This window comes from Ostrinia nubilalis, chromosome 6 (assembly GCF_963855985.1).
Source record: "Ostrinia nubilalis chromosome 6, ilOstNubi1.1, whole genome shotgun sequence".
In the NCBI taxonomy this organism is placed as follows: domain Eukaryota; kingdom Metazoa; phylum Arthropoda; class Insecta; order Lepidoptera; family Crambidae; genus Ostrinia; species Ostrinia nubilalis.
The window spans coordinates 5799358-5850229 of record NC_087093.1 but is presented as its reverse complement, the minus strand read 5'-3'; the positions used below and the strand labels follow the sequence as shown (position 1 = coordinate 5850229).

The 50872-nt window shown below is 34.7% G+C and overlaps 1 protein-coding gene across 4 annotated transcripts; it reads left to right on the top strand.

Moving 5' to 3' along the window:
• Positions 1–8196: 8196 nt before the first annotated feature.
• On the top strand, positions 8197–38616 carry LOC135072439 (acyl-CoA Delta-9 desaturase-like). Of its 4 annotated transcripts, none has more exons than XM_063966340.1 (7): positions 8197–8382; positions 18802–19085; positions 22465–22595; positions 27750–27961; positions 29554–29739; positions 31951–32120; positions 34781–38616. In XM_063966340.1, the coding sequence occupies exons 2-7, from the start codon at positions 18803–18805 to the stop codon at positions 34888–34890; spliced, it is 1092 nt and encodes a 363-aa protein (XP_063822410.1). In that variant the 5' UTR covers positions 8197–8382; position 18802; the 3' UTR covers positions 34891–38616. The 4 variants fall into 4 exon arrangements, with proteins under 4 accessions (XP_063822410.1, XP_063822407.1, XP_063822411.1 ...); XM_063966337.1 differs by lacking the exon at positions 8197–8382 and adding an exon at positions 16594–16684; XM_063966341.1 differs by lacking the exon at positions 8197–8382 and adding an exon at positions 17539–17745.
• Positions 38617–50872: the final 12256 nt, after the last annotated feature.

The following is a 50872-nucleotide window of genomic DNA, read 5'->3' as shown; positions in this document are numbered from 1 at the left end:
GGCACCCAGGGTCAATTTTGCATGGCGTGTGGTTATCATATAATGTGACGCCAAATGCGACACGCTATCAGACCCGCACACAGAATTACGGTCAACTGGCTCCTAAAGTACCTATCTACTTAGGCAAACATCCCGACTCATTTATTTCTAATTGGTTTGCCTAAAATGTCTCAGCTGTGGCTCCGGCGGGTTAGTTCCCCTATGCACCAGTTCCGCTATGCACCACTCTTAAAATACAAAGTAGGTAATAGGCACTTTTTCGTAGGTATTTTATGATGTAGCACACATCAACCCGGAAAGGGATCGTAAACGTATCAACTCGAGGCGGTCAGTATATAATAATATATTCTTCGTATGATACTCCATACTGCAACGCACACTCCGCACACCGTAACGTAAGTAAAGAATGATATTTCGTTCATTGCGATCACGCTCTTGTTTCAGGCTGCGGCACCACACTCCCACAATATACAGAGTGGAATTTTGTAATGCCACCTGGAGGGAATGTACTCTTAATACTGTAGATAGACAATTATACTGAAAGAAAACATTCCTTTATTTTTGAAAAGAAAGAGAACTGCATTCATAGATTTTCGAAAATTTTTCGAAAATTCACTACCATACCATACAATTTTCTGTAAATAATTAAGATAATTTAAGATTTCATGGTTACCTTTCATTTGATTTATCAAGTTTGTTAGAGAGATTTCATCCTTATACAACCCTAACGATCGATGCAATAAAAATGCAGGGTATAATTTTTAATAGATTTTAGTTGGTTCGATTCCCGGATGTAGCAAGCAAATTTTTGGAAATCTTTGAATGCAGTTCTATTTCTTTTCAAAAATAAAGGAATGTTTCCTTTGAGAATTTTTCTATCTACAATATAAAGAGTACCTACTTGCCCTCCAGGTGGCATTACAAAATTCCACCGTGTATTTTGGGCATATTGTTCTCAACTTACAACTAAAGTTAGGAAAGTTGTAACATCTTAGTAATAAGATCATTTTTTTAACAAACTGCGTAAACTTTTCTAACTTCTATTAGTTAGACAGCAGTGACTACATTAGCTAAGATGACAATCAGGTAGGTGCAGGTTCTAACAACATACATTTGGGAGATTGATATTGTTAGCTGTCAATGCAAACAATGACGTCACCCACGTCAAAATGCGAGTACGTCACGCTGCTCAAACCTACAGGCGTTTCTAATTTTGCATACATAGAAATACATTTTCATAAATGCATACATTTGAATAACATTACCCTTTTCGTTTGTTCAAGGTTCTCAAAAACAGATTTTATTTAAAGTACGACTACTTACCTACCTACCTAAAAGTAAAATCAGGCGAAGCATTTGTTATTTATATTAATTAGCCTTAATCACTAGAGTTCCAATACTAAATACCTATAGACACTCTTGTTTATGTCTATCTGAACACAAAATGAATCATTTTGTGAACCAATCTATTAGCGATGTTGGACTTTGGCTCTACTTTATTTGCTCCCGCTCCGAATGAATGAACCATTAAATAAACGTCTAGTCCAGAGAGGAAATTTTCGAATCATTTCATCTAGCAAAGAGGTCGATAGCCAACCACAAAAACTTTTGAATAAAAAACGGTACTTTACATACGTGAACTTTCACCCTAATGAATAGTCTGTCCTTACCTTAAAAGACGTCACGCTTACGTACGTCACGCGCTCGCATTTGCATTGCATTTTATTCATGGTTATCCGATTTTTTTGCGATAAGAGAAAAACACTGTTACCTAGCAATAAAATCAGGTCAAAATGAGCTCAAAGTGAAACTTTATAACTGGAGTTTCGGCTCTATAATCCTGTGCATGTCTCTCTGTAAACATTTGATATTTGTGCAAGCACTGGGTTGTGTGAGCGATATTTAATCCCCAAAAAACAAATACGAATCCTACACGCCGCGTTGAGTTTGATCGACCAAAGGATTTTCAGTTTTCAACAATAAAACAAGAAGTTATCTAGGAAAATAGAACCTTTTTCAAATAGAACCTTATACGAAAATAATCTATCGGTATCATGATTCCTTGAATTAAATCTGTAATGGGTCGCTAATATTTCATAATCGTTCGGTACCTACCTAAGTACTTTGTGTGATACAGACTAGGGATATCAATAGCTCAAAGTAAAAACATTTAATGTAAAATAAAAATGACAAATTCTAAGCTAGGAACCTTAACTTCGAACTCCTCCTTTGTTCTTCTGATTAATTTCGTTGCGGGTCCAATGACAGTTTAACTTTCCCCCTGGACAAACTTGACCTTCACTAGTTGGGTTTTTATTGGCAGTCAAGCTGAAGATCCTGGCTACACAGGAGGTGCAGCGGTGGGAATCGTCCCGTTGCTAGGCAGCTGATAAGTTACTTTCATAATGTGGAGTAGAGGAGAGTCAAAGCCTTGGTTTGGTCAGCAGTACTGATGGCGAAATATCGATCTAGTAACAACGAAGTTTAGGTCGACATTGTTAAATGTGCTTGGTTAGTGGCAAGATTACTAAAACTTAGTAGAAACTTAACCATTATCATGAAGGGCATGTGACTTAAATTGCTCTATCATTTCTAAAGCCAGCAAAAAATTCATCATACTTAGTCAATTTCACTCTATTGATTGATATCCAAAGTGATTCTTTCTATTCAATTTCAAATTTCAATTACCTACAGGGCTTCAGTAAAATCAGACTAGTGGTTTCCCGCGAGTCCTCGAAGTAATATTTTGTCCAAGGTTAATATGAAAAGTGCGAGGCAGACATTATAGATCACTGCAATATAGTAAAATAAAATTAGTTCTAAATTTCTTAAGAAGAATCCATGCCGGTAACTTCGTCTAAATAGCGTTTAAATATTCCTTTGAATAAATTGCCTTGAAGAAACCAACTTTGCGATCGCTTATGAAATAATGTTGTCAGTCGTGAAAATTTGCGTATTGTAGAGGGTATAATATTTTTAACAATATTCACAGTGCTCTAGGAAGTCTAGTATAAGATTTGCTACCTACAGTATGACATTGACAGGCGTAGTAGAGTCTTAAGTGAGATGCAAATTGAAATGTCAATGTGATAAGATGAACAACAGATGACAGCACATCAGGAACACAGAAGAGAGAAGTCAGAAGTAGAACACAGAAGTCTCTTATGTAGTTATAATAGGGGTGAGTTTGCAACAAAAAAATATAGTCGGATATGTGTAATCTGTTCATAAGAGAACTTCCTCGAGAACAGACGAAAACAATTCAATCTAAGCAATGTGATGTGACATCTTATTTAGTGACATGTCAAATAACTTACGAAGTTTGACCTTTCGTCATCAGCTCACCTAAAAAACCTGAAGTAATACAACTGTATGAATATAAGTACCTAAAATATTTAAAGAATTATTCTCCAACTCCTAAGCGTTAAGGAGTTTTACCTTCCATTATCACCTCATCAACATTAGATGATGACTCCCAGATGCATATACTTGAATATCTTTAGAATAAAATGAAAAACAATATACGCGCCTACAAAATTTGAGGATTGTCCTCGATTTCCCTAGGATCCCATCATCAGATCCTGACTTGGTGATAATGGGATCACCTCAGAAGTGTACCCTATCGAACAAAAAAAGAATTTTGAAAACCGGTCCACAATTGACGGAGTAATCGGTGAACATACATAGAAAAAAAAAACCTAATTTTTATTCGGTCCGCGTGATTTCATATAAAAAATCCCGCGCGCAGACGCGTTGTCAGTGTGTTGTGCCGCGCGTGTTTTCTATACAAACTGAGGTAGGTACTCAATACTCAATAGTTTATTGCTTCCATAATGTTTACAAAAGGTGTTATTGGTAAGGTAAGATACAATTATACTTGATATGGTACTTGCATACAATGATTGACTTGCGGTGCAGTGTAATAATCGCCTTAATGTTGTTATGTTGGTTTCCGCCCAAAATATTGATGTTATCGGCTATCGAGTCATAGCTCTGCTCAGTTTGGGTTTGGCTGGCGCTTGTTAGTGGTTTTTGTATCTTAGTAAATATTTACTTGGTAATAATTTCAAGATGACTCTACGCTTACAAAACATATGCGTCAGCATTTTAGTAAAAGGTATTTTCAGCTCTAATTCAAATTGTAAAAAAACATTTAATTTTGAATTTATCATTCAAAATGTTTGTTGTTATTGTGTAAATGTTATAAAAATTACCAAGATTTTTGGATTTATTACTTTTGGATTTCTACTTTTCTGACTTTTAACAGATACCTAATTTCTAATATTTCCGCAATTAAAATTCACGCAAGCGGAACAGGTAAATAGAAGAATTTAAGCCTGTACAAATTGGGAAAGGTTGAATTCCCGTTCCAATCTGCTTATCTGACAGAAAGTGTGCCAGACACGTGCCTACAATTACGCCGGCGAGCGTTGTGCGACGCTGTTTACCGCCGTCGGTAGCGCGGGCTTATCGCAGACGAGCGACTTTATCGCAGCAGTTCGCAAACATGCAATTGATAAATAGAGCGTGTAACAAAAAACAGAGCGTTCGTTGTGGCAGGCTGGCCGAGTATAATTATACTGATAAAGTACCGAATTGCAATTTTGATATCCTTTTAAACGTAAAGGTACCTGAATGAATAGGACAATACCAGCGTCTGTATTTTAGAAGTAATGTTATCACAGTAAAAGTTTCAGAATACCTATCGATAGAGACCAATTTTCAGCACGTAATTTAGAACGCCTATCCTACTTTTGGCCGACGACCTCAAGAGGATAAGCAAGCTTTGTTTATCGTGCTTTGTGGTTTTGGCTGAAACGATGCTATGAATTCAAAATGCGAATTGGAATTAACATGCCCATTGACGTGTCTAGGGTTCTTTTTCAGGGGGAGGCCTAGCCCCGGTTAGTATCATAGCTCATGAGTAAGTGAGACACCAGACCATTCAGCGCGCGCGCTCTCGCTCGCTATAATGCCTCAAAAAACAACTGCAGTTCTAGAATGTTCTCTCGTTGCTACGCAAGTTTGCGGGCAGCCTTCCGAGGCGTTAACGCGTGGGCCAGCAGCGCCGCGACGCCGCCTGCGTGACGCATCGACCTCGTATCACTATCATTCATATACATACATACACAGACAGACGTATCATCAACAACACTTTCGTTTTTACTATTGTTTCTTAATTGCTATCATTTTGATCAGATGTGGTAAATAATATTTATTCTCATTAAAATAAGTACCTACTTTATTGCATAACAGGCCCGCTCACATTGTTTTTAGTAATTAAAAATTTATTTTACATATTATTATCTAAACATTTTTATGAGCTCAATCATCTAATGCGTATAGGCATGATAATTCTAAGTTTAAGGTAAATTCTGAATAAAAAGGTATGTTATTTGCCCCACTGATAAGCACAAATCTCTTCCATTTTCCTCCACACTTCACTTACCTTTATAATAATGTAAAAAAATTTATTTCTTTATTACTTTTTGCATTAAAAATAGGTGTCATTAAGTTAGCTTTGACATTTAGAAACACGTGTAGGTTTTTGATTAAATGTCTGCCTGAAAAAGTTGTATTATTGGTAAGCGATATTTTCTAAGAATATCAGACAGTGGTTTCTTTTTCAAACCAGACGAAAATTGAATGTAAAATCTTTGTATTTATCCAATAATCGTTGTATTATTAATTTTAGGGTCAAATAACTACACATAGAAACGAGGCATTTAAACAAATGCAATCCAAAATCCCACTCATTTGTTTCAGTCTATAAATCTCTGATTACCCTGTAAAGAAACTTATTAGAACTTCGGTATATTCCAGAAGGTGCGCGTAGATTGTTTATGCGAGGCCTCCATTAGTAATACAATAGTGTAGGTATAATGTATGCTTTATTACTCGTATTTTCGGGCAATTTTTCCTAATAACATTTAAGGAGACTTAACGCCTCCCCGAGTGACGCACAGTCGCGACGACGGCGGAGTCTTGGGCGCACCGTCTTCGGATATGTCCTGAGATATTTTATATATCAATAAAAAAAACCGGCCAAGTGCGAGTCGGACTCGCGCACCGAGGGTTCCGTACAAACCTGCAAGGTTTACAAAGTTCGTTCATTACGACAATCGAGTCATAACTATGGTATTTTTATTGCAAAATGAAATTCATAACATTACAATGGGGAAAGATGGAGGAGCATAAATTTAAGACAAAGATCTCTTTATCGTTTAAGTAATCCTTTATTTTATAGTATTTGATATGAATTTCAACTTGATAGCTCTACGCGTTCATGAGGAAAAAAGTAATAAGTTTATATTTATAAAAAATATATATTTTGTAATGTAACTAAAAATTTAAGGTTTTCGGAATTTTTCCTTTATGTGTGCTATAAAACGTTGCTTCATGCCAAATTTCAAGATTCTAGGTCGACTGGAAGTACCCTTTAGGTTTTGATTCCCTTGCGAGTACTTGCGAGTTTCAAAATATGCAGCTTAAATTGCTGTTTCTTTTGATTGCGTTGACATAGAAGTTTGATTTTGTTACAGCTTAAAGGTATTATAGACCTGAGTATTTGGTATGAATTTCAATTTAATACCTCTACGCGTTTATGAGGAAATGGGTAGTAAGTTTAAAATTATTAAAAAAAATATATTATGTGATGTAACTAAAAATTTATGGTTTTCGTAATTTTTCCTTTATCTATGCTATAAGACGTTGCTTCGTACCAAATTTTAAGATTCTGAGTTCACGGGAAGCACCCTGTAGGTTTTGATTCCCTTGCAAGTGTCGAAAATTTGCGGCATAAACGGCTGTATCTTTTGATTGCGTTGGCTTAGAAGTTTGATTTTTTCACAGTTTCAAGGGACAGTAGACCTGAGTAATTGATATAAATTTCAGCTTCATACCTCCACGCGTTCCTGAGAAAAAGGGTCTTGACAGACCCTTTTTCCTATAAGGGTGATCCTATAAGGGTTCCGTTTTTTCCTTTTGAGGTACGGAACCCTAAAAAGAAACAAAATACAGCCTCTTAATGCGGGTTCGATTCTCGCTGGGTGCTGATGTAAATATAAAGTCAAGAATTTATACACGAAGTACTCGTAATGTCAGACTAACGCCAAGGAGCTGACTGTTAAAATCACACGCATGCTTCTGCATTGCTGCACTTGAAATTAAGTGGTTATGTTTCGCTTGCTAAAAAAAATTTTCTTAGGAACTATCTACATAGATAGAAGTCTTGTCAAATCACCGAAAATTATATTATCAATAAATTGTATGTTTTATGAACAACTTACTTAACATTGGCTTTCCTTCATTAGGTACTGAAATTAAATTAGATGTAGGTACATTAAGGTGCGTAGGTCAAGTGGTGTCAACTGCTGTATGACAACTATGTTCCCTGTGTAAAAGGCGTTAAGTCTTCATTACCATAAGAATATTGGACATTTTATTCGCAGCGTGTGAATAGGTAGTTAAACAAAAATCAATTATAATTACTTTAACGGCAACATTGTAACACTAAACACGTTCACCATAGGTGGAAAATTCCATGAAATTCCATGACTGTGTACAAGGTATTTAACCCCATAAAAAGGCAATAAACCAATATGTTACATTTCAATCTCATGTGAACAAACTTTCTTAGAATTACATAATTTGCCATTAATTACTACCTTTTGCCTACACTTCAAAGTGTGTCTGGAAAAATATGGAAATTCTTCTAACTTCGTCAGTATTAATAAAAAATCTGTGTCAAATTCTACGTAATAACTCACCTTGGTACTAGGCATTTACAAAATAAACAACTAACATTAGTAATACTTAGTAATACACTTTACAAGTGATACTGATAAGGATTTCCATGTACCTACTAATATTACACACCTTTGCTAAAACAAAGTGCATAAGGATATTCATTATTTTATTCATGTTACAAGTTCTAGTTAACGTCTTTTCTGCTAATAAATAGAGCTACAATCGACCATGAATATCAAAATTTTAATTAATACACGCATTCAAGTAATAACTACTCAATCTTACTTGTATGTGTAAAAAACCATCGAGATAAATGGTTTAAAAAATAAAGATATCATGAGACACGTCCGCGAAACATTCGTCCCATCCCACCAGACGTGGGACTATGACTACTATGAGTTAGTAGGTGCAGTGTTTGACGGCCCCGACCCCATCCCATCGCTTGCCGCGCCACTAGTTCACCATAGAGCGTCGCGCGCGCCGGTGGTCGAGACAACCACAGTTGCCCGGCTGACAACCGCCGAAAACTAGACGAAGCTGCGTATTAACGAACAACACCGCGAAAATGTTTTCTGTGGTGTGAAAATCAATAGCAACCTTTCGGACAGTGTGTCAAGGACGCCGCACGAAAATGTCAGTATGGTTTTAATGTTTAATAATGTTTATACCGTTTCATCGCTAAGCACACAGTTATAGAATTACGAAACACAGTTCCATGGAAGATGCGTTAAACGCCTACGCGGGTACAGCCTTCGGAACTTTCTCTTTCCCAACAAAAAGTTAACTCTTGTGTAACAGGTTAGGCCCGGTCACAGCGGCCGGGTTTTAGATACTATGCTACTAGCTTGTGGAGGTTTTTCTTTTCAATTGGCTTGAATTGGACACACAGATAATAATTGCTGTGCGTGTTATTGGAACATTCGGCACAGTGTAGTATCGTAGATATTCACTGGATTTTGTATTTGTTTTAAATAGTTCTAGACGTGATACAAACCTTTTAAACTGGAGAACTTCACGTTAAGTATAACTACATTATGTTGTTGTTGAGCCTCGGTGATTATCATGTTCAAAAATCATATAATTTAAATTAAAATAAATAATGGCTAAAGTATTTAGGCTGCTAGAACGTTACGGCTTTGTAATTCGAATATAATTATTTGCTTGTTTGAATAATAATTATGTCAGCGTATGAAAATGTCTGAAACAACTTTTCGTCGGATGGTTGCTAAGCGTAGGTAATCGGTGTGTACGACTGTCGCGATGTCGTACAGTTCTAAGTGTCGTTTTCCGGTGGCACGCGTGCGAATCTGCCCCCCTAAACAAGTGGCACTTTTTGATTGAATCGAAAATCCATCAAAACATCGTACAAGAAAAGGGCTTTTCGACCATCTTTCTACTAGTTTGCGATATTAAAGTGAACTTTGTCTAGACCCACTGATCCGCATGCGGGTTGCCCGCATTACATTATTTCATAGGTACCTACATGTTTTTCCTATAACGCGGGCTACACGCACACGGAAGATCCGCATGCGTGTGGAAATCTGCAAGACAGCAAAAAGGCACAAACTGTATGTATTGTATTTGTTATTTATTGTAGTATAAAAATTATTTATTGTAGTATAAAAATTCTGTCATAAACAGAAACGTTTTCATTTTGAGCTTTATTTCGACATGCAACTTGAGTTTAAATTCTATCTTCAGGTACCTATATTTGTAATAAATCATAATCCAGTTAAGTAAGATCACAAGTAAAATTAGTAGAGTATACAAACACGTCTCAATTCATTGTCGCTGATGACCTAATTCCTACTGAATCATTTTAAACGTATGTTGTCATTAAAATACAAGTTAAGGAAAACCGTAATGATGTACCTAATTACAATGATTGTCAAACAAACAAATCACGCAAATTGTCATATTGTGAATAAAAGGTCTGATTGCTTATCTAATCCTAAATTTGATATTTATAATAACATAATTTATTTAATGTGTGTAAATAAAAATTATATAGATTTTTAAAAGTAATTTAGGTATTTATATTCGATACATTTGTCAAACGTCAGACGTTTGATTAAAAGGTTGTTTAACAGATTTTTCCCGCGAATTTGCATACTCGGATTTAAAAATGCAAATTACTATGATTAATCATAGAAGAAATTAATTAAAATTCCACTTATACATTTTTATCAAACTCTTAAATGAATCAAAAAATATATTTCACATAACAGCAGAATCTATAGTTTATGGATCTGGCATCTTCTTGTTTACTAGCTTTAGCTCGCGGTTTCATCTGCCTGTATTTCAGTTTACTTACACAGAAAGTTACTCAGAAATTGAAAAATTTTACCACATAATTATTAATAACAGTAATTCAGTTGGGAGTTATACAGCCACAAATTCACTCCTTAATTCATTCAATAACAGATCCATTTACAAAGTGACTCAGGTGACATTGTTATTGAAAACAAGAGCTACAGGGTGTGAGGGACCGATCGGTCATCAACAACAGCTACAATAACAACAACAACACAATTAAGCACATGTCATGATGTCGTGTCCTGCGTGCCCAAACAACTGCACGCAGGAAGATTTTATTAAGGCTGTCAGTGCCACTCTTGTTGAGGAGTTTTGGGCTGACACTGTGTAGGTTTGTTGTCGACACCACACGACAAGATCACAATAAATTAAGCCATGTCTTAGATGCTAACCTAAAAAAATTATTCCAGTTTAGGTTGAGTTGAATAGAAATCCAATTGAACGAGGAAAATTTGTTAGGGAAACCTCTTTTATTAAATTTAATTTGTATATCAGGAAGTCGTATGAAAAATTCCCGGCATTTTAATGAAAACCACAAAAGGTAGTTGCAGTTATTAATTAACTAAATAATATGATTTGAATTAATAAAATCGGGGTAACTGATAGCTCTTTGAAATGGAATCAACAAGTGTAAAAAAATAAGACAAATGAAGTCCGATTCGGTTTTTGCTGGCATGACTGTACAATATAGAATAACAGCATAACAAATGGTTAAGAACGACATTGAATTAACATTGACATTGAAATTACGAAAAAGTTTTCCATGCTTTGATATAAATCGCTACGCCGCGCCGCTCTGCCTAATCTTCTGTCTGTCTTAATTTTTTTTATGATTTTGATGTTGTTTTAATAATGATTTTAGATCATCCGCACACAAATCAAAATTATTGCTTCTTTGGTCACCATATACCACATAATTTAATCTGGTAATGGTTTCCTTAAACACTTTCCGTTTCACTTTCAGAAGTGAAAGTGTGAAATAGTGAAAATATTCATACATACCTACTTAGAAATTATGTGCTTAATTTTAGTCTAGACTGTACAGCCGACAGCATATTAACATTTTTGTTGCAATTTCACGCCTTTACAGCGACATAAGTTGTTAGTGTTTACCTTGATATGCCGATATTCGGATACAATAATAATATAGAAAATGTAAGAGTTTAGCTTTTTCAAAAACTCCAATGGTATTGTCAAATCACGCTTCATGGATTTAGAATAAATCTAAAGAACGTTGACACACCAAAAGTTCTACAAAATCTATTTTATAATACAGAATACCTACTTGAAAACCGGCATGTTTTTTGCTTTGTTGACAGTGCCACTATGGTTGAGCGCGGATATTATTCAGCGTGCATAATCTTTTTAGAGTCAGAGCCATAGCACACGATGCGTTGCGGCCCGGTGCGACGGCCGAGCGGTGTCGCTGCGTCGTCTTACATAAAAATATCTCAGAATATCTATTGTAGACGGGTGGTGCGGCGCCGCGTCGTGCGATACGGTGAAATCTTAGCGGTGCCGCATTGCATCGTGTGCTTTGGCTCTTACCGGCTCACTCCAGCGCGGATTTATTTTAACAAGTGACACACAATGAGAGCTGTCGTATTTTGAGCTAGCTGTTTACGAGCCGCAGCATTTCAAATGTTATGGACACTAAACTTAGACTAACCATGACCCACACTTAGTTATTGTTTTGTAGGAAAATTTATATTTTCACTGTCGGTGACCTTGATATTTGAATATTTTATAATCACGTCTTGTTCCCAATCAGTCACACCAAAACCTATAATACTGTGATTCGTTTGAAAAAACGCCCATCAAGTTCGTTAGTTCGATCGTTAGTAGAGATTAAAAACAGCCACAGGCCACAGGGCCTGGTGCCTTTTTAAGCAGCCACAGGGCCCGGTTAGCGACGAATGCAACCGAGCTCGGTCGGGTTGAAAAACATACCGGGTTGCAATCTCTAGTAGGAATTCCCATGCCTGGTTTGCAATCTCTAATCGTTAGGACATTTTGTTTACCTATATTTCCAACCGGTCACAGTTCAATTGCTAAATTTAACACCTCCACTAGTTACATCAGCATTACATTAACGTATTAACAAAATAATCAAAACTGAATTTCGTCGAATTGCTTTACTCAGAAAACGGTTTAGGCTGAAAACTTATTACTACTAGGTAAGCAATAAGTTTTCAGCCGAAACCGTTTCACTTCGAATTATCATTACAAGTATATTATACCGAATTATTATATTGTATGTTAATTACGAGTACCATAATTAAGTTTGCTTTCATTTAAATAGGACAGTTTTCCACTATTTAAATAGGACTCATTTTTTTGTAAGAATATCAACTCCTTGTTTAAAACTTTCGTTAAATCAGTAACAGAATAGTTATTTCTTTATTCATATTTCACTCGTCTTTTACACAATAACTATAAACTTTTACGTGAGTTACCTTGGTTTTTCCAAGTTTAGCTTTTAAGTGTGATGAAGCTTTATTATAGGCACGTGCCATTATAGCAATGACGTCATGTCTCGATTGATGCGATGACATAAAACTGCAGGTACTCACACATTTCATGACACACCTGGAGAACAGCCTTGAGTTTTGTTTAATCTGTGCTTATTTGACGCTCATAATGTAGCTAGATATCAGTTTATAGCCGTTTGATGACTCGATCGCAAATTAATGCAGATGAAGTAATAAGGAAATCATTTAACTTATAGCTATCTCCATGGAGATCTATTGCCAATTTTTAAGACTCGTAAAAGCCGTCCATTGAAAGGTAAACTAAGAAAAAGTGGTCTTAAAACATTTTTATTCAATGAATTGAATGGAAACGTAAAACTTAGATTCTATATTTCTTCAAAACACGATGTTTTGTTTACATGAGCAAACACATTACAAAACATTTGAAAATTCGTCACATTTAAGCCCCTTTTGGAGAAAGTTTAGAATATTACACGTGTTTATACTTATTTAGCCGGAAACAAAATTTTGCCACTTTCTATTTATCCGCCAACCTTGAGACCGCCTACGTTGTAAGTTTATTAACTTGTAATTGTGTTTAATGAATGAAACGCCATTTAAAGAACATTTCGGATGTTCTATTTATAGCTGACATGATGTCAATAAATTGTGAGTCAGTATGTTTTTGTACCTGAAACTAGATTTAAGTTTTTAAAATAAACGCTAGATCTGCTCGTTTTGAACAAGTTATAAATGAACTTTTTTTGTAATAAAAATATTCCTGGCCAATTAGAATATTACTTCAAAAGAAGAAGAAAAAGAAGATTAATTTGTTACTAGTTCCAAATCACGGAGTGAGCCAGTTTTACAAGTTTACGTTTAATTATTACCTAGGCCTATACTAAACCTTGGCATTCGCTTATAAATTAATCAAAATTACTGGTAAAGCTAATAAAAGGTCCAATAGGCTATGAATTTAGATTGATAATTACACTTAAGCACCTCCACTTTCAGCAGTAGGTATATTATAGTTACGTCGGGTATTAATGAATGAATTTCACTAATAACATGCAATTATTTCAGCTCTAAGATATGTGCTAAGTTGAAGATTCAAAAAGACAGCTGTGCCCGCGACTTTGTTCACGTGAAAATCGTTTTCGACCATAATAATAATGACTAGTCAAGCAAGACCCTTTGTTTATATGGGACTGTATCCAACGTAAGGGTCAAGCTTAACCTCAGAATTTACGTGAAGAGACTTCTACTAAAAAATACTCCTCGCTAGCCAGATTTCTCAATTCACCTTGACCCGAGCAAGTTTAAAAATTATGTCTATTTATAGTGTTTAGGTAATCGGTTTCACAACATAGACATAAGCACGCACAGATACAACTTTATATTTCTCAGTTTATTTCAGATTAAAATAATTTTCTCCGCGGTTTTGTATTTTTATCAAAGTCCATCCAGAAGCTTTAGGCTGGCCTATGTGATTAATTTAGTATATGTAATAGACGATTGAGTCATACAGTAATTAATTAGTTACGAGCATAATCATTGATTACATTTACCTATAGTATAACAGCCCCGTGGTTTGTTGTCGTTGACTCGACGCAAACAAAGCATCATCCGACCAGTGGAAAAAATCAGAGGTCTTTTGAAACTACGTTAAAATGACACAGAATTAAATGGTTACCAGATCAAATATTTATGTAGAGCTCATTGAATATTTAAAACGTTTTCAAAAATCGTTTGTAAACACACTGGTTGCTTTGATTTTTAATTCATCGTATCTGATAATAAGTTGTTAAACTTGCTAAAAGCAACGTGGCTATGTCAAATTATAAGCGACTAGCATGCTATTATGTGCAATTAGCATATCCACAGATCAGTGTTGATGATAGAATCGTTTATTTTCGACATTATGACGACATATTGTTACCAAATAATTTCGTTAACATTCACACATCTGTTTCTTAGCTAGACAATGTAATATTATATTTTGTTTCGATGTCACTGTTCTGCTGGTTTAATTTCAGATTTACCTGAGCTAAGTAGGGCTCGTTAGATTAATTGACTGATGATATGTTTTTTTTTCGATCGCCAATAGAAGCTTACGATTGTGTCAATTCTAAAGTCAAAGCCAAAGTATTTACTTGCATAAGCTGTAGATAACCTACTATTATGGATTAAAACTTTAAAATCTAAAAGCAACTCGCTGTATTTTGGCGCCACTTTAAATTCCTGAATGCCGATGCACTAGGCAATTTTATAAATGAACTGTTGACGAATTCTTATAGAAATATTCCACGTAGTAAATATAACCTCGGTGGCCTTGCATGACATAACCGAATGTACAATGATGTCACCGTTGCAGTGCTCACTGGCCCGTAGTATGAAACGATACTTGGTCTTAAGCCGCCACTCGTGTAGCTATTGACAGAGTAAATACAAATGAGTAGGTCATCTTCATAGAAACGCACCGAGAGCGGTTTGTATGTGAGCGCGCGCTAATACGTATACGGCGCGCACGCACACACTGACAAAATTCAGCGCACCTCACCGCTAATCAACGCAAAATTTTGTCAGTGTGTGCGTACGCGCCGCATACGTATTGGCGCGCTCACATACAAACCGCGCTCGGGCGTTTCTATGAAGATGACCTACTCATTTGTATTTACTCTGCTATTGAGGATAAATAATAGACGATAGAGCATCACGCTAAACATTGGCATCGTATGTGATTGTATTAGAAGCTATTTTGCAACAAAATTGTACATTTATAAGTGTAGCTGTAACTTTGTTTTATAATGCAATTAAATTATTCTAGACCACTAATTTTCATGTGAATTAATGTAATACTTGTTCAGTGAAAACGAAAATTTGACGTGGCTTCCAATTGCCCATTTGTGAAATAAACAAAGGCCTCTCCAGGTGCTTACAGGAGATGAGCGATAGTTCATTAGTGACAGCTAACGACAAGTGACAAACAACCACTAGCAAATTAGTCAGTCGCTCGTCTGTAAGCTCTCGTAGCATTTTATTCAATTCCTTGATGAATTCTTGGTTACTCCAACATTTCGCTATCAAAATCAAATGGCTATAATAATAGTACTTACAAATCTGTGTGCATTTATTCAAACCTTTATAAATAACCTCTACGCATTAAAATCACAAATTTCCAGCAGTAGCACAGTTCCTAGTATTATGGAGAGAATATTCAGGCAGGCGTCGAGCTCCATTCTGTTATAACTTATAAATCTTTCCTGGTAATTATCATTATTTATAAAAATTGTGCCCAGAAGCTATGCCAGAAGGTAGCTGTAAAAGGCAGTCATTTAAAAAAAATACGTTTAGGTATTATGAAACACCACCGTTTGGGCTCAAGTACTTCTTAATAGGACCATTTCTTGGAATATAAGGGAAAATCCTGGGATAGGGTAAAATGTATTAATAATTATTTGTCAAGTGTTCGTACTATTTCATTATAAATATTATTTCACAGAATTTAATCCTATAAGCGACACTATTGAATTCTAAAATGAAACATAGTGTGTTTGTTTATAATTATAATATTTTCAATAATTCCAGTAGAATATTTATTTTTAAAAGATCGAGAGATTCCATTTTAGTTTCTACCAAGAACGACTGCGAGCCTATAGCATTATTACTATTTCATATTTCAAACTACCCAAGTAGTTTCATACTTGACCGATACACTTTTGAAAAATTCATCTTGTATAGGCCTACTGAACACGAAACCTGGCATTAAATAATTTTCCTTCCACATCACATTCCGCTTACAACCATTCAAGTTCATAAAAAAATCATACGAAGAATCGTCGAGGCACTGTTTACTTCTGCTATCTGTGAGATTATGAAACCAAAGGATATGGAATAATATAGTATGCTGTATAATGAATATAAACCAGATAAATGAGTTTACTTTGAACGATAAGAGGTGCATAATTTGCGTTATCTATGCATATTATTACCTCATAAAACATACGGATTAAAGACTTGGAGTTACTAAGACAAGTTTGGGAGGTTTTGCTAAATCACATTAGTCTAGATAGATACAAAACGTGGGTAACGTGGGTAAAATTCAGTCGGTTTAAAAAAATGTACAACAATAGGTCAATCAAAATCCTGTAAGTAACCTTCTTATCTACTTTGTGCTGGTGTTTTAGGTTTACGTATTTACAAAACTTTATTTAATCATTGATGTAAGAACAGTTTATAAACTAAGTACCTAATATTGAAATATTTCTTGAGTCCCTAAGAGTAGGTACTTAAGTAAGAAATATATTAAGATTACTTAGGTATTTAAGATATGACTTACATTAACAAATAGTTACCATGCCATTAAATATTTATTTATATTTTACCCAGCGTATAAAACTAATCAACTTCCTATTTGCATGTTGTCATGCTGGTGTTTTGTTATCTATTTATTGTATATGAGTCAATGATTAACATTAACTCACTTTCCTTTACCTCTACGATTATCTAAGGATGACTCCACAAAGTGATTAATTTTCAGAAATATCAGTATAACATGTCCAGACACTAATATATCACTGCTTAAAGAAGCGTAGGTACATTTGGTACTTTTAAGTTTCATTAATAAATTACTAACACACAATGTATGACTAATTTATTCAGGAAAATTGTATTTTGGCAATCCTTGTCACGGTTATCGTTATAAATCTGTTAAGCTTTTATACATCACTATTTATTATTAGCATGCATCGTTGCTACGCAGTATTTAGATTTATAAATGCAGTTGTCCGTTCATCTTGGAAATAAAGCGATAACTATATTTTTTTACTATAGAGTTTCAGACCGAAAATACTCAGCAAAATAAAAATACATTCAAAATGCAGCCTTACTCTTATTAGGGTATTTACACAATATATCAATACCGATAGCGTATCCTAAAAACTACATTAATATCTTAGTCCGCCACAACAACTTAGTCACCCTGGGTTTGACCACCTGTGTCAACTTAAACTGATAATAACCCAACCTTATCATAACGCAACCATGGCCACTTACGATTTCATTTTAAAAGTTGTCGTCTAGAGGAAAAACACCTGTGTAGTTTAGAATTCATTCTCAGAAGCCTTTTTAGACTGAATTAATACTAAAATTAACCGAGCTCTACAGAAAATTGGGATTATGTAATCACTGTTTAGTTTTTTTAATCGTGGTAATTAATTATAAATATTTAAAAAAAACATTCGGAAAACTGCTCTTGAATACCTACAGGTAATAATTAGCAATTAAAATAATATCAGTATCCGCTACTCTAATAACACCACTTAAATTCATTATCTCGTAATAAATGAAATAAAATATTATTTTATAGCAATCAAGTTACAAATACAAAAATACAAAAATAAATACAAAATACAAAATATTTTATTTCATTACAAAAGTACATTAAATAACATACAGGGTTTGGAGTTTCCTTTTAAGCATACAGTTGCTTGTGTTAGGAAACACCGCTCTTGTGTTAACAATATTTAAGTAGAACTTATTCAAATCTCTATTGTACCGCGTGTCAGTGTGTGTGTGTGTGTGTGTGTGCGCGCGTGCGTGCGCGTGTGTGTGTGTGTGTGTGTGTTACAAAAAGTTAAAAGTTTAAAGTTACAAAAAGTACGTGAATTGCAGTATTCTGGTACAAAGCATACCTGTTTGTGGTCATAGTTTTTTATTATTATATTTATATAACTTTGACTAACTAGATCATTTTGCCATAAAACCCGGTAACACGTTCCCAACGAAGTGAACTAGGTTCGTACTCAATACCTGTCGTCTTGATAAATGATGGGGTTTGAAAAGCTTAGTTCGAACTACTGAATATTAATGATCAGTCAACATACATACAAGAGACTCTTATTGAAACGAACATTCGGTAAAAATATTCCTAAAATAAACGTTTAAAATCTCAAAATAAAGAAACTGTCTAGTTGCTTTTACTCTTTTAATACAGCCTTATATTAAAATTCATAATGCGTGAACTGGTGATACACTTTTGATGAAGTTTCCGACTTAAACTTATTACGAGTACACACAACGCGTCTAAAACTTCTTGATGTGGGGACCCTGTTTGACAAAGCGTATTCCAAACTCAAACTGTACTATGAAATTAAACATAAATTAACGAATACGTAACAACATAACCATGTTTACTCCTTCAAAGTTACAACATTCCGAAAATAATAGAAAAACAATATTTGAAATTCTTTTGTTTTGTCCACAGAATGGCTCCAGCGCAGCAGGACGTTCCCATCTGTGGGGAGGCCCACCCTCAGATTAGATTAAGACTTAACGGCAGTGATAATAAGAGTGAAAATAAAGTGAATAGTGGTGATGATCCAGTACTCCGAAACGAAGACTTCGATATTAGTGAATATGAAGCGATGGAATTCAGGCCGAGGATAAAGTGGCCAGATCTCATAGTACAAGTAGCGTTGCATTTAGTGTCATTATATGGACTTTATCTGGTTCTAAGTTTCCAAGTGAAATTCTTCACAGTATTATTTGGTAAGTGTTTTTAAACCATTATTTTAATGAGTATAAAAGTCTAAAAGTTTATCTTATTTTGTCATTACTTCGGAGCAAGTATTTTTTAAATCCAGGTTTAATTCCTGGCTAACATTTCGTTTCGGATTTTCCTTTCAAAAACATTGTCCAGCAGACGAGTTTAATTTTAGATTAATTGTATTAATTTAGGATCCCAGACGTATGAGACAACCAGTAAATTAATTATGATGAGAAGGCCTAAAAGCCTAGCCTAAATAACTCGTTAGCAAGTTTCGAGTAATGATGAAAGTTAGCTCTACCTCCCTAAGCACTAGACGCTTTGACTTCGACTATCTTAACTACCTTACTAAAACGATTAGTAAGAAGTTTCTTTTAGCTTATTAAATTTAAGTAGTGTATTTTATTCGTTTTCTCAAAGGCTGAGTTTTGTCAAATATGTTACGTTCTGTTTATCTCAAAAGCATCAATCGATACGTTAATTTTATGTAACCTTGTTTTGAGGGTATTTTTTTGTAAAATTTAAACAACAACTAAGAAAACTACAGTACGATATTCTTTGTTAGGTATATAATTTATTCACATAATATACTAAAGTTATGCCTAGCTGATTTTAAGTGTAAAAGCACGAACAATATTATTGCTAGTTGACACTTAGACACGTCGCTAATCGTGATCCATAACTAATTTACAATGTAACAGATTCACTACTACGATAAATCTACAGTTTTGGCGTAACTCGATAACTTTGCGATCACGAATTAGAATAGATATCGAATTTTCTGTCATCCACAGACCTGGTCTACGACCTAAACCAACAGTGAGAATTGTTGAGTCCCACCCACACACTTTTCTATATTGTTGGTTCGTAAGTAAACTTCCAAATAATTGACAACTCAATCTTATTAGGTTTGGGTATTATTTCTGTAAAGTTGTTAACAGACCACGTTATTAACAGACTCAATTATGTAAAAGACTGCAGATAGCTTTAAATGGCTAATCCTAATAAGCTATCTTAGATACTATTAGGTAGGTAGGTATTATTAGATTTTCAGCCAGCGTGTCTCTTTTTCCTTGGTTCGTGTATTTTGCAGATTTAGCCAGTGTCAAATTAACGTTTCAAATAGTATGTTCAGCTCAACGAAATTCCTTGAAAATAAAACTTGCTTCGCATGACGCTTCATTCTTCCGCCAAAAAGTCCCTATCTATACATAATTTATTTCAAATGGTAACGAATAAGACTGGCTTATAGACTAAGAGCTAGTGAACGCCAGACCTACGTTATTTTATAAAGGCTGAAAGTTTGTCAGCGCATGCTCCCAAAATAGCTAAGAACCATGGCCAAACATGAAGTTTGGGTAATGGTGGCTTTGGCAGACAGACGGTACTAAAAGTGTGTAAAATACCAACTTAATTACGTCAAAGTATAAAGGCTGATTTTTTGATATTTCCTTCAAAATGTTATTAGAAATGACGTCATTCATTGACAGACACCTACCATGGTGGAAACCCTTAGCCAGACACCTTAAAGTTCATGAAAATGTAGTCCTACTTACGTCATACTATAAAAGCTGATATTTACATAAAATATTTGAACTATTATTTGATGAAGTTTCCTCATCAGCCAGACACTTCTGATGGTTCCTTCGCCTTGCCAGACAGCTTTTAGGGTGGCTGAAAGTGGGAACGCGAGGCACTATAAATATTGTTTTTTGTACTTTTTCTTAAGTTACTCAAGTATTTTGAGTCTGTAAATCATCATCTCATGTTGATGAGCTGATGATGGAAGGTAAGTACAACTTCTTAAGGCTTAAGAGTTGGAGGACAATTCTTTAACCAGTATATATAAGTATAGTTTCTAAAGTTATTTGGGTGTTTGCATCAGCTAGTCATCATCCCATGTTGATGGAAGGTACAACTCCTTAACGCTTAGAAGTTGTAGGATAATTGACGTCATGCTCCCCGGCGGAAGTACTTTTGATTTAACTAGTGTAAGTTTCTAAAATTAATCTATGAAATGTCTATAAAATTCTAGTCCTATTTTAAAAAAAGCTATGTCTCAGGTTTCGCCGTATTTTGTTATTGAAAGTGGTTGCGCTGCAGAGTATTCTTCCAGCGAAACCATCACGATATATTTATTACTATGCATAGTATAATCAAATGTATAGTATCAAATAATTCTATAACAATTCTATATTGAATTAGGACCCCCAAATCCTCACTAGAATTTATATACACGGAAAATATGGTACCACAAATTTTCTCTTCGAAATAGTTGCTAAACGCCTAGAGTAAAGTTCTTAGCAACATTAGCATTAACATAGGTAATGCTAATGTTGCTAAGAACTTTACTCTAGGCAACTTTCAGAGGTAATCACTTTAAAATTAGGGATTACCTACCTAAGCCTTAAGGAGTTGTACTTACCTTCCATCATCAGCTCATCAACATATGATGATTTACAGACTCAAATACTTGAGTAACTTAAGAAAAAGTACAAAAAACAATATTTATAGTGCCTCGCGTTCGCACTTTCAGCCACCCTAAAAGCTGTCTGGCAAGGCGAAGGAACCATCAGAAGTGTCTGGCTGATGAGGAAACTTCATCAAATGATGGTTCAAATATTTTATGCAAATATCAGCTTTTATAGTATGACGTAAGTAGGACTACATTTTCATGAACTTTAAGGTGTCTGGCTAAGGGTTTCCACCATGGTAGGTGTCTGTCAATGAATGACGTCATTTCTAATAACATTTTGAAGGAAATATCAAAAAATCAGCCTTTATACTTTCACGTAATTAAGTCTGTATTTTACACACCTTTAGTACCGTCTGTCTGCCAAAGCCACCATGACCCAAACTTCATGTTTGGCCATGGTTCTTAGCTATGTTGGGAGCATGCGCTGACAAACTTTCAGCCTTTATAAAATAACGTAGGTCTGGCGTTCACTAGCTCTTAGTCTATTACATTTAAGAAAAAAGACTCAAATGTCAATGTCCGAGTCTAACTAAAGCAAAGAAACTCCTTGGTCGCGCTTCTGGCCGCTTAAACTTTTCTTTTTCTTCTGCCCGATTTCGACTGTCAGTTGTTTTCATTGTGGGATTTTTCGCGCTCATTTTCACAACATAAATTTTATTAATGGTGGTCTGTAAAGTATGCACTTTTTCGGATTCTTTCCAAAAGTATCATAATTAGTAACTATAATTAATAATTCTCTGTAAGTTTAAATAACATTAGCGCGTTGCATCAATATTTGTCAATTTAAATTTTTATAGCTTAAAATTGCTGTGTTTTAAATAGTGCCCCGTTTGTAGGTTTGATCTCATACCTAGTCCTAATATCATCAGTTCTTTTGTCTAGTTAAATTTTGTCAAATTTTCCAGCATTTGCCACAATATACACGTCGGGCTTCGGCATCACGGCAGGCGTGCATCGGCTGTGGTCGCACCGCGCGTATCGTGCGCGGACGCCGCTACGGGCCCTACTTGCTATCCTTTTCACTATTACAGGACAAGTAAGTGACAAAATGAGTTATTAATTTAATACCGTAATTACCCTTTATTTTCTTAGTTAATATTTAGAATGTCTAGTTTCCGTAATACAAATTTAAATGAGCCATTCGCAAAAATGGTCTACGTATGTAGATAGGCTCTTTATGTATTTGTGGATATGATTATAACTTCTAGTAAGTTGAAAAGCAAGTGTCAAATTATAATAATTTATTATGACATCATCTAGCATCGACTGTTTAATCCCCGACGGCAAATAAATTTAAGCTGTCATAGACATGATGACGCAAATCCAATTTATATTGTTTAGCATAAAATAATTTCTTCATCAGAGGAACCGTTCGTACCCAAAGCTAAGAGACCAATATTGTTAGCACTTGGCCTTGGATAGGCGTTTCTATAGTCAATAATAGAAATTTATTGAGACCCTTACTCACAAGATTTTTTTCTAGCATTATTTGCATTATAAATATTATAACTCCTTAAGTTAATTTTATTAAAATTGGGACTTTCCATGTTAGTAAACAATGCTTGACCATTGAACACGTGACTGACTCATTTCGTCATTTTAACAACATAGGTACAATATCCTACTCGTAATTCTACTTCTGATTAAGGGTTTTCCCCAATGGTTCACTTTTGTGGTTTGCACGCGTCCGAATGCTCCATATGACCTGATAAAAACTTTCTCTTTTGCTTCAACAATTTTATCAAAACATATGATTGAGTAGGTACCTACTTCGTTGTTCAAAAATTCAATGTATTTTTTTTCATGTTTGTTCGGTTCATCATTTATTTTACATACAAAATCATTGTTATTTTACACGCAAAATACTTATTATTATCTAATACGCCTCATTAATTGAACCAAGATTTTACTTGTTATTTGGATTGTATTTTCTACAAGCATCAAATGTCAGAGAAATGTTTGATAGCGTTTCAATTGATACTTTAAACCTTTTGAAAAGAAACCGTTATTAAATCTAGGTAAGATTGCCTCTCCAACATCTTTGACTATCAGATTTTCGCATTGTTTCGATCAGTATAGTACACAGCTATTGGAAACAATAATTGAAACTAGTAAATAAATTCCACTACTACAATAGGCTATTAACTCAAACCATGTATAATACAATTTTCTATTGTCGTTCTTACAACTCGTTTATTGTAAAGAACTCTAGCTGCAGTAAATAACGCAATAAAACTACCACATAATTTAGATAACAAATGGCACTTCACAGTTTAATGCATGTCTTAATCTGTTAGAATCCGATTTCAATATCCTAACCATTCTAAAATACATTTAAAGTAACAAAATAAGGAAAGAATTGGAAACAAGTGGATCGATTTCTATTATTGTCTAGCTAAGCTTGCCGCCGTATCCAGAGGAGAAAAGTGTAGGTGTACACACGCAGTTCTTAAGAAGTCATGTTCTAAAAAACTATTTCGGGGAAATACTTAAGTACCTGTACTAAAAAATACACTCGAATTGAGAATCTCCTTTTTTTGAAGTCGGTTATAAGTAGATTGCAGTCCTGTATCCGTTTTTCACTCGCTGTGAATTGCATTCATTATTCTGAAATATGTGTGCCTCCTCCAGGCATCTCAAAGCTTAAGTAAAGTTATGAAAACGATTTATTCTTACCTCTCCTCCTAAACCCCTAACGTGTTTAATCAGTTTTAGGAGCGCGAATTAAATAAGAAAGGGTAGGAAAAGTCCAATTCCCATGCCGTACAAATGAACGAAAATTACCAAAGTGTCGCGGACACTTCTTCCGACAGTAAAACATTTTAGTTAACATTTTTTGTCCAAGTTTTGTGGATATAATAAAGGGTTCCAAAAATAAAGGGTTTCTAGAGAGAGTTCCATAACTGAAACGAGGTCTCTCAAGAAACCTCAATGGTGCGCAGTGTGTTATAGAGAGCGCTATGAAATTAATGCTCAGTCTCTTTACGTCAATACCCTATGTATATTCAATGGTCAATACCCTATGAATCATTGGCCAAATGATCCCAGAATGTATTAAAGATTCCACGAAAATTACATCAAAATCTATAAGACTGAGGATCAGAACCAATTATAAAGAGACTAAACGTTTTTGTAAAAACACACGAATGCCGCATTAAAGTAATTACGCTTGTGCACGATTCACTGACCAGTAACCTTTCAGTAAGTATCGCGTGAATTCCTTTAATGATGCCTTTAAAATTAAACTGAAATCATTAATAAATTGTAGTTTTTAAAAGTGAATAATTTTGTGTCTATCTCCATTTTATTTGTGTAAGTAGCTATCCTCAATTTTGAATAAATGAACCTTGAATCAACCGAGAAGATACCATGTTTCATACTTATCTATAAGTAGTGCACGACGCGACAATCACATTGTTTCTATCATTATCACGCCACGCCAAAGCCTTATTATCATTCATATTGTAAATAAAAATTATCCGGTAATCTAATACATTTGTCCATTAATGAAAGTAATTACTACCGATCGCGTGTTTGCACCTCGTGTGCCCTGTATTGGTTCAATTAAGTATTCAGCCACCACGCCCCGCCTAGAAAGCGTAGTCACAGAATACTTAATGGTACTAGCTTAATAGTGCGGCTAACTAGGGCACTACTGTTCCCATGACATTACAATAAAAGAAAAATGGGAAATGCTTTATGAAAATTTTATGACACCTTAATTCCAGCCAAAATACTGTCGCATAAATTTACTTTCACGTAGGTATATTATATGTATTTCACAGAAATATTCTATGTATTTCACAGAAAAGGGAACATGCTTTAAATACTAAATTACCTAAGGGTAATTGATTCTGTAAAATGTACTTCGATCAGTGGATTTCAGGCTCATTCTGTATTAATCAAATCCCAAATTGGGAAAGTGAGTGTCCTTATCATATTTCAAAGATCAAACTTTTTAAACAACCAAAAAAAAACATTTTTTAATTAAATCTAAATTCGTGGAAATTAATCAAGCTAGCAGAGGGCTGGTAAATTGATGAAGCCATTTAAAAAGTATTAAAGCAACCAATATTAAATGGTTTCATTGATTATTCCAGTTACAAGACTGGCACTAAAAACTAAGTTATTAAATCTTCAATTTTCAAGGAAAATTATTTTTAGTCATTAATAATCTTATTGTAAAACTAGCGGCCGCCCGCAACTTCGTACGCGTGGATCCCGTTTTACCCCTTCATCTATCTTACACGGTTAAGATTTTTTCATACAAATGTTTTTTCCCGCTAACTCCCGTTCCCGTGGGAATTTTGCAATATCCTGTTGTAACTAAGCTTTAAGTTTACTAAGGTACCTGCATGCCAAATTTCAAGCGTCTATCTTACGCGGTTTAGATTTTTTCATACAAATGTTTTTTCCCGCTAACCCCCGTTCCCGTGGGAATTTTGCAATATCCTGTTGTAACTAAGCTTTAAGTTTACTAAGGTACCTGCATGCCAAATTTCAAGCGTCTAACTTAAGAAGTTTAGATTTTTCATAAAAAAAGATTTTCCCCCCAATTCCCGGTCCCGTGGGAATTCCTAAGTATCCTATAACCTGCCCAGGAGTATGAAGAATAATTGTACCAAGTTTCGTTAAAATCCGTCGAGTAGTTTTTGTTTCTATAAGGAACATACAGACAGACAGACAGACAGACAGACAGACAGACAGACAAAAATTTACTGATTGCATTTTTGGCATCAGTATCGATCACTAATCACCCCCTGATAGTTATTTTGAAAATATATTTCATGTACAGAATTGACCTCTCTACAGATTTATTATAAGTATAGATGATTCACGCTTTAAATAAATTGATAAAAAAAATACATGGCGACTCTACTTTATTTGTCGAAACAAAATGTAGACAGACGATGCAAACTCCCATTATTAAATGCAAACGCATGTCATAAAGTTTATTGTTTGGACTCTGATGGTCGTGAATCGAACCGGTAAGATACAATATAATTAAATTTTATAGATTTAATAACAAATTATACATATATTGACTAAAATTATCATTTCAAAATTACATAAAAAAATTACCGCTGCGTATGCAAATCAATATTTAATTTCCAGCCACAGTCTCAAAAGATGTCGCAACTCGCAACCAAATGTAGAGCCCGACCTCGTCCGGCAACTGGAGTCAATTGCCGCGTTAACCCCTCGCATGGTGACGGCCAACTGTAAACAGTATAGTTAGCTGTGAACTTGAAAACATGCACACAAATCTGTTGATGAAACTTTGTAAAAAAAAAAATTCTCACATTGTCATTGATCAGGTTCATTCTTCATCTTCATCCTTCTTTTCTCAACATCACGTCGCACTAAGCTAAATTCGACAGTACCTACCCTTATAAAATGTTCTCTTTATTAAATGAGAGATTTAAAAAGTATGAATTCGTATATTTATAACTATTCAAACTGTATTCAACCGCTACGCAGAGAAAAATAAAATCTTACCTATAGATATTCTGTATCCACATTTTCATTTCAACATATCGATCGCATCAGATGGGTATGTTTACTATCTCTCGATTGAAAAATACGCTTATTGAATATGTACGTAAATAAACCCCTTGATATCCACATATTTCCTTGGCTCTCCACCGACTCGATGTCGTGTATTTATCCAGTAAAGTTAGGTGACATCAAAAAGGGTTAACGGACCCTTATTTAAATTTAATAGAAATTGAGAAAACTAAGTTCATATGTTGTTTAAATGCCAGATTAAAGTAGGTACGGATTAGCTTAGCATGCCAAATTCCATGATCATCATTGTAAGTTAAAACTTATGAGTTAGCCAATACAAGCTACACAAACTACATACCTACTTATACTATCAGTGCAGTACTGATGTCGCTCCTAAGCCAAGGATTGACAACAGGACTTATTTTATAACAATGTTTTGAGACCCCCCTGGCCATACATACAATAATTATGTAGGAATCATGTAATACGATGAAAGTGTACGAAACGCTCTGCGCGTAAAAACTCCGAAAATTTTCCGTATTATGTAACAACTCTCGAAACTCGATTCAATTTCAATCATAGATTTCCCGTGTGACTTGTCTAATATAGAAATTTCACAAATGAAACAGAGCTGAGTTTTGGGCCAAAATAAATCGATTTATTGACCCCCTTTTCTTCGCAGAGGGACATCTACACATGGGCGCTAGACCACCGCGTGCACCACAAGTATTCCGAGACCGTGGCGGACCCCCACGACATCCGGCGAGGGTTCTGGTTCGCCCACGTGGGGTGGCTGGTGCTGACCCCTCACCCCGCTGTTGAGAACCGCCGGATAGCGCTGAAGGAGACCTCGCAGGATCTGATGGCAGATCCCGTTGTGAGACTGCAGAAAATGTAAGTGTTTATCTTGATTTATACGAGTAAGTCCATTGAGATACTGTGGAAAAGTGGGTGTTATAACTATAATTAGAAAACTCTTGGCCAGTATCTTACCTGATGAAAAATGATGGTCAGGCCAAAAGTTCATTTCTCCTGTGGACATACCTACACGTTTACAAATACCTTGAAAATTACTCTTTCATTTTATTCAATTTTGCTAACTTAGGCTGGGTTGCACCATCTTTATTACTGTAACTTTGGACAAACGTCAAAAATCTGTCAAAATCCATACTAAAAGCACCGGTTATCGTCAAAGTTACAGTCAAAGTTAAGTAGGTGGTGCAACTCAGCCTTACTGTTGTGCCAAGCTTTAGCTATTGCCTATTTTTCACTTGTATAAAAACCTTCCCTACTGTGGAAATAGTATGAGTTTTATTGTCTGACTTTCGCTTCTTTCTTTTCATCCTAATGAAAGTGATACTGTTTTTCTTTGAATACTTGTCTCTAATATTTAAGAGATGATCTCTAAAACTGAAATCCTTATCACACTTTATGTAAGTTTTTTAGTTTTAAGTAATAAACTAAAAGCATATAAAAAAAACATTTTGTATTAAAGCGCAGTAGGGAGCTGCGGATGTCCATAATGTTTTAATAGTATTAAATATTCGATCAATAAAACATTTCCTTATAAATAAACAGTAGATATTTTAGAAGACATTTTATTTTACAACGTGAAACGCGATTAAAAACTTAGATACTTATATCATGACTGAAACTTAGATGAATAGTCTAAATAATAAAATCTCGCAATAATTTGCAATACAGTGAAAAGATCCCTGCTAAGTGAGAGCTTTGAACTGTGAATGTTCATATTATATGACATAGACACACGCACAAAGACTTCGATTTCAATGTCTTCAGATCTCATATCAGAAATCAGAATCAGAAACTCTCGTGTAAGGGTAAGATGTCTCATATTGGATTTAGCTAAACATATTGTCACACATGAGAAGATAAGACATTGTACTTACGAGTGTTGGAGGCCTAAAAAGGTTCTATTTTTTTCGGCAATAAACTTTAGCTACATACATATGTAGCTTTTAATAAGATCTTGAATTGATATTTTGAATATGAAATTTAGGAAAAGAAGACGTTTTGACTTTACAATATTACCAAATAATTACACTATGATAAGAGCCGCACATACTGTACATGAAATACCTATAGAGCAAGGGTTCTTTATTGCAGCTACATTACACCACACTCAGTCAACATGGTATAATAATTACATAATGATCTGGAGCTGCAAAATCCAGATTAATTAATGATGATAACAATATGACTATCATTAATATTTGAAGCGTAAGATGTGTCTAATCTATGTTCATTACTCATTATAACCAACTATAAAACACCCTTAATAAACAAGAATTTTTACTGTGGAGTAAACTGTAACATTTTAAACTCCGGAAAACATTAAAGCCCTTATCTTTCCGCCCCATCGGTAATTGCGACATAATATAGGACTCTATAGAAGACTTTTACATAGAAATAAAAGTTTCATATTATTTTTAAGGGGTACTCATCAAATTATATTCTTGTTTCAGATTCTTCATTCCAATGTTCGCATTACTCAACATAGCTTTACCAGTTTGGATCCCGTGGCACTTCTGGGAAGAGACCCTGGTGAACAGTTTCGTCATCAGCTTCGTACTCCGGTTCACCATCACTCTGAACATCGCCTATTGCGTCAACAGCTTCGCCCATTTATGGGGAAACAAGCCGTATGACAGGTAACACAATTGCCATAATTCTTTGTGCCTTATCAGTAATAAACATAAATCTTCTTAGTTTTTACAGTCACCAGCAAATTAAACTATAAATTCTGTTGCATAATTGCTGCAATTAAAATGACGTAAGATGTAACAATGTTTAACTTGATATACTCATCGTCCGTACTTCTCGTATCGAAGCAAAAAAATACTTAGCCGTATAGTAAAACACTTTCTTAAAAATCAAATGAACCGAGTTGATTGAATCTCTTTTGTGGAATAAATGATTATTATGTTAATAATTTTGTGTGAATAAATCTTTAAATTAAAGTTACTTAAAGTATTAGGGCTATATTTCACCGGGACACCATGGCGGCGCAACCAGTCGCCGCTACCAACACACTACAGCTCTATAGAGAGTTACTCACCTGGTACTGTCCGTTTGGTTGCGCAACCAATTTGGCGGCGCAACCAACTCGGAGGCGTGCGCAGAATGTTACTGGTTGCGCCGCCACGCTGGTCGCGCCACCACTAATTTCTATAGCGCTGTACTGACTGACTTCACCATACCATTTATATGCATATGTTAACATGGGTTAGTGTCGGCTCATATACCCATTTACCTAACACCTATATTTAGATTTAGAAACGATCTACCTAACTCGCTCCAATTGGTTTCGAGTTCCTCTATCGAACGAAGCATAACCATAGTTCTCTACTTCTCCGTACTAATTTCTATTGCTAAACTACTATTGCCCGAGAACTTTCGTGAACTCTCGTTACCTTCAAAATACCTAGGTCAATATTAGGTAATATCGACAGATCTTATATTAAATTCCGAAATCCGTTCAGTAATTAACTTCGAAATACTGATTCATGAATTCATAATACCTGTATTCATAAGTAAGGCCCAGAACACACGGTGAAACGCAACAGCAACGAAACTGCAACTTTCTGATGATTCTGATGAATGAAACTGAAACTGAAAGTTTCAAACTGGTAGCGTCATGTGTGGTCTTTCAAACTTAGATGCAACTCAAAAGTAACTAGCAGTTGCAGTTTCGTTGAAGTTGCGTTTCACCGTCTGTTCTGGGCCTAAATGTTTACATTATTTAGTTTTCGGTTGAAGTTGAAGGTCGAGCCCGGGTTTGACGTCTATCTTTTAAGGCTGAGTTGCACCACCTAACTTTGACCGTACGAGTACCTAACTATAACGATAACTGGCGTTTTTTGTATGGAGATTGACAGATTTTTGACGTTTGTCAAAGTTAAAGTAAGATGGTGCAACCCAGCCTAAGTCTTTTATCTTATTTCTAAAGCTTTTTACAACTACAAAAAAAATTCATTGGAAATTGATATTATGAAATGAACTTATTTTTATTTTTACTTGATTGATACTGAAAAATATTTTGAAATGTAGGTATTAACGAAAATTGGGTTTCCTTCAAATCACCTAGACTTTAGTTAGCTAAGTATTAAAATTGGGAACCTATTTGAAGTTAGTATGTAATTTTAAACAAGTACCTATTCAACACGCGTGTAACTTTTATTAGTGAAGTGGCCCTAAGCTACTGTGACTACTTACAGGCCTGTTCATCTCCGCGAGTTTACATCGAAAACAAAACACGCACGATGGCCCACCTACAGGATACTATTCGACAAGGCCTCACATACGAGCGAACATTGACTCACGCACGCGTATTCTTGTGTATGATGGAAGAAAATAAAGAAAATGGTGTACCAAATACTGTGCAGTATTTAACTGCCTAAATAATAATAAAAACACAGAATGTACTTTTTTAAGTTGCCTCAAGACACTGAGAGGTAAATAAGTAGTTAATGCTAAATCATGTATTTCCTCCGCCATTTTCCGCAGTTTGGCACCTCACGTCACATCATTTTACCGAAGTCAGCCCTATAGCTTCGGCGCAGTGCCGATCACTGACGTTTGTCAACAAAATGGTGCTTGACTCTTGAGACAGGCTAAATTACACCATATTGTTAATGACATTGAGCATACATTTTTTTAAATACCTTCGCGAAGTAAAACTTCTGTACGTAGTACTTATTATTATTCTGTGCTATTACTACTATAGTGACGGAGTTTCATGCACTGTTTCTTAATAGCACTGGTCCATATTTGTCCCGAAACAGTAGTAGGGTTGGTAACAGTGCTCTTTTAAAGCTTACTTAAAGAAAATAAGCTAATTTTTAATTTTTCTGATTCACCAGGTTCATCAAGTCAGTAGAGAACTCAGCCGTGAGCCTGGCAGCCCTGGGCGAGGGCTGGCACAACTACCACCACGTGTTCCCGTGGGACTACCGCACCTCAGAACTGGGCCGCATCAATATCTCAACCAACTTCATCGACGCCTTCGCCAAGATTGGATGGGCATACGATTGTAAGTACAGTTTATGATGATTAATATATTCGTTCATTCGTTCGTTTCAACCAAATGACGTCCACTGCTGGACAAATGCCTCCCCCAAGGATTTCCATAACTACCGGTCCTGCGCTGCCCGCTTCCAGGCTCTTCCCGCGACCTTCAACAAATCGTCGGTCCACCTAGTGGGGGGCCTGCCCACGCTACGTCTTCCGGCCTGTGGTCGCACTCGAGAACTTTCTTTTCCAACGGCCATCGTTTTTTTGAGCTATGTGTCCCGCCCACTGCCGCTTGATTTTAGCAATTCTGAGAGCTATATCGGTCGCTTTGGTTCTCCTGCGGATCTCCTCATTTCTCTATGTTAGGACCAAAACATTAACTGAAGATTGTTGGCGATTGTATTGTTCAGGAGTATTGTTCTGATACCTACATCTTTGTAAAGTTAAGATCTCATTTGCAGTTGACCATATTTTGGTCATTTATGAGAAACTCGTTGAGGATCAAGACAAATGAAAAAAAACATTAATGTGAAACATAACTAATAGTCCAGTAGATTTAGATTTTAAATCGGAAATAATTCCTACAAAAGATTTTATTGCTTTAATGGCTTCATTGGTTGCCCATTAAGACTCTCCTAGGTTTTCGACTTCGACGGAGTTGTGCTTAAGTGGTGGGGGCCCCCGAAAGGGGCGCTTTTTCGGTTTTCCGATTATATCGCGTAAAGGACTTACCCTATCGAAAAGTGGTCTTCCTGACGGTTGAAGGGCATTTAATCCTGCATTAAATAAGACCAAATTCATATGTTTTGGACAAACCGTTCTCGTGCAAATGTTCGGCAAAGTAGAAAATATGTGTATAATTAATGACCCTCTCCACGTCCAATAGCTCTTCACCCGTAGGCTCCCAAGCCTTGTAAAGGGTCGCCTTAACCAGCGTATCCCTGTCTAGGCTCACGAGTTGGATTCGCTTATCCTTGTTCGTTCCAGCCGTTCCTTAACTGCGGTTGCTGCACCTCTTCCTGGCACTCTCCTGAACGACTCTGTGTTACCTACTGTGGCTGCCCCTCTTCCTTGTACCCTCCTGTACGATTGCATTGCTTAGCCATATGCCTGGTCCAATGTTCGACGCCACAAAATCAACTTCGTACGCGTGAAAATAGTTTAAATACTATTTTCCGTGCTTGCAACATTTTTCTTTACTGCTTCGCTTCTATTAGTCGTAGAGTGATTGTATATATCCTATAGCCTTCCTCAATTTATGAGCTATTCAACACAAAAATAATTATTTCAATCAAACTAGCAATTCTTGAGATTAGCGCGTTCAAACAAACAAACAAAAAACTCTTCAGCGTTTTAATATGAACTTGTTGTTGTTGATTTTTGGCGTCGAACCTTAGACCAGGCATACGGCTAGGCAACGTAGTCGTGCAGGAGGATACAAGGAAGAGGAGCAGCCACAGTAGGTAACACAGAGTCGTTCAGGTGAGTGCCAGGAAGAGGTGTAGCAACCGCAGTTAAGGAACGGCTGGGACGAACAAGGATAGGCGCATCCAGCTCGTAAGCCTTGATAGGGTTACACTGGTTGAGGCGCTCCTTTTCAAGACTTGGAAGCCTGTGGGTAACGAGCCATTGGACGTGGAGAGGGTCATTAATTATACACATATTTTCTACTTTGCCGAACATTTGCACGAGAACGGTTTGTTTAAAACATATGAATTTGGTCTTATTTAATGCAGGATTAAATGCCCTTCAACCGTCAGGAAGACCACTTTTCGATAGGGTAAGTCCTTTACGCGGTATAACCGGAAAACCGAAAAAGCGCCCCTTTCGGGGGCCCCCACCACTTAAGCACAACTACGTCGAAGTCGAAAACCTAGGAGAGTCTTTATGGGCAACTAATGAAGCCATTAAAGCACTAAAATCTTTAGTTGGAATTATTTCCGATTTAATTCATTTTTGTGTTTAATTCTACTGGCCTATAATATACTGCCCAATTTTGTTTATATTTTTTATCCCGCTCACGCGAGATAGCGAGATGCCTTGAGTAACAGGGACAGTAGAGCAGAAAATATTGAAATTGAGTTAAAGAGTAGAGAATCAATGAGAACCGACCGACGTTGTTATGGTTATTGCACAAGAAACACCTTTAGAAGGTTTGATTCTAGTGTATTTACATACAAACGGAATAATACATACCACATTACTAAGAAGTTACGGTTAAACTTAATTGAAACTTAGTTCAGTCAGTATCGTAAGTTGTAGATCAAAGGACTACATTATGGTATACTTATATCATTCCATATACCTAATTAACGATTGTCAGTAGGTATCCATTTATAATCACACTAATATTATAAAGGCGAAAGTTTGTGAGTGTGTATGTTTCTAACTTTTTCATTTCTAATCGGCCAGTGCAATATTTGGTATGGAGTTAGCTGACACCCTGGATTAACTTGCAGGCTACGTTTTACCGCTGGTAACACCGCGGGGCGCAGCTAGTAATGTTTAATTATAAGTAATTATTTAGGTAAAAGTTGTGTGCAGCTGTAACTGGTTCATGGATTTTAAACTGATTTGTAGGTATTCTATGAATTTAATCGACGAATACATAATTCAAAAAGAAAAATATTAATTATTTGTAGCGTAAATCAAATGATAATATTTGACTATCACTTTCAGTAAAAGCCGCCACCTCTGCCATGATCATCAACCGAGCTGAGAAGACCGGCGATGGAACCTTCGGCGAGTCCGAGGAACCGGACCCTTTCCCTGAAGAATACGCACACTAAATTACTCTTCCTATTAATAAGACGCTGGATATCGTCTATTATTTTAATAAAGGAATCTTTTCAGTGTGAGAATATTAAAGCACATAAAACTAAATTAAAAACGACGCGCTCTCATAGAGACTCGAATCTAACGCACGTATTCACAAACATTACTATGAGGTCTCACAGTGCGCGTGGACGCACATGGCACTTGAACCAATCACAGAGCTCTATTTAACGCTGTGCGTTCGATTTTCTTCTTCACTTAAGCAAGCATCGTTTGTGAATACGGGCGTAACTGGTTGAGTGCATGCGCCTAACCCTATATGCCACAGAGGTCTTGCCTGATATGGCGAAATTGGCTTCTATATTTGATAAACTTTACTAGCTTGGTTACTAAAATTATAAATTTATTACTATGGATCTAATTTTATCAAAATATTCTATTTTTGTAAAACTCTGACCACAACATGTTGACCGTGGGGTTAAGTTTATAAGTATAAAATATTTTTTTACCTAACAGTATTTCACCTCTGCCATACCTTTATCGAAAATCACATTGCAATATGCATTTGAAATTCCCTATCAAGTCAAAGTTTGATGCATAATCGATCTTACGAGTATTAGATATCGTGGTGTTTAGATAATATATTATAAGATTAATTGGTTGGGATTCCCAACCAATTTTTCTATATTTTACTCAGGAAAATCACGGTCCAATTTGTCGTCCAATTATCTAAACACGATAAAAATAATAGAGATATTAACTGTTATCTGAGAGATTTGTCTGCAAGTGACACGCTATTAATGAGTTTGGGCGGATAAATGATCCATTAGATGAGAAACGAGATATTTCGTCATACCAGGCCTGTTCATCTCCGCGAGTTTACATCGAAAACAAAACACGCACGATTGCCCCCTACAAGAGTACTATTCGACAAGGCCTCACATACGAGCGAACATTGACTCACGCACGCGTATTCTTGTGTATGATGGAAAAAAATAAAGAAAATGGTGTACTAAATTCTGTGCAGTATTTAACTGCCTAAATAATAATAAAAACACAGAATGTACTTTTTTAAGTTGCCTGAAGACACTGAGAGGTAAATAAGTAGTTAATATTATTCATGATAATTCATGCTAAATCATGTATTTCCTCCGCCATTTTCTGCAGATTGGCACCTCACGTCACATCATTTTACCGAAGTCAGCCCTATAGCTTCGGCGCAGTACCGATCACTGACGTTTGTCAACAAAACTTCTGACAAAGTTGCTTGACTCTTGAGACAAGCTAAATTACACCATATTGTTAATGACATTGAGCATACATTTTTTTAAATACCTTCGCGAAGTAAAACTTCTGTACGTAGTACTTATTATTATTCTGTGGTCATACTTGTTACTTCAATCGCCGAAGTACTATATTTACGCCGAAGTCAGTTATATTAACTTTCCGCGATCACTTGTCAACGCCAATAACAATGAAAATAAGTCACAAGGTCATGCTGTAATATTCGGAAACAAGTCCCAAACTCGTTGCGGGAAATTGTAGGTTTCACTTATTTTCATAAAAAGAACAGAACAGAAATATCCTCGAAAATTCTCTTTGTAGTGACTCACTCAACCTACTAATTTTCGGTCTTTAATGGGAAATCATGGCTTCTCTTCTTTTGTTGTTAAGTTAATTAATGTTATTTTATTACGAAACAAGTTTTTAAGTTATAAGGAATTGAACACGGGTCAAAGTTTTACATATAACCTACGAGTACATGCTAAAAGTGTTTACTTTGAGAGCCATAAAGCCTGGAATGTCAATCGAAGTGTCCATAAAATCGTGCCACTGTCACAAGCCCTCCCGTCTGAGCTGGACGATAAAAAATAACAACTTGTTAAGGCTTTGTTTTTACTCACTAATGAATAAACTGATAAAATGTTAATGCTGTTTTGCATATTTTCAGTTTCCAGACGTATTAAGTCTCCTGACTTAAGAATTTGTACACAATTATTAAACTATATGTTAAATTAGATAACCTATGTGATACCTACGCATTGTTGGTGGCACCTAAAATAATAATTACAACGTGTAATTGAATGAACAAAATCTCCTGAAATTAATAGTAGGCACACACAATAGGTGGGATTGAGAGTACTAAAATTACTTTAATTAGACATTGGATAGTAATTATTTTTAAAATAAGTAACACTTATGTATCTTGCCGTGTCTGAAAATAAAAAAGGAATATCATTTTTACTTCAAAGTTAAAATTAATGAGTTGTAGAGAACGAATCTTATACGACTGAAATTAAAAAGCATACTTATGTGTAATCTGTAAAAAAAATACAAAATTATCATAAATATAATAATGTAGTTTTGTGATATCTGATACGTTATTTAATTGGCATGTTATAGAATTACACTGAATGCAATGCTTTTGTTTTCAGTGGAATGAAATTCCGAAACATTTAATGATGAAACTTTGATACAATAATAATCCCCGCAAGCTTTGAATTTCCTACCTCTGCTATTTTACGATATTATGAAATTGTCTTAAACGAGTGTTAACCAGCTAATTATAATGTTAATATTATTTACGAGTATAATATGCTTTAATGCTGCCTAATGGGGCATAATCGTAATGTGTCTTATGATTTAAAATAGCAAAAACTACCTTAACATCAATAGAAAAAGCAACAGCAAAATCACGAAACGTCTCCCAAAATATCGCAAATTTATTAAACACTGTAGGTACGAGATTATTATGTTAAATTTAAAAAACAATTGCCATAATCTGCTCATGATTATGCATTTGCCATGTTTCTATGGGACCAAATTGTCAACTTTTCATAGACTTTGAATAATTGATGATGAATATCGATGTCTGTAACTTCTGCCACAAAACAGGGACGAGAGCACGTCAAGCTACTTAAAGAGTGAAATAATTGAAAAATTATAAAATATCATTTGTGGATGCGATTTTGCAACTGAATGTCAAATCTGATGTGCTATCGACCGTACTTGCTACATAATACCTATGGTACTTCGTTCGGGAATCCAATTAGTTTCAATTATTGAAGTCTATACATATAAGCTTGAGGCATGTTTTTGAAGTATTAGAATTATGAAGTATAAAAAGGCTTTTATACTTTCTACGAATTGTTGAATGTCCGTCTGATATTGAGACTCATCGCATTAACCTGTCCCCCAATTTAAAATTGTTTGATTTAAAAGTGTTTAGTTCTCCGACACGTTTGGATGATACAAGATTAAAAACGCCAGGATTAAACACACGATTCCACATCATGCATGATGACAGCATGTAAGTCTAAAGATAGTAGAAGCACATTTTCCGGCCAACGAAAATACTTATCAGGAAATCGAACGATATGTAGGTATAAAACAGCGTGACGGATTTCAAGTTTTATTTGACAGGCGTAAATAGGGCGAAGAAAAGAGCGCTCTTTATGAAAGATCGAACATTACTTTATCACGTCAAAATTACAATACAATCACATTTTAATCGAAATTAGGTCTATTCTGTAGTTAAAATTTTCCATTTTAATTTACAATTACGTAGTAGTACAAATTGTTATTAAAATTTAAGAAATAATTTTATAATATTAATTGTAAGATGGCTGTTACAATTTTTTATTTAAGTATATTATTGTTTACTTATAAAATATGTACCTAATTTAATGTCTCTTAATTTATTTGTTATCGACCATAATATAATAAATGTTTCACATTAATTTTCAGTTTTTAATTTTACATAAGAAGCAATAAAATTACAAAGATCTCACTTTCTTAATAAATAATGGCAGTAGTCAGCCTCCTGTCGCGGTCATCTTTATCATTCTTCATCGTTTGGATAGTTCTACAGCCAAAAAAAAATCTAGTATCGCAGCTGTATCCAGATACTTTCTGCGACCTTCACCAGATCGTCGGTCCACCAAATCCACTCTAAGTCAATTATCTTGGTTTCTGATTTGATTACATTCTTCTATTCTAAAGGTATATTTTTATATAGTATACGATATCTCCGAATATAATATTACATAAGGTCATATTAATGTATAGCGAAAATCCCTTTGCCAAATACGGAATTTTGTTACCATTTTCACGATATCATGTGCCATCCAACCAACATTCACCAAATTTTCACAATATTTCGAATGGTTTTTCCGTCACAAGATTTTTAAACCTCAGCCTATTGTATTGAAATTAATGTTATTACTTACTATAGATACATACTTACTTACATATTATTACGAGCAACATTATGTTTTACCATTATGTAATACTTATTGATATTTATTTCCGATCTATTAAATGGATAATGAAGGGGCCTTGCTTGATGTAAGAAAAACAAATTAATGTCAGTCAAGTGAGTGATTATTATGAATTTGTGATAATCGAATTAATTGGACAGTTCCTACAAAGATAATATTAATATTGTTCCAATAAGGAATGAAGCCCTTCAGCTTTCCACATTCTGGTGCGAAGTTTAAACTCCAAAAAAATATTGCATTCAGTGTCTAAAAGTAGCTAGGTACAAATAAATTTTGTTTTTGAAACCGACTCGATAAAATAAAAAGCTATGTTTTAACTGTATATCTACAAATGTTTCAAGATCCAAGGCAATTGATGTACTGGCATGACTCGCAAAACACTAACCTTATCGTCTCCGGAAAGTGACTGAGCACATTTTAAAATTGTACTTTATTGTTATTTTCATTTTTCAGTTAAGGTACACCCAGGAATAAGAACAGTAGGTAAGTACATAAGGTACTATGAAAATAAATTCAAATTGGGTTTTTTGTAGAAGGTGAAGAGATAACCAAATTTAAAGAGTTTGGTCGTGGATTTTATTATGCTAAACACCGTCTTAAGCGCATCAGCTACGCTACAACAGGTGTTATTTATGGAACGGAGTAAAATACAGCTATCATAATATAAAACATAGTGAGCCAAAAGTAAGATAAATAAATACCCGGTAGGTACAATCCTGAAAATGCGAAGCCATGAGTAGCTGCTAGTATATTATTTAATAGTACTTGAAACTTGGTGAAAAGTAAGTCTAATGTTTGTAGCATGTAATGTGCATACATTTTTAAATCGTGATGATTTCAGATCTAAAACGTACCTCGACGTTATTCCACTGAAAAATGAATGAAGAAATGTTGCTGTAAATAAGTAATTGTCCGATTTATCGGAATAACTTTAACACCGTAAATATTAAGAAACATAACTTATTCATTGCCTAACTTATTATGCAACTTATGAATATAGGTAGTATTGAGTCTTGTTTACCTATAATGATTTTTCCACCCGGTTGTTAAGGTTCGCGGTGGCATGCGATCGAACAGGTTTACCTTTTAATAAATAACATTAGGATTTTCCTGCCATTACCTTCCGAGAGCGAAAATCTAAGTCTAAGTCTAGTCACTAAGGTCTAGTGCCAACTCGATGCATAGCTGAGTAACTCGCTGATTGAATTAATAAATTATAGCCGAGAGAAAATGAACAACCATCAATCTTTCGTGATAAGAATATTATGAAAAAAATTTCATCACAACATGAAAATCATTACCTATACTTATAAAAAAAAATTATTCTTCTTACTTCCTTTGGAAAATAATAGATTTCTAGCGAGAAATACTGATTTTGTTCGTAGAAAAATATTTCATACTGGTACTTAACTTAATATAGACAGGTAGGTACCGCAGGTTTATTATTACAGTCGAGCTCACTGAATTTCCAACTAACCTAAAATGTAAGTATATACAAATAGGTTTGTAGAAAATTCCGTGAGCATTGGCAAGCATTAGTTTATCCATTGATTGATATAGTAAAACACCGCCTCCCTAATTTTTGCACATGCCCATGAACTAGGTTCCTTTGCAAACCACAGCGTACTATCGGGGACTCGGACGCCTTGACACCTTAAGGGCCTAAATTGTTTGCACACACACGCTCGATTAAGCTACGCCCCCGTTCATTCATGTTTCGGGTCTAAGCAGCGTCGGCGCACCACTGTAGATGTTTGCCCTAGCAAACCAAGCTCTATGTAAAGCGTTTAGGATTGAGTATTGCTTAGCTTACCCGCATCCGTAGCGCTCGTTTGGCAACGTCGCATTTTAGTAAATTTGAAACCCAATAAAGAATCGCTACAAAATATTATATGGGGCTTCGTGTAAAAATTTAACTAGCGATTGCCCGCTCGGGTCACAAAATTGCTATCGCACATTCCGAGGTAACTGTGCAATTTCCTGAGAAAAAAGTAGCCCTTTCTATAATTATTGTTGATATTAAGATTGTAAATCTCATGATATTAGTTTAGGTAGTTAAGGCGAGAAATGCAAAATCATACAGTCACTTTCGAATTTTACTTGTTTAATAGGTATTTAATTTATTCGGAACTTATAATTTATAAACTATATGTTATTGAATTAATTAGGAAAGAGTTAAGGAATATTTGTGGCTTAAAAACAATTATTGTAAGATCTCTACATAATAACTTTCTTAAATCTTTGAATGTAAATAAAAACCTATAATAGTTTTCTATTTATTTTTAATACATTATCAACTTTTGTTTTCCGTTTAATAGAAACACTTATCTACGTTATTACAATTTAATACAAATATTGTAACTAGGTAGCAATGATCCAGGTTATTATAAATATTATAATATTAAGTTAGTTTTAGGTATCTTAATAACTTATAATAGCCGCAGATTTTCCTTAAAGATACAATCGACAAGAGTTTAAATGGCTGTTTGTCCTTAACAATGAGGTTAGGCTCAATATAGGAAAAATCAATCTAATTTCAAATTAAATGAAATGCTGAAGTAAGTGGGTTTACACTCAAACAGCAAAAAATACGTTTTATATTTTTATTAAATTTAAGTTTAGTTTAAAAAAAGTGATAGAAGGTGTCACTTTCAGGTCAGTTAGAGCGATTTCATGATCGCTTCGTTACGTCTTTCCCTAAAAAGTCAAATCCAAATTATTTTTGAGATTTAATTGAATCGAAAATGATAAATAAATATCCCAAATCGGATGGAAGCGTTAACGACAAAATCTCTTACGGCGAAACCTCACCACGCGGAGGAGTGTGTTTGCATGTTGACTTTGGGTTAACAAAAGCAAGGGCGGGCGGTCCAGCTTCCGCTGATTTGCTTAAGCTTGCACATTGTATAATTTATACTATAGTAAGTACAATACCACCCAAATTCTATAGACCAGGGGTGGCAAACTTGATTAGACATAAGATCTACTGTTTACTAACGAAACCCTGGGCGATCTATCACTTACATACTTCTTGAAATCTTAAATGAAACAGCATAGTATTGTACACAATCATGTAGTATTTTTTGCCTTGCCACGATCGACTGGACTAATAATTCGCGATCGATCGGTCGATCGCGATCGACCGGTTGGCCAGTTGGCCACCCCTGCTATAGACTTTAGAATTGGGTGGCGTATGCTAATCATATTATTATCCAGTATAACAAAATATTTCAATGGAGAAACCGAGAAATGAAATCTAATTTTTATTCTCATGAGATATAATTAAATTAACGGTTGGTGTTTTTCCCCTAAAAAGCTATTAAAGCGGTATTTTGAAATACAACATTACACCCAGATGTAAATCCTCTGTACTGCGGTAAGTAAACATTGCATGTTACGGAAATACCTCTTAAAGCTCAAAAATAAAAGTGCTTTCCCAATATTTGTAATATGTAGTTCAGATAGAATAAATTTTATAATAATACATTAACTTAAAATGACTTAAAAACTAAAATTTAAAAATTACTAATGATAAAAACTTATAAACTCATATTATAAACTTTTATAAGTCCACTAGCGGCCGCCCGCGACTTCGTGCGCGTGGATCTCGTTTACCCCCCCTTCATCTATCTTACGCGGTTCAGATTTTTTCATACAAATGTTTTTTCCCGCTAACTCCCGTTCCCGTGAGAATTTTGCAATATCCTGTTGTAACTAAGCTTTAAGTTTACTAAGGTACCTGCATGCCAAATTTCAAGAGTCTGTCTTACGCGGTTTAGATTTTTTCATACAAATGTTTTTTCCCGCTAACTCCCGTTCCCGTGGGAATTTTGCAATATCCTGTTGTAACTAAGCTTCAAGTTTACTAAGGTACCTGCATGCCAAATTTCAAGAGTCTATCTTACGCGGTTTAGATTTTTTCATACAAATGTTTTTTCCCACTAACTCCCGTTCCCGTGGGAATTTTGCAATATCCTGTTGTAACTAAGCTTTAAGTTTACTAAGGTACCTGCATGCCAAATTTCAAGTGTCTAACTTAAGCGGTTTAGATTTTTCGTACAAAAGGATTTTCCCGCTAATTCCCGTTCCCGTGGGAATTCCTAAGTATCCTATAACCTGCCCAGGAGTATGAAGAATAATTGTACCAAGTTTCGTTAAAATCCGTCAAGTAGTTTTTGTTTCTATAAGGAACATACAGACAGACAGACAGACAGACAGACAGACAGACAAAAATTTTACTGATTGCATTTTTGGCATCAGTATCGATCACTAATCACCCCCTGATAGTTATTTTGAAAATATATTTCATGTACAGAATTGACCTCTCTACAGATTTATTATAAGTATAGATGTCCAGGCTTTTAATACCAATGAGCCTTAAATTAACTAATTTTAATTTGCAACTATGTAGCAGTAATTAGTAATAAAATATTTATGGATTTCCACAGAATAACGCTTGATACAATCAATGTTAATACCTAACCCAGCGTAATGAGCTAAGCAATAGTTTCCTTGTATGATCTATGAATATTGATATGATATTTTAACATAAGTATTATAGAAAAACTGCATAAAGGTATCGAATATATTGAAAGTTGAAACATCCTTCGTCTTTACTTTTCTTTCTAGAAAAGTAAAGACGAAGGATGCATACATTGCAACTTTGTAGAAACTTAAGAAAAGTTTCAACAGCATAAGATTTTCAAAGGACACAGTTTTTGAGTAGGGTAGAAATGGAAAATTTCTGGGAAACATACTGAATAGACAAATATTTACCCAACAGAGCCTTATGTTGAAAAGGAAAACACGCCATTGTGTTTTCACTTCTGTGTGTGTACCATGAGTTTACGTTAGGTGTGCTCGCTAGCGAGTAGGTACGTCAAAAAAATCTATGTAGATTTTATTTCTCGGAAGTAGCCGCTAGGGGCGCTGTACAATCTTACATTTAATGTCATTTTTTTACGTACTCGCTAGCGAGAACACCTATTATCGTAAACTCATGGTAAGCACACAGGTGTTTCTTCGTTATTACGAGTACATTGAATTACGAGTGCAATATCAAAGAAGAGGCTATTTAAAATATTATTGCTCTCTAGTCTACATTTCATGTCATATATTTTGACATGTAAGAACAAGTATTTTTGTGCATTATAGGATTCTTCTTATTTAAAACAATTAGGTATAAGGTATATTTAAAGCCGCGGATTATTTAATTAAATACTATTTGCATTAATTAATAATACTTAACCAATATTAAACAAGCGCTATTTATAAATTTGATGAAGGTACAATAATGAAATTCGATTATGTAAGCACTCTTAGTAACATGATTAGAATCTACAGCGTATTATGTTACCTAGAGGCTTAATAGGCCTCAACAGTTCAACAGGTGTCAGACCTGATTAGCTAGATCTGAGAGACAGATTACCTAACGTGCGCTCTGAAATACGGGACCATTTTTCTCTGAAATAAAGTTGGTTCTACTTTGTAATAACCAAACTTTAACGATGAATTGGGTTCGATTTAGTCCACTTTCAGCTTCAATTACTTCGTACTTTTTACATATGTTAGCAACGAAAGGATTAACGCTGATTTGGCTATCAAATTTCACCTGAGGAACGCGGGGAGTCGTACGGGATAACAAAAAGATATTCCTTGTGGCATTCGAACGTTGGCCGCGAGCGAGAACGCCATGACCCGAGAGCCTTCTAAAATATCAGTGTGTTGTGTACCTATGATTGATGGCTTGAATTGGCAAATTATGGTAGTGGTGAATAAGTTGGTTTCAGACTATTTGTATTTAATATCCAATTTGTGAGTGAGTATGTGTACGAATTTAACATATCAGAAGTGGGATCGACGCCCATTGGTATGTAAATTATTTTTATTATTATTGATGCAGTTGCATGAAACAACAAGTGAGTTTTCTGGAAGTGGCCGCTCAATCAATAGTTGACTGGCAGAAAATAACATTGAGTCCTTATTTTATGCGCTTTTATTTTGCGCGATAAAGTTCACGACAAATGAATGGAAAATACAGTGAGAAAAAGGAAACTGATATTGGTTTGGATACTGTTACTTACGTTATTATTTGAGAAGATCTGCTTCGATGGTTTAAAATTTTAATTTAATTAAAATAAAAAATAAAAAAACGCGAAGTGAGTAATTTTTGGTATGAGGATGTCATTATGCAATTTTTGCAAAGAAAGATTTCTTTTATTTATCAAGTATTGAAGATATTTATAATTTAGATCTTCGCAAGAAACTAAGTATGAATTTGGAATGGCTAAAAGTGATTTTATAGTGAATATATTGAATTCGTAAAAGTACCATTTTACTAAGAGAAAAGATAAGTTCTAGGCAGATAGTTTATGATTAATATAAAATATATCATAATGGCAAAATTCATTAATTTCATTTTTTTTACTCCATCATTGGTTATTAAGATTTTAACAAAATAAATTTTGTGAATTATTTGAAAGTGACAAAGGATTATCAGAAGTTATGTGTGTCAATTATCGAATATAATTACTGTGAAATAATATGGTGATGTAAATTAAGTAAATTTAAATTACCCATAATTATAGAGTTCGTAATTATTTTGTATTCAATTAATGTAATATTACATGCTGTTTGGAACAAACACTGGTCAAACACATCCTGACTCGGATTGCGCTAGCGAAGCGAACCTGTGTTTATATTAACACCATTAAGATAAAATTTCGTGGCGAGGCCTCGGAACAATAAACACCATTGTGTGTGGTTCTAAAGGTCCAAAGTAAGTACTTGTGATTTGTTACTATTATGATGAATTTGTTGTGATTGTGCAAATATGATCTATGGAGATACACATATTTTAAGAGTTACTGGTAATAATAATTTATATTTTGTGTATTTTAGCCCATGGAATGGTATGGTACCTACTATATTTACAAATGGCAAATGTACTGAAATAATCATAACGATTATAATCTCCTTTGACCGTTTCAACCCGATATGAAATTAGACAGCAGCTATGTATGTATTACTTATTAGAATATCCTTAAAGAGTGGAATAGCAATAAAGAATTGAATTGGAATTGAATTGAGTCGGATTAAATTGGATTGAATTGAATTAAATACCTACATAACATTCGATGACTGAACACATGGACGATGAAAGTTGGTAATTAACAAATCGATAATAAGTAGGTAAGACTACTTAATTGTCGTAGAGATGTGAACACAAATGATAAGTATTTTGATTTTGACGTTGAAAAATAAATAAGATTCGGTAATTATTTCATTACCCCAGTGAACGGAGTTGTTTTGAAGATAAGTAATTAACACTGTCAGAGTGGTTAAAGATTGGTCAAAGTTTACAAGTTGAAAAGCGACACCTACGTGATTGCCTAAATGTGTCTGCGTTACATTTATGTTACCACACGCAATATATTTGAAAATAAAATCGTATCTGAGGTAAATGAAGTGATAAGTAATTTGTTTTCAACCATTAATGTGGGATTTAACAGTTGGGATTTCAGCCCTTGACCAATGATATGAGCTCAGATTTGGTAGCCGTTGTGCTAGAACATTTGTGATATTATATGAGTAACGTATTGGTTATTGCATCACTATGAAAAATTGAACTTGAGTTAATAATGGATTGATACCTAAGTGTAAAGATCACGAAAGTCCGGTGATGTTGTGATGATAACAGTGATTTTACAGGTAATGTTTACAGATACTGATTGAAAGATTTGAATTAAATGATGTTTTGTTAACCGGAACAAGGTAATTAATACATAACTGATGTATAATAAATCCAGTGCAGCTTATACAGCCATGTGTAGTGAGCGATATCATGTAGTATCGATGAATATGATTTTAATCAAATTACTTGTTTTTACAATAGTTATTTAGAGTGGTTTAAAGTTTACGTTTGTTGAAGCGGATGTAGCGAAATTAGAGCTAGATAAACTGTGTACCATATGGGTAACAGTATGTTTTAAGGCATACCTACAATGATTTACCAAGAGACAGTTTATTGTGATTGGTAGTATAACCAACTAGCGGTGAAAATAGATGCATCATTGAAATTACTTTATATCAGTTCGAGTGTAACTATCCCATTGGGAAAGTTATGGTGTGTTAATGCTGTAATTATTATTATTATTCGATGACTGAGTATGAAAGGTAGGCCGAATAGCAAGCAGCGCTCACATAATTGTGAAATGGATGCTGAAGCTAAGCGGTGCTCACTCAGTAGGTAGATAGATACCTGAATTATTTAGTAAGGGAAATGCTATGAGAACAAGTACGAGAGTGCCAGAGATTATTCTTATAAATAGACAAATTACGCATAATAATTGATGCAAATCGAACTATTTGATTCTAGTAACACAAATTGTGTCGAATAGGTACCCTATATTTTATAGTGAATAAATAGTGATGAATGAGCTAACAAATAAGTAAGTTATAGACCTGAATCACAGTTGTTATGAAGAAGAGACTAATGTACGAGTGGTACTATGTGAAAGAATGTATGTTTTTTGAAAATCTTTCAAAATATTCGTGACAAATGTTATCCGAGTTAAAAAAAAAAAATAAAAGAAGCAACCTGCTTATTTGCGAGACGAGGAATCGAAACAGACTCGTCGTTCTGAAGTTCATATTACATGGTCACATTCTCTGTAATTTATGTAGAGTTTAATGTTTACCTACCATTTTCGAGTAGTGTACTAGTGGACCTGCCTGATAATGAATTGATATCACAATACTAATGATTTATGAGACTCAATTTAGCTGTTGTTACGAATATGCGAGACCTACAACACTGAAGACGAAAAACTAGAGGTGTGTAAATTGGAGAATACAACTATGTAAATTCAAAACAGGACTACCTGGTCTAATGACGAGGAGGCATGTGCCTGACAGACAGATTTTAGAGCATTTTGTTAATTAAGAGCAGCTTCTACGAGTGTCATACGGTGAAAACAATGTACTCAATTGAGTAGATATATAAAATCCTCGCATAGGATAGATGTTATTATACAGAAATAAAATTTAATCACATTTCAAGATGCACTTAAAATATTGTATACGAAAATTTAAAATTAGTAATGTACTTATTTGGTGATTGAGTTAACATCAGAATGACACTCTAGGGATGGAGATAAAAGTAAAAGGTTAATAAATGGAAAGTTAAGAAAATGAAAAAAAAAGTTGCTTATTGATAATGGATATAATACGAGTAGCAAAAGATACCTTAAGCAGGCTTTTGATGGAGGACAAAATTTTATTGAAAACCCGATCACTAGATTAAATGAAATATTAATAAAATAGAGCAATAATTGCAAACAGTAAAAGTTTACGTTTATCTTGGCGATTCTCGAACTGACTGTTCCAGTGTTAAAATAAGACATTATTTTAGTACATTACATGTATTTACTTGGTACTAAACTTCTTAATAATGATTCAAGTTCATTGGTGAAAGAGTTAGTAAGTATTTACTGAATTCTGCAACGATCGACCCAGTTCACAAGGGTTATAACGCATACTTATTTGATTACCTCTTTTAAAATCTGAAGATAATGACATTATACCGAAAATCTAATGTAATGAGACCGTAACTGAATTTAATAGCATAAGATAATGAAAAGTTGAAGATGATAATGTTGATAATGTAATAATTAATTGGCCACATATGAAAAATTTGTCCATGGAAGTCGATACAAGTGTGGAACTGTGGACACAGATGTTTACGAACATTTCAAATGACCGACTCCAGGCTCCAGGGTAGTTATTGTGATAGAACATTATCGGAACATTATGTATATGAAATTCATACATAAATAATTAAGTTGCAAAGGATACAACAAGTCGTAATTCATTTAAATGAGAAGAGTTTTAATGCTGGACTTTATGAAACTGAACGATAATGATGAATGATAAAGTCAAAGTGACTGTGTCATTGTTTTATATATTATACGTTGGTGAAAGTACTTATATACATTTACTTCTGTACATTTAGTGGACGTGACAACAAAGAAAAGTATATTTACTGCCATCTCAGTGAAATAATCCAAGATGTATGTATACAGATTTACAGATACATGATAATGTGTTCCAACTTATAGAAAACAGTGAATTCTTATAAATGGGATACACTTGTAAAAACATAGGTACGATTAACACGTGGTAAAATCTTTATCTACAATAATGAGAAATAAATAATTTTAATTTGAATAAACATGTCTTGTTTCATGAAGTGGTAGACATTTGACGAATTTAAGTGTTGCTTCATTAGTTTGTCACACTTGAAAAGCATTAATGAAACTTATGATAGTGATCTAATCCACCATACCGTGTATGCGAGATGTGAGTAGTACATCCAGACTCACCAGTATTGCCTTGAGTAAAGGGGCAGCACTAAAGTTATCAAGCATTTATAATTACAAACAGACCCTGGACAGCAGTGCAGTAATGACAAAGGCCGATTGTGAACCTAGCGAATACTAGAATTGAGACTAAAGTGAATTTAAAATTAGAGATTTGAAATGTGAAATAGTCACATCACCAATGGATACTTACTTTATAATACATTGAAAGTTGAGACTAGAGTGAGTCTAACTAGAGATTTGACAATGTGAAATAAATAGTTGTTACCAATGGATTTGACAATGTGAAATTAATAGTTGTTACCAATGGATCCTACTTTAGGATATAATGCATTGAGAGTTAAGACTAGACATGTGGACCATCTAATTACTACTCATTTTGGGATATGTACGTGACATAATTTGCAGGCAACTATTTTAATCATGTGTGCTACAAGTAATGATTACTGGGTCCTATTTGTGAACATTTACATATTGGTTGACTATATTGAGAATGAAATGTAATGTAATGTAAATTATAATGTTACTGTTAAAGCAATGGTTGAATTCCTTACTTCAGAATGTTTATTATGTTACTGTAACGGGACTAAACTACTTAAAAGGAAAGCAAGTGAAAAAAAAAAATGGTGATTAAGAATATTATTTTGGTAGCAATGCTGGCACCAATCGAGGTTAATGATTTAATATTATTTATTAGACAAAGGAGTGAAAAGTATGCCGAAGAGCAAGCAGTGCTCACTTAATCGTGAAATGGATGCTGAAGCTTAAGCGGTGCTCACTCAGTAGATAGCTGAATTATTTAAAACTACATTATGAGTAAAATAAAGAAACGCTGGTCTCAATGCGACATTTTTATACGAGTTACTGAATTGAAATGGAACGCTAAAGTTTATAAATCTTATATTATTATGAGTGAACAGGAGGCCGAAATGCAAGCGGTGCTCACTTTAATTGTGAAAGGGATGTCGAAGCACAAGCGGTAGTCACTCAGTACCTGAATTATTAAGAATATGTATATTGTGAGTGAAAAGGGGGCAGAAGTGTAAGCGGTGCTCACTCAAAAATGTGAAAGGGATGTCGAAGCACAAGCTGCGCTCACTCAGTACCCAAGTTAATATTAAGTATGATGTATGTGATGAAATATGACTTGCAAATAATGAATAAATAAATATTATGAATATACATATTATTATGAGTGAAAAGAATGCCGATGCACAAGCGATGCTTACTCAGTTTTTGAACGAGTAGAATCTTAAAGGGATTGGTAAAGAAGCCGGTTCGATGGAGATTTGTTACAGGCACTATACAACATGAGAACTTGATATTATGTCATTATT

Excerpts from the sequence above, each read along its gene's own strand:
- LOC135072439 (XM_063966337.1), top strand. The coding sequence starts at position 16,656 with ATGTACAACAATAGGTCAATCAAAATCCT. Across the intron at positions 16,685-18,801 it reads AATAGGTCAATCAAAATCCT|AATGGCTCCAGCGCAGCAGG; the intron begins GTAAGTAACCTT and ends TTTTGTCCACAG. Across the intron at positions 19,086-22,464 it reads ATTCTTCACAGTATTATTTG|CATTTGCCACAATATACACG; the intron begins GTAAGTGTTTTT and ends CAAATTTTCCAG.